Source organism: Spermophilus citellus, assembly GCF_964194105.1.
Source record: "Spermophilus citellus genome assembly, chromosome: 16".
Lineage (NCBI taxonomy): Eukaryota > Metazoa > Chordata > Mammalia > Rodentia > Sciuridae > Spermophilus > Spermophilus citellus.
Window position 1 is genome coordinate 82,507,448 of NC_138196.1, and position 67,257 is coordinate 82,574,704.

General features: G+C 48.2%; 2 protein-coding genes across 2 annotated transcripts; one reads left to right on the top strand and one right to left on the bottom strand.

Moving 5' to 3' along the window:
- Nucleotides 1–2,464: 2,464 nt before the first annotated feature.
- On the top strand, nucleotides 2,465–34,397 carry DEFB1 (defensin beta 1; the record flags this gene model as incomplete). The annotated part of the gene is made up of 2 exons (XM_081269684.1): nucleotides 2,465–2,510; nucleotides 34,252–34,397. 2 exons carry the CDS (start codon nucleotides 2,465–2,467, stop codon nucleotides 34,395–34,397), a joined length of 192 nt encoding a protein of 63 aa, XP_081125810.1.
- A 7,528-nt stretch (nucleotides 34,398–41,925) lies between these two features.
- On the bottom strand, nucleotides 41,926–45,577 carry LOC308635346 (DEP domain-containing protein 1A-like; the record flags this gene model as incomplete). The annotated part of the gene is given in 5 exon segments (XM_081269686.1): nucleotides 41,926–42,840; nucleotides 42,844–42,846; nucleotides 42,850–43,380; nucleotides 43,383–44,354; nucleotides 45,572–45,577. Coding segments are annotated over 5 exon segments (2,427 nt in total).
- Between the last annotated feature and the right edge of the window lie 21,680 nt (nucleotides 45,578–67,257).

A 67,257-nucleotide genomic window follows, 5' to 3' on the forward strand; every position in this document is an offset into this window, starting at 1 on the left:
CCAGATGACTCCGTCTTCATGTTTGAGAGCAGCAACACCTACACTTCCTGTCTCTGCCTCAGCCAGCCGTCGGCCCAGCAGAGGGCCTCTCCAGCCCTGTCCCCTCAAGTCACAGGAAAGGCAACTCCATCAAGATGTCTGATCAGCAATCTGATGACCACTAGAAGGGCCCCACGTCCCTGCCTCGAAAAGCAGGAATTGAAATGTTGGTTCATTCGCTCTTCACCAAGCATCTTTTTCTGGGTTCTGGAGATAAAACTGTGAAAAAAAAATAGGCCTTTTAAAAGCCTGTAATAGCCTATAGTATTACCAGAGCTGCCTAATGTCTCTCTCTCTATATCCTCAGCCTGCCTCTCCAACCATTTTCCATACTTCTTTTTAAAACAAAATCTAATTGGATTATATCCTTCTCAAAACCTTCAATAGCATCCCAATGTCCTTAGGAAACATTCCAGACTTCTGAAACGGCTCACGAATGGCCCCATGAAATGACTCTCAGCCCCCTCCCATGTCATGTCATGCTGTGCTTCTGCACCACCCTGGGACAGTGCCTTCTCTCTCTTTAATTTATTCCTCTGCCTTCACCTTGGCTCAGCCAGGTCTCTATTGGCCAACACTCCCGTGAGCCCTGTGGATGTCACCCTAAATATTGGAGGACAGAGGAACGCAGTAACCTCGGAGGCCTACTTCCTCCCTACAAATCCGTGACTCTCACTGTGGCTTGCCTGCCATGATCTCTGCAGACCCCTCATGCCTGCTCTCAACTGTGCAGTCCTGAGAATTTCAGAGATTAAGTGTGCTCAACTACTGCTGCTTGTAAGTTGTCCCCAACAAGTCCTAGCATATGTCTGGACCACACAAAGAACAGGGTGCGTGCTCCACAGTATTCCCAAGCACTTGTTTAAATCTTCCAGCCCCAAGTGGCTGTAACCTCCATCAGCACCGGGGACTTGGACTTGCTCACTGCAGTCCCCAAGTCTAGCACAGAGTGTGGCATTTAATGAGAATCAGTCAGTGTCTCCCAAATGAAGAATCCTCCTGCAACAACTTCAGAGACTCTAGAACAGCACGTTCTACCACAGTTGTTCTTGTGTCCTTTCCTGCTAGACTAAATTCTGGAATGGCCCAGCGATTTACCTTTATTTTCAATTCTACACACCCGCTGCAGTACTTGGAACACCCCTGCTCAGTAAATGTGGAGCAGGGAGTGAAGGAATGGACTCACTCGAGGCTTCCCCCTCCCTCCCAGGCCTCCTCTGCAAAATGAGGGGAAAGGAGAGGAACTTCTCCACGGCTTTCACCTCCACCGCTCAGTCTCCCTGCCACACAGCCGTGTTTCTGAGTCCTTGAAACCTGGAGTCCTGGCTGCAGAAGTCGACCAAAGTCACATTTGCTCGAATAGAAGAACAGCCCCAAGAAGAGAGTTGGGGCCCCTGACTGGAGTGTCTTTTCAAAAAATTTAAAGTCATATTCTAAAGGTAAAGTGCATAAGGCTTTGGGCAAGTGGCTCAGGAAACACTAACAAAACCACGGTCTAGATGCAGTTTTTGACTACTTGGCATTGTTAACAAAGCCAGCTAAGAAAGTGGTTTTTGAACTATGTTCCATAGAGTTTCTCTGGTGGGGAGAAATGAAGTAGAGGTTTCCTAAAAGGTTATGTTTAAACACAGGGCTCTGCAGCCACGATCGATTCATAGATAAATAGACAGAAGATGAGAGTCTTTTTAAAAATCAACCATTGTTCTGAAATAGTAGTGAGACTGTGCACTTTTCCCTGCCAGAACTGTATTTCACAGTATTACAATGCCGCTGATAGATTGTAGGCCTCATAATATTTTTTTCCTTAATTTGGTCACTTCTCAGATTTTCATTCAATTTTTTAATTTAAAAAACTTTTAATGTTTTTGTTGTCTGGGTTTGCGAGCGCCCTAAGAGGTTGCTTGAGCTAACCAGAGGCAGAAGCAGGAGCCAGTCTAACAGTCCTTACAGGAGGCTGTGTATGTCCATCTCCTGATGACGGTGTGGAGGCCACATCTGCTCATCTCCAAATCCCCGTGGTGTCTAGTAGAGAACTCAGTAACTAGGAGTTTAGTAAAAAATCATGAAACAGCCAGGCACGGTGGCACACACCTATAATCCCAGCAGCAAGACGCTAAGCAACTCAGTGACACCCTGTCTCTAAATAAAATACAAATTGGGGTTGAGGTGTGGCTCCGTGATCCAGTGCCCCTGAGTTCAACCCCTGGTACCAAAAAGAAAGAAAGAAAGAATTCACCTGGCCAAAATGATAGGGTGGTTTTCAGCAGAAATTGCAGAACCAAGATGGCTCAGGCAGAGAGGGTGTTGTTTTACAGTTGGAGAAAACCTGACCTAGGCACCCAGCTCTATGCTTAAGTCCCAGGTGTCCACACAGCATGGGGAGCTCACTCTGCTGGACACACAGGCCCAGGATTCCTGCGCTGCCATGGCCCTGGGCCTGGCCGAAGGGAAGGAGACCTCAGACGTGCCCAGTGAGGCCTCTGTCACCCTCATTCACCTGGGGAGCCACAGACATAGGGAGACAAGTCCTTGCACCCACCTGCTCCCTTCTGCAGGCCCTCCACTCACCCCCTTGGGCTGGAATTCACCAAGAGCTGTGCCCTCCCTGTCAGGAAGGGTGGAGGAAGCTTTATATTTGTGGGAATTTCAGCCAGTGTCCAGCAGTGTCCAGGATAGCTGGAGGACATGCAGGAGTGGCCATCCTTGGAGCCATGGCTTGGCCTCATGCTTTAACCTACCCTGGTCCTTGGATGCCCGCTGTGGCTGCTTAGCGGGAGGGCGTGCCGGGCCAGGGAGAATCGTGGGCTCCGTCAGGCCCTCCCTCCTCCCCCTGGGGCCTGTGCGTCCACGCACTCCTTTCCAAGCCCCTGCCTCATCTCAGGATGCGTCCTCTAGGCCCTTCTGTAGCAGCTGGCCCAGACCTTGTCCCCTCCCTCCCCAGGGTCCTGTCCTGAGCACCTTGCTAGGTCCCCTGGGTGGAGGACAGGCCGGCAGCACCAGTGAAGCCTAATGCTGGGACCAAGCAGAGGATAAGAGGAAGCGGCAGCCGTGCTGGTGTGTGCCTGTGTGTGCACACCCATGCACACTCAGAGCGTGTGTTCACGTGGGCACAGGTGTCTTGTGTACATGCGTGTGGGTCTGTGAGCCGTTACTCTGGGGCTAATCTTCAAGCTCTCCCCTCAGCCCTCCAAACTCCCTCCCGCTCTGTCAAGGATCTGCTCAGCCCCTGCTCCGAGATGCATGCGACCACCCGCCTCTCCACACCAGGCCCCCCTCCTCTTGTCCTGCTTATGTTTTCCATACTCTTTCCCTGCCAGACACCATATTTCACATACACGCACACAGGTTTTGTGGGTTCATCGTCCCCATCTCTCCCTTTATGTTCATCTTATCTGATACAAGGAAGGCTCAGGGGGAAGGGTCCTGTTCATTCTGTGGTGCTCAGACCCTGTGAGAGGAAGCAGAGCAGAGGCCCTGGGGTTGTGGCCAGGAAGCTGAGCTGGTGCCAAGGGGAGGCCTGGAGGACTGTCCTCAGGGCTGCGGCCCTGCATCCCAGAAGTCACCCCTCAGGGACCTACAGCCAGCGTGGTGGAGGCCAAGCCCACAAGGGAGGCTGAGAAACCTCCGCTCATTTCACTGATGCTCTCCACGTCTCTCAAGAGTCCCTCACATCGGCAAACTCCAGGCCAGGCGCACACCAGAGAGGAGTAAGGAATGGCACTGGGGACCTCCTGCTGATCCTGCAGCCAGGAGGGGCAACCAGTCAGTGCCTCTGAACGAATGGGCGAATGAACAAGGAACCATGGATATCTAAACTGGGTGAAATGATCTGCAAATTCTAAAGGCGATGATTCCAGCAACTCAGGAGGCTGAGGCAGAAGGATCACATGTTTGAGGCCAGCTTTGGCAACTTAGCACCTGCCACAAAATAAAACTCTCAAAAGGGCTGGGCTGCACAGCTCCATAGCACACAGCATATTCGTGTAAACACGAGGGCACTGTTACCAGCTCACACAGTCTCCTAAGCAGCACAGCCCATGTAAATACATGTGACTTGTCATCCATTTTATTTGTGAAACTTGGTTGCTGTGCTTAGCTTCTGAAGGAGGGCAGAGCATTGTGCACAGAGCCTCCACCTGCCCTTATCTCCCTCTGTGGTGGGCAGGCCTTTGTTTGCCCTCAGGGCCATCTGTAGGTTCATTTCCATTCATCTCTAAAACCCACAAGCATAGCCAGGCACAGGGCAGAGGCTCGGCAGCTGGCTCCATTATCATCACTGTGATAAGATCAAGCCTAAGAGAAATCCCATTGTTCTGCCCAGTGACACACTGAGGACGTTCTGCCAGAACCCAGGCACAGGTGGCAGCTTACGTGGTGGAGACACCCATCGAAATGGGGTCATAAAGTGTATCAAACCAAAATGCACAACCTGCCTTCTCTCCCAGGCTTCTCAACCTCTGCTCTACTGACACTGGGCAGAGAATTCTTGGTCACAGGAGGCTGTCCTGCATCCGAGTGTGACTAGCAGCATCCCTGAGCCCCACCCCACAGAAGTTAGTACATCTCCCCACCAGTAAGGCAGCCAACGTCTCCAGACACTGGAGGCACCACTGACCCCAGCTAACAGCACTGTTCTGACTCAGTGCAAGAAGCTGGGGTGGGGGCGGGCTGGGAGGCAAAATGGTCAAAAGGTACAAAATTTCAGTTCGGGGGACAGGGCTCAGGAGATCTATGGTGCAATGTGGTGACAGAGTTACTAACAATGTGTTATGTGCTTGAAAATTGCTTAAAGAGTAGATTTCAAGTGCTCTCACCATGAAACAATGGTAAGTATCTGAGTTAATGCACCTGCTAATTAGCTCAAGTTCACCATCTCACCAGGTACACCTATTTCAAAATGCCATTCGGTCATCCTAAGTGTGTAAGATTACTTGTTGATTTAAGAAATAATATTTTAAGAATAAGTTCAGTTACATCTGTTACAAACAAGATTTTTAATGCCCATTAAGCAGGATATATTGGATAGCCACTTTCCGTTTCCCAGAGCACGGTGGTAGCCCCACTCATTGAGCACTTAGCCCTCCCTATAAACTATTCTGAGGGTTTTTTCTGCATTAACTCGTTACTCTGTCCTCCACCACATAACCTCAGCCCTGTCACTACTTCTCTTCAGAGAGAAGAGCCTGAGGACGAACAGTCCCTGGGAAGTGGACCAGCAAGCGGAGGAGTGAGGCCACCTTGCACAGCCAGCGCATGGAGCACTGTGTTAGATGAGATACCCAGTCTAAGTCGTGATGATCCACGTACTTTACATTTATGACCAACTTAGAGCTCATTGATCACTTGGGGACATGTGCGTGTATTGTTTTTAGAAGGGACAGGTTGGGTACTTTGGAGTCAGAAGCCTCAGCTCAGGGGACGTTGCTGGGAGCCCAGTGTGGGCCATACCATGTACAGGGAGGAGGAATCCAAAGTTGTCTCAGATGAAGCGCCACCTTCAAGGAGGCTGGGGCTGGACAGGGATGTAGTGTCCCTCCAGCAGCACTACTTAACAGCATTCAGTCCTCATGAGTCTTCCCCAGGAGGTGCTCTTCTTGCCACGGCTTCACACACGCTAGGCTGGGTGATGGGGAGTTAAGCGACCAGCCCAAAGCCACCAAGTTCCTCGGGGCAAGTAACAGGGACTTCAGCCCCCACATCTGGAGGCCCACTCTGCTGAACAGACCTGCCACACCCCATGCCCCAAGTCAGGATGGGTAGTGGTTCCAGGATGCTTGACACTCTCTGTCCTGGATCCTAGATGCAAATGCAGAGCAGGTAAAGCCACAGGAACGACTCGGTGCCAACCCATCTCTTGATAAACAAGCCCAGGAAAGGACTTGGTGCCTTGGCCCTCGTTAGAGACTGGAGCCCAGTCCTTCAGCATGGCTGTGAGTGCCCAGCAACACGTGCCACTTGCATAGGCAGCACAGGTGTCACCATGTCTAGAAAGCCTGGCCCACAGCCCCCGTGTTTGCTGCAAAGACTTTCCAAGCTCCCAGGGACCCTGGCCCCGCACCCAGCCTGGCCTGCTGAGGCCAGCAGGCAGGGCTCAGCCCACTGGGGTGGGGCTGGCTTGAGGAAGTGCAGAGGACTTGGGGGAGACCGTGCACCCCCTTTTCCTGCTACAAGAGCTGTTTCATTGCCATTCTGAAATGCTTAGCTCTCAATATTCAAAAAAACAAAACCCATTTTGATTCTGAACACGCATCATGGAAGTGATAAGCCTGAGGCTCTCCTCGCTCTCTCCTGAAGAGAACCTTCTCCTTGAGGGGCCAATACCAGTTTCTTTTTTCCACCTGGACACGTAGTCTCAGCATTTTCCAACTGTGACTCCCCAGAGCATGAACCTCCAGCTTGAACCCGACACCTGTAGTTTTTAAGTCTGTAGGTGGAGGCTGGACAGGATTCTGTGCAGATTTGGGGCTAGGCCTGCCTGCTGCCTGCTCGAGATGCTCAGCTCAGAGGACCTGTCCTGGCCAGGGCCTGGCCTTCATGTCCACAGCCTGACTGAGCTCCAGGAGCAGCATTTCAGACACACAGGCCACCACTTCCTCCTGTGGGGGTCCTTCTCCCCACCCGCTTCCTACCCTGCTACGCCTCACCTTTTCCTCCTCTCCTCCCCACACTCGTGGAAATACCCTGGGGCCAAAAGCCAGAGATGCAGCATCCACACTGCAGAACCGTGAGGCCCCAGGCAAATCAGTCCACACTGCTGAACTGTTTCCCCATCTGTGAATGGAGAAGTGGGACCCTGGATCACCTTCAGTGGCCACAGGAGAGCTTGGGCCTACAGAGCTTACACAGGCCAGCAAAAAAGCCGGGATGGTGGCCACAACAGATGGCTGTCAGAGGGCACCGCTCAAGAAACAAGGGGCAACCTGTGGATGATTTTTCCAAGCTGCAGTCAGCGGAACATCTTGCTCATTGCTGGAACATTACACCTAGCAGGAGACCTGGCACAGACCCCCACAACCAGCTCCTCACCCTATGAGTGCACGAGTAAGACTGGGACCGGTGAAAACAGGTGCCTCTGAAGTCACAAGTAGCTGCCAAGCTTTGGTTTTGTGCCAACTATCATCACAGGTTTAGTTTGTATGAAATCCAAAGAATACCTCACCTTCCTGTTCCAGGACAAAGGTAATAAGAAAGGAGTTCCTATAATCCAAAGCCGAAGAGAAGTTCAAAATACAATAAAGACTCAAAAGGAGGAAAATGTCACGTCCGTGGGGAGTCAGGAAGGTTCACAGACCTTGACGGACAGAGTTTCACCTGAGAGATGAGGACAGGTCCTCCAGGCAGAGTGCCCAAAGGTGGAGAGACAGGGAGGCAGCAGCGGGACCATGCCAGGCGGGGTTTGAGATTTCCTCCAGAACAGCAAAGAGTTTTCCAGGCTCTGGTTGGCTGACTGATGCCTTTTCCAGGAAGAGCCAGTCATCACGTACAGTTCCAATTCATGATTCCCAACCAAACACAGCTTACAACCACCTGGTGCAAACACTCTCCCACTGGAGGTAATCACTCACCTCTAAAACCAATGTGTCACTGGGCATTAAGTGGGATTAACAGTACCCAGCTCACAGAGTAGTTTTGGGAATTGACTGTGACAATAGATGTTCAAGTGTTTGGCCAAGAATGGTCTCTTTACCTGAAGATGACAACAATCTTCTCCAGTAGAGACTTTTTTGCAATATAGACACACCTGCAACGAGGAAGTACATTCCAGAATTATCTAGCTGAAGACAACTCCATGTCACAGGTTAGAAATTTCAGGGGTGAAAAACAGTAGCTTGCTAGAGCTATAAGAACTGTCCTAGAAGCTGAGCCAAGAGCCCAGGTCTCCTGGTCTCAGGCATCCTCCCTCCTGCCACTGACTTCTCTAACACCAGAAGGTGACTAAATGTATCTGAAATAGACATTTCATCTCTGCAGCAGATGTTGGCCCTTCTTGCTATGTCCCAATGTTCCTGCAGTCCTAGGCCACAGGACTGACTCTGGGGGTCCCAACAAGTCAGAGTTGGCCACTCACCCCAAACAACAAATAGAAAAGTACTGTAATGTGCGGGAAAGGAATTTCAATCAATAAAGGCCTGTTGGGAGGGCAGAGTGAAATCAAGCATCTCAGTTATTTCTCTGGGGTGTTGATATGAGCTCTAGGTTTAAACAGAGGAAGAACTGGGGCTTGGGGCGAGAGATATCCATAATCAAATTATCTTGGCCAGGTTGTGGGTCTGCCGATCACTATCTCATTGCGGGTTCTGCCAGGTGCCCCTGAGGATGTCCTCATGTGGCTGCAGGGTAGTCTCTGTTTGCTGCTCAGGATATTCATCTATCAGGCCTGTGATCCTGGAAGAAGGCAATTTGGTTCCCATGGGAAGATGCTACTACTAAGGAGCCATCTATTCATGGGACTATCTGCCACTTTTGGGGGGAGTCTCAGAATGGGTGATCTGCCTGCAAGGCTCCTCTGTTCCCTGAAGGTATAAGGCAATGACTGGAGACTTCCGGGTGCCACTTTAGGGTCTGGAGTGAGACTTTTAAAAGCTGTGTTAGGCATCCCTGAAAACAATGAGACTATCTTAGTTACTCTTATCTTGGTGTTCTCAGGTCTTGAAAGGGGATGAAATTGGGAAAATGTAGGGCTAATACACCTTGTATTACCAGTTTTCACATGAACAATTTTAAATGGTTAACATGCTCTGTGCTGAGTTAGCTAGAACCTGAAGACAGAAACAAGTTGAAGGCAGAGATGCCAAGCTTTATTCTGCTTTTAGTTACCTACCAGACATCCACAGGACCAGTGCTTTTAGCAAAGGCATCCTCTCTGAGTCCTGTGACATGGATCCCCCATCCTTAAGAGTTCTGAGCACAAAAGTTGGAGGTGATGTCCGCCAAGTCCTCAAGCTCCTTTGCTGCTGAATTGCCATGGAACAGGGAGAACACAGGCACAACCCCGGGGGGAGAAGGTCACGATGTGTGGACAGGACCTTGCCTGGTCTCTGGCAGTCATACGCCAACTCCCCACCACCACCACCGAATGCACAACTAGTATGAGCTGTTGGGTGTCATTTGAGCATCTATGTATCAATGTGGAGATTAGGAAATAAAGGCTCAGAGAAGTTGGACAGCGAGACCAAGAGCATGTAGCGGGGAACCTGTGGTCTCGATTTCTGCAGTTCCTCCACCCACCCTGCTCTCATGAATGTCCACACCCCGCACCCACTGGAGTAAGCCCTGAGATGCTAATGTCCATGAGCACTCTTCTGCCCACTCCCCCACACACATCCCTGGAACACTTTCTTGCCAATGTGCTGGTTCCCCCGTCAGCTTTCACAGCCCCACGCTGCTCTGATTGGGCCCTCCTGGTGTCACCACGCTGACATTGCAGCCACTCAGGGGTATTCTTTGGCCCTCTGGCTTTTCACTGTGCACCCTGGCTCTGGGGAGCTTCCTGCACCCCTTGGCCCTCCTCAGGGCTGGCGACTGACCCCTCTGAGCCTCCGGCTTAGCCCTGAGCTCCAGGTTTACATGTCCCTGCCCAGGTGGCCCGTGCACTTCTCAGGCTCCACCCAGCCAAGGTTCCACTCGTCCCTGGGAAATGGCAGCTTGGTCCACCTGGAAGACCCTCGCCTACTCCTCTCCCTCCATCACCCTCCACAGCAGAGGCAACTCTTTTATTCCTTCCACGATGGAGCTGTGCAAGCTTCCACCTCCCCCACTCACCTCCAGCTGGCCTCCTGTGGTAGACGCAGGCAGTTACCTCCTACCTGGGCTCCCCACTCCTCCTGACATCTCTTCCAAATCAGTCTCCACAGTGCAACCAGGGATCTTTCCAAAACATGAGTGGGACTGTGTTACTCTCTTTCTTAAACCCTTGTCATGGCTGTCTAAGTGGATGACTGGATGAACCAAATGTGGTGTGGACGGTGAATGAAATACAATTCAACCTTCAAAGGACAGAGACTCAGCTACATTCTGTGACATAGATAAACCCTCTAGACCTCATGCTAAGTGAAAGAAGCCAATCACAAAAGGACAAATACTGTACAATTTCATTCATAGGAGGCCCCTCATAGAGTCAGAAAGCAGACTAGAGGTTTCTAGGGGCTGGGGAAGGAGGAACAGGTGTTTAGTGCTCAGTGGGCACAGAGCTTCAGTTTGGGAAGAGGAAAAATGATCTCAGATGGAGGGTGGAGGTGTTTTCACAGTAATGTGAACTATTAACTTAATGCCATTGAACAGTGCACCTAAGAATGGTTAACATGGTGGATTTTTTGTTGTTATTTTGCCATAACATTAGGCAATGATTTCCCATCATCCCTGGAGGAAAGCCCCAAATCCTAGATAGGGCTTCTGCGGCCTGGTTACCGAGGCCCCCATTTATTGCCTCTCTCTCCAGCGGCTCCTTTATCTTGCAACTCTCACTAGGACCCTCTGCGTCTGCTCCTTCCCTGCACTCTCTGTGGCTGGACTGCTTCTGCTCATCTTCCACGCCTCAGCTCCAGAACCCCAATTCTGAGGGGACTTGTCTCACACAAGAGAGGATGGTGGCTCTTGCCTGGTACAGATGCTGTGTGTGTTCGTCCTCCAAAGGATTAGCCCTCGAAAGTCGTCCAGGGTGCACCCTGTGCTAAGAATAGAGCTGTGTCTGCTCTGCCATGTGTAGGGCCAGCCGTGGCACTGACAAATGTCCCCAGCATGTTTGCTGGACAAATACAGTGGCAGCCTGGGCTTACACCCCAGAGCCCAAGTCTGCTCTCTACAGGACATTGACCCTCAGATGACAACAGGCACTTGGGATACAGAGAAAAGCAGGCCAAGGGAAGGAGGGTGGGGTGGATCCATCCTGCTCACCCCAAAGAACCTACAGAATGTTGCAACCCAAAGAGTGATCACAGGGCAGCTTCCCACCACCAGCCTCTCCACCTACTCTGGACCCATGTAGGGTCAGGCCATTTGGCTCTTCCTTCCCACGAGATAATTTCCATCCTGAGTTCTACCCGATTCCAAAGAGGCTTGGGCATCAACCTGTGCTCGCTCTTGGCCAATATCATCTTACTTCATGCCCAAGGTAGTCTTCCATTCTTCACAGGAGGAAGGAGACTCAAGAGGCTCAGCACCTGTGTGGACTCCCACTCAGCCTCCACAGCTCCCTCTGAACCCTGATGCCTCCACAAAGCCTTTCCCAGCCCCATGGGCTAATCTCTCCTTCCCCCACGGCTCCCAGAGAGGCTTCTAGAGCCAGAGTTTGGTCCAGCCATGACTGTGGCTAGCTGCTCCTTTCTACAATGCCCCACGAACCTATGAGCTCCTGAGGTCCCAACCCTTCTCTGCAACCCCCCAAATCTCGTCCAGACCTTTCATATGGAAGATACTCTTGACTGGCATTAGTTGAATAAATAGATCAAGGGCCAATATGCCTGGCCACTCGAGCCAGCCCATCTTTGTTCTGTGAAGAATGGTAAATAACTCACATATCGCCCACTTGCTATCAAGCTGGTGATAAGATGAAGTGTTTCTTTAATTTAAGAATACCACAGAGTGCAAGATGCCCAGCCTGTTACACATTTTGAGGGGGAGGATAGTGGGGAGCGAGAACACAGCAATCATTTACAGTGATCATGAGACCCACTTGACTTCAAAATGCTAATATTGAAAAAGTGTGTGTTTTCCATTTTGGAAATGCACAAAGGCACGTGAAAGCACACAAGGACATCGCAACCCTTGTGGTCACTGGAGGAAAGTGCTGAAGGACGGGTGCTGGTCCCCTGCTGGGGCAATTCCTGCCCAAGGGCTGTTTTGTGCAGGTGCAGCAGAGGGTTCTGACGGGCTGCCTGGGTGGAGACTGGGCCCTAAGAGACATAAAATTCCCCCTCTTCTTTTAAAAGGGAGGAAAAAACCATGGATGTCGGATGGCCCATAACCTGTCCATGCCCAGGCTAAGTTCTACTCAAACCTGGCTCAGGGTTGGCCTCCTCCCTCTTCATCCAGGGGCTTCCCACCAGACCCACAGGCTCCTGCCCGGGCTCCTGCTTGGGCCCTCCCCAGTGCTGATGACTATGGCTTCTGGTGTCACTGGTTTTTCTCATTTCTGGAAATCCAGTGAACAAACTGTGGGTAGGAAAGAGCTGGTTACGGCAAGAAGTAAGTAGGTTCTGGTGGAGCTGGGGGTCACACACACAACGCTGGCTTCACGGACTGGGGGGCTCATAAGCCTTTTACTTCCCATCCAGAATAAAGCAAATGAGTGTATCCCTGGAGCTTCTGAAAGGCTTCCAGTTGCTCTTGGTTTCAACAATGTCACCACTAAGAAACACTCAGAGGACTGGGCTGCAGCTTACTGGTGGAGTGTGTACTTGGCATGCACCAGGCCCTGGGTTCAATCCCCAGCATCCAAATATATGGAGGATAGATGGATAGATACATAGATAGATAATAGATACATACTTACATACATACACAATCTCCCCAAAGAGACCCCCTGGCAGGCATTGAGCAAAGGGCATTAATAGTTTAATGTGATTTACAAAAAGAAAATGTGGATCCCCACAAACCAAAGGCTTGAAGGACCCTATGTGTGCTCGGGTCCTAAGACCCCAACAAATAAGGACCAAGCTCAAAGGTGAAGAGTGACTTCAGGATTCTCTAGGCAGCACCATTCAACCCAGCCTGGGTGGAGCGACCCAATCCCAGTGCCAGGACAGGTGAGTCACAGTCTGTTTACCTGGGAGCTCAGTGAAACCTCCCCTTGTCCCCTTTAGGTTCATGTTGTGACTTTGAAGAGATCTGCTTCACTCCCTGCCGTCATTTTTTGTACCTGTAGGATATCTGAGGATGTGGATGTGGAGATTCCTTTGGCTTTTTCTTGGCCACAGAGAAGCGTATTCAGAAGGCCTGACACAAGGGATGGGTATGTGTGTAGCTCTTCAGGTTGAAGCAAGGTCACAGCTTTGGCTGGTGCTTGGCAGAACCCCTGAGTCCCCACAGAAAATAGAAACTCTGGGCAGCCCCTGGTTGAATACCTTCCAGCTCAGCCTCTATGAGGCTGTGCCTCTGGTTGGCAGTGAGTGACAATTATGGGCGTAACCAACCATACAAAGTCAACACTCACACTTGGAGGGCCACTTCCCAGCAGGACTCTCTCCTTACAGCTACCTGCAGAGAACAGATGGATCCTGTTGTATAAATGCTACACTTTACCAGATATGTTTACATGCCAGTGAGGGACACTGTCCAACACTCCGTTCTGGTAAAGAAACTAGAGACTGTGACACACACTAGGGGGTATTGGGGAGAAGAGGTGCAAGCTAAAAGCACCCGTCCACCTCTTTGCTGTCTCTAAGGCTTACCCCATTAGGTAGAGGAAGAGGATGTGAGTGCAGAAAAGAGAGCAAGGCTACCAGTCAGAGCGTCCCTGAATTGGATCACTACCAACCTTAGGTTGCTTCAAAGTGAGTTGCATGCTTATGCAATTTGCTTCCGTGAGTCAATCAGAATGAACTGTAGGAGTATATCATTTTCTGTTTTGTATTTCAGAAAGGATTTGAAATAGAATATTCAATGTCTCCGAATGGAATTTGTTTCTCAAGAAATCTTCGATGGCATTTGAAAGCGCCAGAATTCTGGAGAGTCACAGCTCGAGTCTGAGCTATCTATCACATCAGTGGGGTACACGTTTAGCACACACTCCTGTATCTGAAGTACGCCCCGAAACCAACCATGAATGCCAGGATTCCATCCCTGGCTGGCTCTGCATCCTTCTTCCTCAATGTGACAGCCCTTGGGCCACATGCCTATTCCTGGACCCATCGTCTGTGACTGGAGGAGGGAGGGCCATGATTGATGGGGCTGTGGCTGCACTGGGAAATCACCCTCAGACCACATGCTTCTTCCCAGGGAGATGGAGCCTGTGGTGCCAGGGAGCACCCATTAGACTTCCTTGATTGCAGACAAGCTTGACCATGGCAGTAAGGGGAGGGGACAACAGAGAGCATGGCAGAAGACCAAGGGTAACCACCCTCCACACTCTGAACACTAAGCTCTGAGAGGCAGGAACAGCCTCTGCCTCATTCACAGCTGCATCCTCCAATCCCGACACTCACGTAAAAGTTTGCTAATAGAGAAACCTTCTCCGTAAGCTATTGTCATTTTCAGGTTATAAATTAGAAAACTGAGTCTGAGAGCAGTTTGCCTAAGTTCACCCAACCATCTAGGATAGAACCAGGAGCCAAAGCAGGCCCAGACGTTTTTGTGCACATTGTGCCATGAGCCCCTCTGAGACAGCAGCCACTTCTTGCCAGTGGTGGAAAGAGAAAGCTGGCCCACAGGGAGGGCTTCCTGGGTTCCTGGGAGTTGGAGCATGCTGGCAAGTGATAATGGCAAATGTGTCACCTTCCTGAGGAATCTGATGGCTTTTGGTTAATGCAACCCAAAGATCAAGATTCTTTTCCAATATCATTATTGTTTCTGTTTGTTATAAAGGTAATATATGTTCACTGTAAAAAGAAAAATTAAAGACAGTATACAGAGCAGAAATTGAGAGTCTTTCCACGAACCAACCTGAGAAATAATGCATATATGCCCATATTTTTAACATAAGTGGGTTCGACTAATATATGTGAATTCACAATTTGGTTTTGTACTTGTGTAGAGACCCACCTGCTAGCAGAACTGGAGCTCATTCTTTTTGCTTGCACATTTCTTTGGCTCTTGAGGGCGTAACTCAGAGTCCAAAAATCAGAAAGGAATGGATTCTAATTTTGCCCTGAGAAATGGGTCAGAGCACATAAGGGCCCATGTCTTCCACCTTTCAACCCTGAACACGGGGAGCACGGCAGGAGGCTTTTGCTGGTGCGTCTACATCCTGGCTCTAGATACTGGGGCAGCACGCTGCATGCAGGCTGATTCATAGCTTCCTGCTTGGTGGCTAAACTCTTCTCCTGGTCCAGAATTCCTGGCCCTAATTTCTTACCAAAGACCAGGTAGGTGTCCTCAGCCCTTAGTAACTGACTGTCTCAGCTGATGCATGGAGCCAACAGAGAGAAGAGTGGGCAGATACATGAGGAGATCTGCAGGGACAGGAGCCTGCACCTGACCAGGAGTTGGTGCTCAGAGACCATCCTGAGTGAGGGGAGTCCCTGAGAATCTGGATACAGAAGTGACAGACCCCAGGGTGAGTAGAACCAGCAAAATGGTTTCACCCCTTGGAAGCCAGGGTAGACCCATGGCCCTAGATAGAAGGACCACATAACTTAGTAGTAGTGACTTTTTTACTCAGGATTAAACCAACCAGAGTCCTTCTAGGGAAGACATTGCAGAAAATCATACACAGCATGTAAGATGTTAAAGCTCAAGGTTCCCAGGAGGCTCAACCCCAGTCCTCACTCTTTAGACAACTGAAACCCTGAGAAAGGAGGGGCTGGTTCAAGGTCCCAGAACTACATCCTAAAGCCAAGACAAAGCTCCGGGATTCAGCCTTTGACTGAATGCTCACTCTCAAGTGTCAGAAGAAGTCACTCGGGCAATGGTGCTCTGAACCTTAGACTTCCTCCCCATCCACCTGTGTGAAGAATTAGTCCTGAATTATAGCAAATGTTTTTTGCACTATAAAGGGAAGACAGGATAGGAATAGTCCTAAGACACTAAAGAGAAAGTTCAAGGAGAAGGTTCAAAAGCAAGTTCAAGATAAAACAATGGCCCTCAAGACTGAGCACTGGGGAGCAGAGAGCAGTGGTCCCTGAGAGATGGAAATCCAAGCAGCAAAGCCCCGCAACTGCCCCAGCTTACTGCCACAGAGAGCATCCATCCTGCAGCACTCCTAGACACACCTGCAGAGTTCCCTGAGTCAGGAGATGGAGAAGAGCATCCAGGGAGACCAACAGGGTCAGAGAGCTGTGACAGAGAGCATCTGGAGAGGAAGCCATCAGATCCACTGTCTGAACAGCACAGGGGATTTATGTGAGGGATCAATCCAGGACCAGAGACCACCAGAAGGAGAAATTGTGCCCTCATCAAGGAAATATTCACAATGTCTGGTCTCTAATCTAAAATTGGCATATGAAGAAGAAAAAAAAATGACCCATGATAAGGAGAAAAATCAACCAATTAAAAGTGACCCAAAATAGACACAGGTTTTAAAAAAGAAACAATGTGTGATAGGAGGATAATGGATGGAAGAAGTCTTTCTAAGTATTAAAAGGAAAGCAGAAGGCAAAAAGGAAGAGATTAAAGTATTTCTATTATAGTAAGCAATTCTGTCCTGTAGACCAAATACAGAGCACATTCCAGGCCAACAGAACCAGGAGGAAACATCTACATGCCTGACAGAGAGGCTCTGAGTGCAAAGAACAAAAACTTCTACAAAACCATAAAACAAACGGCCTCCTGGAAAAATTGGTCAAGAAAGTGAAAAAGCACATGAGATGGCAAAGAATCCATGAGGTGCACGTTCCCTGTGGACCTGGGTCACTGTGCCCGTTCTGCTTCACATTTCCACAGCTGCTGTCTGCTACCATGGCCACAGGCCCAGGTGTAGGAAATCTTCCCTCCCACTGCAGTATGTGACAATGACAATATTGCCTGCTGCTAAGACACACCTGTCCTCAGTGCCCATGCTCCGTGTTCATATCCATTTTCTTATCTAGTAATCAAAAGCTACAGAAGACGAAGATGATGGAGATTGGAGTGACCTGTCATGGATGATCTAGGATTTGAACCTAGGAATGTCCGACTGTCAGGATTTTGCTCTTTCCTTTTCCTAGGTTTCTTTACCTTGGCATGACTGACATATGAGGCCAAATAATGAATAAACAAATTCTGACCAGTATTAATGGCAATGTGGAGAAATGAGTGCAAGACTGTACTTTTTTTGCATGTAATTGTAAATTAGTACAACCTTTTGAAGGACATGTGGGCAGAATTTATTAAAATTTCAGAGGTGGAACTCCTTTAACCTTTCAACTAGCAAATCCAGCCTAGCAGTTCATGCAAAAAGTCAGTATCACCTCTGCATGAAAGCCTTTCATGAGTTGTCCCAGCCAAGACATTCACACTGCCAGCACTCGGTCGGTAATTCCCCTTAGTGATAGTCATCATCATACTCAAATAGGCTTACCATCTCTTCTCCTTAAGAGCAGAGACTGGGCACTTACCAAATTACTAATATTTGTTTGTTATATAAGTTAGTACAGTCTTTTAATAGCAATGGATATGATACTGATTATTTTGCCACCATCACAATAGGTAAAAGAAAAAAATCTAACATCCATTAGTAGGAATATAGTTTAAAAGTACTCTCCTGGTCACCTGTGAATCTTCTTTGGAAAAATGTCTATTTATCAACTTTTGAATCTGGTTTCTTCTGTGTTTGAATTTTAGGAATTCTTTATATGTTCTGGATACGATTCCCTGAGACATGAAATTTGCAAATAATTCCTCCCACTCTGTTCACTGCATGTTTTTTTCTCTATTGCTAATGACATTTGATGTGCAAAAGGGAGGTTTTTTAATGTTGATGAAGTTAGATTTGTCTATTTTTTTCTTTTGTTGCCTGTGCCTTTGGTATTGTATCCAAGAAACCATTTGGACCCAGGCTGTAACCTGAATGGACCTCAACTCAATAAGACTTCGGTCACAAAAGGACAAGTACCAGACAATCCCTTTCACATAAGGAACTTTTTAAAAGATCCAACTACTAGAGACAGAAAGTGGAATAGTGGTTTCCAGAAGCTGGAGAGATGTGGAATAAGGAACTTCTGTTTAATGGGGGCAGAGTTTTTCAACGTCTTGTTGTCTGCAATATGGAGCTCGGGGAGCTGATTAATGGTGGCAGCAGGTTGATCACTGTTTGTCAGTATTTTTATTGTGATTGAAATTACTCGTGGGAACAGGACACAATGACTATTGCTAGCATAATGGAGAGCAGAAATGATAAGAAATAGAATTTAATTAGACCTTTGTGATTTGAGGTTGTGGTAAGGTTTAGATGAGGATATAGACAATGTATAGTGGTTGGGAAATAACCTAATAGGTTTGAGAATTTAGATATATTAGCGTAAAATTTAGTTTTTAGGTTGAGGGTGAGTTGATTTAGTTCTATAGCAATTGTGAATCCTAGAATGGTAATTAGTATTGCTGTAATTTTTAGGTGCAGGGGTATCATTAAGATTGGTGTGTTTGTGGGAAGAATGTTGTAATGTCATGTCACGTAAAAAGTCTGTAGGTGGATGGTGGCGGTGAAGGTACACCTGGGAGTGTACTTACTATCATGACACTGCCCACTTAAAATGGGCAAAACAGAAAGTGATCATGTGTTATGGACATCCTATCTGAATTCAAAATTCATATTTTTAATTGACACATAGTAATTGTACATATTTATGGCATACAGTGTGATATTTCAATACATGTATACAAAGGACCAGATGAGGATAATTGGCATATACATTGCTTCAAAAATTTATCATTTCTTTTTGTTGTAACATTGAAAAATCCTCTCTGCTATATACTTTGAAATACAAAATGAATTGTTGGTCATAGTTAACCCACTGTGGCTATAAAACACTGGAATTTTTTTCCTCTTATCTAGTGACTCTATACCCATTTAAATAAATATTAAATGTATATAAAGGTTTTAAAATATTAAAGAAACATTTTAAATTTAGTAAATTTAATTTAAATAAATACTTTAAAGCATTCCACTATAGATTGTATCCATACACATCTTCCATGTAAATGGAGCACTGTGGTACTGTAAACCATTATTAAAATGAAGTTGATATAATGGTATTAAAAGATGGTGGAGGCCGGCTGCAAAGCAGCGTCACAGTTTGTCCCCTTCAGAATGTGTATGCATTGAGGCATACAACAATACAACCTTCATGTGTGGGGAGGAAACTCTCATGGGTTCAGGGAGATTTGTATATTGTAGGAAGTCAAACTCAAGGTGACTTTCATTTCTGATGACATATGTCAGTACCATTTTAACTTTTCATAGGGCATACATTATTTTTATAACTAAAAACCAATAAAGGGCTGGAGATATAGCTCAGTTGGTAGAGTGCTTGCCTCGCATGCACAAAGCCCTGGGTGTGATCCCCAGCACCACAAAAATAAAAATTTAAAAAACAAAAACAATAAAACCAACAGCAGGGAGGGTTTCCAGGACCAGTATCTCAGCCCAGTGGCTTCACCTGTGTGACAGTCTCCCTGGGGGCTGTGGTCGCGCCTCTCCACGCCTGGGTTCCCTGTCCATGAACGTGAGGGCGCCTGCACACCTCACTGATGAGCAGGTTCCGTTCTGCACCTGTTCATTCGCTGTCTCTTCTCTACCCATCCAAGTGCACCATCCTGGGAACTGGGGTAATGGTGACTCACACTGTGAACAAGAACAGAAATCAGCGTTGCAAGAGCTAGCCCTTAGTAGACACTCCTCACCTGCTGAGCACCAGGCCCAAGTGACCCTGCGTCTACCTGCAGGCGCAGAGCTGTATCCATCTGTCCAACCCAGGGGCTGGCTTGATTCCCTCAGACATGGCCTGTCCTTGTGCCGAGGACGAGATGTATTCATCGCAGCATCGTACCTGACCCAGGGGGCTGCTTGGTCAGGCTAAGCCCTTCATTTTTCTTCCTTCCAGCCCTGAGAAATCAATTCCAAAATAAAGAGCTTAGACTCTCTGAAGTGCATCTGAGTTGGGACAGAAGCCACTCAACCCTGCAGTGAAAGGACTGGGACCTGTTTAATCTTTAATAGGCAGGGCCCCAAGGCAGCTGCTGCCCTGCACAGCCCCCACCCAACCCAGCTTCCCTCCCTTCTGCACACCCAGGTCTCATGCTCCACAGGTAGGACAACACCAGACACCAACAGTTCTGCTCCAAGCAGCATTGGCAGTGTGGCATGTGGGACTCGTCCTCGTGACCAGCAACCAAGGACATGACATTGCCTATGGTCAAAGCCAGCTGTGGGTGAGGGAGCAGGGAACCAGGTTGCATGACGTGCCCGCTGTTCCTGGGATCAGTACAGTCTCAAAACAAAAAGAAACGTCCATCATTTTAAAATCTGCCTTTTCTCCCTGAAAAAGAGTAGTACACATATTTGGGCCACAATAATGATTACAGTCCTCCAAGAATCAATAAGGAGTGTGTGGAGAGTGTGGGCTACATGTAGCCCCATACTGTAAATACAAAGCCTGGAGTCTGTTTACAGACATGGTAGGGTGAGACTTGCTGTTGACTGTCAAACTCTGGAGAGGGGCATCAGACAGGGCGCAGGAAGGAACAGGTGGGGGAACAGGATGTTGTGCTGCTGGGAAGGGTCACCCAGAAGTGCAGATGGCACTTGGATGAGTCTGTCCTGCTCCTGTAACAAACAGGTCAGAGGATTAGTCCACAGTTCTGGAGGCTGCAAGCCCAAGATCAAGCTGAGGCGGACTGGGTTCCCGTGACAGCCCTCTTCTGAGCACAGCCACACTGGGGACAAGGGCTTTGACAAGGGACGGACGGGAGGGTGCACTCAGTCTGCAGCAGCACTCTTCTGTGCATTCATTTCTCCCCAAACTGGACAAAGCCCAGGGCTCACACCTCGGCTGATGCCCTGGCACCACGCACAGCTTCCTCAGGCCCTGGACTCTCCCTGCCACATACCACAGGAGCTCAGGCTCTCCTCTGTCCCCAGCCTGGGAACCCACCTCTTTTCTCCTATAGTTAGCAAGTGGCCTCATCTCACACTTGAGAAGAGATGGGTGACCCAGAGAGGAGCATGGACTGTGCCTCTCGGCCCCATCTCCCCACTGCCGGGAATTGGGGGTGCCCCTCCTCCCTCCATCACGGCCCCACCTGTGAGTGCCCTGCCAGGTTCTAGCCCCAGTCTCACTCAGAGTCTTGGCTTCCCACTGAAGCAGAGGTTGTGTTCAGGCAGGGTGCAGGTGGCCCTCTGGGCACAGTGCTGGGTGGCCTCCCATTCATTTGCCTTGCCCTGGGCATGTCAGCTGTCAGGGATAGCTGAGCTCCTCAGTCTTCTCCAGGGTCCAAGGAAGAGCCTCTGATCCCGTATATCTACCATTGAAGGATTAGGGTCATGCTCCCACTCCAGAGTTCAAGTAACCAACTGAGACTCAACTGGCAAATTAATCACAGCATCGTTGACATTCTGTGGACATAGCCTAAAAATGTCTCCAGGTTCACAGCAGCAAAGTCAATCCTGAAAATCAGGTTCATATTTCCTGCATACCGATTCCATTCACTCCCCGGACACCTAGACACACCCTGAGCACATGCTGTGACCACCAGTAGCATCCTGAGATTTTATGCTTCATTATCCAGCTTACCCCACAATATTATCACATAACTAGGTAATGTTGACCCCATTTTGCAGAAGAAAAACATGAGGGTGCAGAAACTGAATCCAAGCCAACAGGTAGTAAATGGAACGCCTGGGGCCATCACCTGGAGCACCTAGTTCTCTAAACTCAGTGCAACTCCCTCTCTGGGTGCCACAGTATCCATGAGAGTGCAAAGAAAGGAAGGAAGAGAAGGAGGGAGAGAAGAGGGGAGGACCCACAAGAAGGATCTCCTCACTACTCCAACCTGAGACTCGCTCACCCTCCCCACCTTTTGCTTCAGGAACCTTGTGTTCCTCGGGCAGCTCTTTAAAGTTCCTGCCTTCACCCCATGGACTCCCTCTGAACTGGCCAGCAGGACCCCACATACACAGCCAGGTGCAGGCCAAGCCCTGGGGCGAAAGCACTCCTGACGTCCTGGGAATAAGTCACCTCCAACCACCTGCCAGCAGGCTCCCTGCGTGCCCTCCAGAGCCCCTGCCCAGCTTCCTACCAACTCCCTCTGCCCACCTGCCTCCCAGTCAGCCTCTCCAGGGAAGCCACAAGCAGGTGATCTCATTGCACCCCTAGTCTATGGCACAGAGCCGACATTGATCTTGGAGGCTGAGCCTCAGCCTGAGCTCCTCAGACCCAGCAATGATTCTCTGGGCTGATCAATGGCCTCTTAATAAGCTCCTCTCTTGCTTAACCAGCCAGATCCTGTTCTATGACTCGCAAATTAGACCCCTAATGAGACACTAGGAAAGCTACTCCCAAAATTGAAATGAAGACCAATGAGAAATAAAATGTTTTCTAAAACTTCACATCACTGAGCAGTAGAGGCTGCTTGGAGACTGGGAACACTGACAGGCACAGCTCCTGGGGTCTATGCACTGCCCTCTAGGGCCAAGATGGGGGATCACACCAGAGAAGCCACAGTTGCAAATCCTGGGAACACAAGTCCAGATGGAAAGTCCAAGTGGATCTTGGCCCCTCAAGGAGACCGTTCTAGATCAAAAGAGAGATGAGAAGCAACTTCAGACTGAGGAGGAATTTTTATCCTTGCAACCAGATCATCTGCTGTACTACAAGGTTGAAGCCAGAAGCCACTCTGGAGGCACACAATTAAACCCCAGGGACAAACACCAGCACGGAGCCCACAGCCATCAGCTTGGGCTTTGGGTCTCAGGGGCTCCCTGAGCCTTTGTACTCCCCACAGGGAGTGTGAGCTGCCTTGCTGAGGACCCCCAGAAAATTCCTATGCTGAAGAGCAAACAGGCTGGCAGGAGGCCCTGACTCCAGGTTTCAAGGCTGAGAGCAAAATCCCGCCACAGCTGGACAGAGAAAATGAGCTCACATGACTTGCATTCTACTGAGGGCAAATGAGAGGAAGGTTAGAGATTAGAACTCCACTCTGGCAACACCTCCCTCAGGTCATCTCAGAGGTTGTGCAATCCCGTAGCCCTATATATACAGCTCAAATCCAGGCATTGGCGCCTCTCGCCCAGCCTCCAAGGAGTCTCAGGTCTTCTGCTGCACACGGGCCCAGCCATGAGGTTTAGCTACATCTTGGTGCTGATTTTGTCTTTCCTCTTCTCGCAGATCAACTCAGGTAAGATTTGGAATCTTCTGGAAAACCTTGCCAAGTAGTGGGGAGCATAGGAATCACAGAAATGAAGACAGCTGTATCCATGTCATGAAGGGCAGCAGGCAAGAGAAAACCCAGGTTGAGGGTCTGTAGTGGGCAGCTGGAGGCTCTGCAGCTGTCCCTGGGCAGCAGGGGAAGGGGCCCTATGGTCTCAGGGCTACTCAGACACAGGTCCCCACGTCTCCCAGCCCCACCACTGTCCTGGGCATCTAGAGCATGCCTGTGTGGAAGGGATTTCTGCTTCCCTTCACCAGGCTCTTCACACTGAGGGGCCAGCTTCCTATCCAGAGAGACACAACTGCCGTGCTCACCTCAGGTCACTGGGTGAGGCTGCCCCAGTGCCCTGCTGCAGGCAAAGTGCCACCACCCCTCCCACCAGGACAGCTCAGCCAGTGCCTGTGACTCACCTACTGTGCAGACAGCAGGAACCACAGGTGACTTTCTGCCTTCCCTAAGAAGGCCTGCCTTCCCGAGGCCACATCTCCCCCATGAACAGGGGGGCGCTTCCAGGCAGCCAGAAGTTGCCAAGTTGCCGGCTTCTCTGGGACAATGCCCAATGTCCTTGAGGTGAGAAAGGGGGCCCTCAGGAGGAATCAAGGACACAAGATCACCCCTGTCCTGTCACAGTGTTGTGAGCAAGACACACTGCTGAGGTCAGTTCCATTACTTACAAATGGATCCTAGGACAGAGAGAAGTGCTGGACGCTCTCCAGGAGCCCTATCCTGCAGGCCAGGCCTTTATTCTAGATAGAAGACTATTAGGGCCAATCAGGCCTTCATTTCCCATCTGACGCTGGGCATCAACGCATTCTAAATGCAGTTTACTGTGCTGCCAGTAGAGACCCTCAGAGAGACACAGAAATGGATTTAGAGAGTGGAAACCTGTTTCCCTTTAAAGACTGGGAAATACCAGAATATACCAGGTCCCAGGAGGACCTGCTGGCTCAACCTTCTCCTTCAGCCAGGGGTGAGGGTGGTTTTACTGATTAACAAGGAGACATTCTTTCTGACATTCCAAACTCAAAATAGTTTAAAGCAGACTTTTTACCAGAAGAGTTTTATGCTCTTCCTATCTGAATAGGATCATGAGTACCTCATTCAAGGCACAGGGCTGAGCAGGCACAGGGCTGAGCAGGCACAGGGCTGAGCAGGCACAGGGCTGAGCAGGCACAGGGCCCAGTCCTGACCTGCTCTGTAACAAGGCAGCTGGTAGCCATGACCACACAGAGGACGCTCAGGGACTCCCCTGCCAGGCCCCTCTGCACTGGGCCTGAACCACCCAGGACTCCTGTGCGCAGCCTGTCAGGAAAGGAGTTCTCAGCTCACCTTCTAGAAGGAGCAAAGAGCAGAGCCTCCCCCCTCCAGGCAGGAGCCAGGGAGGATCCGAGGCCCTGGGGGACCCACAGGCCCAGCACTGCCTCTAAGGAGCCCCAGCTGTCCCCACAATCCCATTTGTCCACAAGGAAGGACACTGCTTAGGGCTCTGAGCTTTGTCCTCCTCGGGAGGGGTATGGAGGGGGAAGAAGAGCTGCTCCCCTGTCTGCTCTGCACACTGTCATGCAGGTGCCCCTCCTGTGTCCCTGGGTCACTCTGCAGGCAGCGCTTAACCAGGCTTTGCTTCTCATTGTGGGCACAGGCTTCAGGATTTTACTTTTAAAAAATATATGAGACATGGATGTCATATTAAAAATATGCATTTTGTGGTGTAGGATATTTTGGGACCATTTCGTTCACTCTTTGAACCCAGGCACTGTGACGGGTGAAATCAGCTGGCTCACAAGTCCAACACCTCACACTCTGGGGCTAATGTTGCCAGTGCTGTGGTCTTTGCTCCATGCCCACTGTCCCCAGGCCTGTGCTGCCTGCCCAGCTTGGAGTTTGGTGCAGGGACTTAGGTGCCCCACCACAAGGTGCTGATGCTCTGTCTCAAGCCATGGCTCCGCTGAGCTCACACAGTAGATCCTGTTTCTGGAAGAGTCCTTGGAGCTAGCCTGGTGCATCAGGGGCATTTGGGGAAACCAAGGCCCATTGACCCCACGGGTGCAGAAGTCCAAGACTTGTGTCCACTTTAACACTGCTCCTCTCTACCAGAAAGAGACAGCCTTGCCCACTTTCACCTCTTGCCAATGGTATTTCCGTGAACACAGCATGAGGTCAGGATGACAAGACTCCCAGCCAGGCTTTGGAAATCAAGAGAGCTTGAGGCTTGCCAGGCTGACGGAGCCAGACTTAGCCAACAAGGACCGTGTGCAGGCACTGCCCTGGGAGTGGGGAAGAGCAAGGAAAGCACAGGCCCTCCAGGTCGGCAATCTCCATTCTGGAAGCACAAGAGGCATGGAAAAGCAATCATATGTGTAGTTTTCCTGTCGTAAATGCACTTTGGAAGTCTGCTGAGCACAGGGTCAGAAAACAAAGAACCAGGAGCTGAGCTGGTCCCCTGGTACCAGCAAAGGCTTGTTTGAGGAGGCTGAGATGAGGAGGAGTAATAGCGATTTTGCTGAGCGTGCTGTTTAAAATTTTAATTCTCTTTCAACATTTAGGAACCAAGACCTGTGACATAACCCTTAGACTGTTATCTGCTCTCTAAACACTAATCCGGGGCCATATTTCTTCCTGACAACAGTGAGCTGCAGCTGAACAGGGGCTGCAGGTCCAGAGAGCACCCCCATGTCCCCCCAGACCCACCATGCCCTGTGACCTTCGCTGCCTACTCGACACCAGCAGTGATCTGCCTGGCTGGATGAAGTGCACTAGGAAGGTCAGAGGGCAGGGGGTGGAAAGAACAGGTGCAAAAGCCCCAGGGAGACCACCAGTCGACTTAGCCCTGTCAGTGCCCTGTGGGGACAAGCCACCAGCCCCCAACTGGGGGGAAAGAACGTGGTCTATGCCCCATGCCTGGTGGTCAGCAGCTCAAGGGCTTGAACCCAGGCTACCAGCCTCCAAGGGACCCCTCAGGGTCTCTGCAGGTTCCAGGTACACTGCGTGCTGAGAGGGACCCATGAGGTAGGGACAGGAATCCCAGGAGCAAGTCCTGAGATGGCCTGGGGACAGGCCCAGTGAGGCCTCTGGGGCTGGCTGGACCCTAAAGGGCTCCACTGGGAAAGGGCAAGTTATAAATGGCATTTTAGAGATTGGTTGTCTGGAAGCTGAGTGGTGATCTGGAGTGACTAGAGGCCAACGGAGGCAAGCTAGAGTGAGGACAGGCTGGCTGTAGGACCTCTGTCATCACTGAGTCTCTCCCTAACGACTTCTTCCAAGGCCACAGCTGTTGTCCCTTTCTCCACCTCCTCCTGCCTTTGCCTGCAGGCTCCACACTCTGCCTGCTGCCTTGGGTACATTTCCTACCTTTAAAAAGGCAATACCCACAGGCCTCAGCCTTGGCTCCCATCTCCACCCTTCCCTGCCTGCACTTGACAGTCTCCTCCCAGAACCTCCACCGCCTACTCCTTCTCCCTCTCCCATTTCTGGAAACTATTCTGGGAATCCTCCTGCTGAGGCCTAGGGATCCCATCTAGAAAACACAAGCCAGTCTTATGGCTTTCCACAGGGGCCCTGTGTCCCCAGGACAGGCCAAGGTAAGAGCCTGCGCAGCCACAGGCACTGCAAAGCCACCAGCCAGGACAGAGCCATGGAAGGCACTTCATAGCTGAGGAAAGCTACTCCAGGAACGTCATCTCCCTTAATGTCCCAGATCCTCTGCCACGTGGGGCCTGCTCTCATGCCCATTCATAGACCTTTGCAAGCCAGTAACCAGCCAGCAAAGGACCCGGGCTCAAATCCAGCTGGACTCCCAACTCTACATTCTCTCCAGGGCTTCCCAAAGACCTCTGCATGAGTCACCAAGCTCACTGACCTCTCTCAAGAGCAGTCTAGATGGGAAGGCCTTGAAGCTTCCACAAGTCAGAAGGTGTTGCCAATGATTGACAGATGCCTTGGGTTCTTGTTGTGGGGTCTTCCTCTGCTACCTGAGTTCAGAAGTGGGCTATCTTTGGATCTTTGTGAGTTGTTTGTAGGAGTGTTAGATGAATTTATCCCCAGATAGCCTAAAAACTTTCTTAGAAATGAACTCCAATCCTCTTGGGCCACCCCTGTCTCTGCCTACACCCCACCCCTAAGTGTCCTCAGCCTTTATTTTAATACCCCAGTGGGAGGAGCCCACTTGCTCCTGGGCCCTTCCAAGTGTACCCACCACTGCTCAGGGGGCTGCTGTGAAGGAGATCCACTTTATCCTGACCTGGGAAAGGGCTTGGGCTAGCTTACAAGCCCAGAGTTCTGAGAAGCTAATTCTAGCCTATGCCTGGTTGGGTTTCTGGTCCACTGCCCATGTATTCATCTCCAGAGGTGTGAGATTTGTGGCCACTGTTGGGAAAATCTAGATTGTATACCCACATCAAGGTATGCACTTCCATGTCCCAGACTGGCTGCTCCCCTGTGCCTCTCCATCCTGAGTGCTGAGCAGGGTGGAATCTTACTAGCTGTTTGCTGCAGTCCCAGGTGAGAGACAAGGGTGGGGTTTGAGGCTCCCTTTCCCCAAAGACTTGTCCTTTTGCAATTCATTCCACCCCAGCTGGATGGTTTTTGTGTCAATGATTCTCAAACTGTGTCTTTAACATTGTCCCACGTGCTGTCATTGAGCTGCAGTTGCATCATACAGTCTTAGAACCCCTCGCAAGGGACCTTGGGTGGGTGGAAAACAAACCAACCAGGACCAGAAGTCCCAGCGCAGGCACGTGAGCAGCGCTCTGCTATTCTCACCTTCTCCCTCTCGCTGTCTCTCAGTCTCCCAAAACCTGCTTAAGAAATTGTGCTTTTCTGGTTCTTTAACACTAAGACCACAGATCCCCTCTGTGTTGACAATCTCCTTCAAGGCAGCCTGCTGAGCAGTCTTCCTTGGCCACCAGCATGGGCCCTGCCAGGGCCTGTGGGACCTCAGGGCCACAGAGGGCTGGTGCAGTCTTCCTTACGCCATTCTCTGCCTGCTGAAGCCCTGACACCCCGGCCTGGGCGGGCTCACTGCCACACCCCTTCTCCTCTCTGTTTCCTGACCCATTTCCTCTCTGTAACCTCGCTGGCTCTTCATTCAACCAGAGAGGCTGCAGAACCCCGGCTGCTCCTGGGCAGGGCTGCTGGCTCTCCCGCTGCAGCTGCAGCCCCCTGCTGTGTGGAAGGACTCCCTCTCAGCACAGCTGGAACTGGACAGGCTGCCCTCCGCACCCTCCACCCACACTCCTCCTCCTCCTCCTTCCTACTCACCAGGGAGTCTTCTCTGTTTCTTGGCAGCCCAGAGGCCAATGAGAACACGTCAGCTTGTCCTTCTCCATCCAGCTTGGTGGGGACCAGGACAAAAAGAGCCCCCAGTGCAGAGGGGGGGTCACCTTCCCTGGGGAAAGTAGGCAGCACAACGGGGCTGTGAGGTATTCCAGGTGCCCCCAGGGTCACTGGACAGAAGTGGGCCCGTGGGTGAGGACAGAGGGACCCCAGGCCTCCCGGCACAGGAGGTCCCCAGCTCAGGGACATAGAAATGACCTCTTCAGATCACCTCCTTTACTGGGTTCTTTTTAAATTGTAAAAGTCCATGAATCAGGGTAGTCAGCACAATGAACACCACACAGCAGGCTGCACAACCACAAGCTGCCCCCCAGAGACCCCTCCCCCAGCCTTCCCAGTCACAGCCCCCCCCCCCAGGGTCACCATGAATGAACTTGGTGGTAGCAGCTCTCTGTGTCCTATGCCTTTACCCCATGCATACTCATGCTGAACAGCTTGGTTTCCGCCTGCGTTCCTAGGAGACCGCGAGCCTTCATGGCTGTTTCTATGTGCTGGGGGGTGGCCTTGCTGGACCATAGGATATAGTATATTCAATTTTAATAGAAATACCCAACTCTTTTCTAAAAATTTCCGCACTCATTTACATTCCCAAGATTCATGAATGGGAATTCCTGCTACTCCTTATTCTTGTTGCACTAGATAATGTTCATTCAAATTTTAGCCTCTGGTGAGTTCAGTGCCCCATGACTTCATTTCCCTGATAAATAGTGAACTCAGAATTTTGCATGTAGTTAGTGGTCCTTGGGCATCTTTTTGGATATGCTGTTAACCTTTTGCCCATGTTTCCTAACAGATTGTCTGTCTTTGCTTATTGATTTGTACTAGCTCTTTATATGTTCTACATACAAAACCCTTTGTCAGTTATGTGCATTGGAAATTTCCTCAGCCTTCTCCCTTGGTTATTGGCTCTCTTCATAAGTACTTTTCTTAAGAGGTTTTAATTGGTATTTCAATGTGGTTAGAAGTTCAAATCTTTTCCTTTGGGGTGTGTGCCCCTTGTTTCTTCACCTTGAAACATGAAGATAGTTTCCAGTATTGTCTTTTAAAAATTATTGTATTTCCTTTCACATTTAGGCTATGGTCTGTCTGGCAATGTGCATTCTTGTTGGTTTTTGGGGGGGGTTTTTGCCTTTTTAAAAATCAGTTTTATTGAGGTATGATTTAATTATAATAAGATGAATTAATTGTAAGTGTACAGTACAATGAATATTAAAAAATGTGTACAGTTTTGTGATCGTAATCATAATCATGACATAAAACATTTCCCTCATTCAAAAACTTTCTTTGTGCCCTTTTGCAGTCGGTCTCCTCTCTGACAGTGGTTTTTAGAGTGTGTCTCTGTGTGTGCATGCATCCGTGGGGAGTGTGCGTGACTGTGTGTGTCTGTGTGTCTTGTGTAGGTGACTGTGTCTGTGAGTGTGTGTCTCTGTGTGTATCAGGGTGTGTATGTCGCTGTGTAAGGTCAAGCTGTTCCTTGCAGCATGGACACTCAGTTCCCAGAACTGAGGACTCCCCTCTCTCTGCTCTGCTGGGCCACTGTTGCTCCACGTGCACTCTGCTTACTCCCACGGATCTCTTTCCACCTCTCATTCTGTTCCACTTCTCCATGTGCCTGTCCCTTCTCAGGAGCACCATATCTTAATTAGAGCAGCTCCATAATTAGTACAAATCCAGTAAAACCAGTTTTGCCACCTCCTCCTCCAGCCTGGGTCTTGGCCACTCTTGGCCCTTGGAATTTCTAAATAGATTTTCCAATCAGCTTGTCAAGTTTCACTGACAGGACAGGGATTCTTATGGTGCTGGGTTCAAACTGAAGATTAACTTGTAGAGAATTAATGTATTTTAAGTCTTCTGCAAATGCTTGAAATGGCATTTCCATTTTTTAGGTATTCTTTAATTGATTTCAAATAGTCATCTTTTTTTTTTGGAAAGAAGTGCTACACATGTTTTCTTAGATCTGTAACTGAACACTGGATGTGTTAAGCTACTCCAACGGGTGCATTTCTTCAAAATTCACATTTGTTGTGGGTTGCTAATAAAATTTAAATTCCCATGGTCTCATTAACTCGTAGAATCTAAAAATGCTGAGTTAACAGAAGCAGAGAAAAGAATGGTCATTGACCTGAAATGGGGGAATGGGGAGATGTTGATGAAAATGTACAAAGTTAACAGTTAGACAAGAGGAATGAGTTTCAGACATCTATGGTATAGCATGGTAGCTGTTATTAATAACTATGTATTGTATACTTAAGAGTAGTAGAGTAATTCTAAATGTTCTTACTGTAAAAAAGATAAGTATGTTGAAAGGATGGATATTACCTTATTGATTGAATCATTTCACAATGTGTGTGAAGTGTCAAAATGTACATATGTTAAAATATCATGTTATACATCATAAAAAAAATTTAAATTCATTATTTTTTTTTCTTTTTTTTGGATATTGAACTTGCTACTCTGGTTCACTTAATTCCTTCTGAGCAGCATATCATCATAGTATCTGTCGATAGCAACAATTTTATTTCTTCCTCCCCAACCCTTATACCTTTGGTATTTTGTGTGTGTGTGTGCCTTTTCTTAACTTCCTCCCCTGCATAGGTCCTCAAAAATGCTGTCAAATGGCAACAGCGATCTTATTTATCCTGATCTTATTGCCAGTGTCTAAAGGAAAGATTTTAATAACCGATTCTGAAGAGTACTGTTAAAGTTCCCTTGAGTTCCTAAACTTGTTAATAAGTTTTATCATAAATCAGTGTTGAATTTCTTCAAGTGTTTTCTTGGCATATATTAAAATGGTATGATTTTTTCTTTTATCACTAACAACATTGAGAAATTTTCAATATTTAATTAATTCTTGTGTTTTTTTAAGTAAACTGAAATTGGTTTTGTTGAGTATAGTCATACTTGATTTAGAATATTTGCCTCTGTGTTGATCAAGGAGGTTTGGCTATAATTCTTTGTACATTTTTATACCGATCTTGTTAGACACATCTTTATGACAATGTTGACTTCAAAACATGAATTGCAAGCATTCTCTCTTTTTCTGATCTGGTAAACAGTCTGTCCTTTGGACAATCCTATGGCTTCAAAGAATTTGCTGATTTTGGAGGGAGATGGGTTACTGAAGATTGAACCCAGGGGTGCTTTACCCCTGAGCTACATTCCCAGCCCTTATTATTTATTTTTAATTTTGAGACAGTTTCATTAAGTGGCTTAGGTCCTCACTAAGTTGCAGAGGCTGGCCTCTAACTTGCAATCCTCCTACCTCACCCTGCCAAGTCTCCTGGGATTATAGGTGTGCACCACTCTATCCAGAAAATGTGCTGATAGCTATGACTTGAATATGAGGTGTCGCCCATCCTGTGTTAATGCAGTTATGTTCAGAGGTGAAATGATTGGACTGTGAGAGCTACAACCTAATCAGTCCATCCAGGTGTGAATGGCCTGGGTGGTAACATAGGCAGCTGGGGCCTGGCGGGAGGAGGCAGGTTGCGGGGGGTGAGGGGGGGGGCCGGGGGGAGGCATGCTCTGGAAGGGTGCCTCTTCCGTGGGGCTCCTCCCCTCTTCCTGCTTCCCAGCTGCTATGGATGGAGCAGGGCTCCTCCACCACACCTTCCACCATGATGGACTAAGCTTCTGGAACTGTGAGCCAAGCAAGCCCTTTCCTTTTAAGTAGTTCTTATTCACGATCATGGACACAGTGACAAAAATGTGACACAGATGAAGATAACATAACTAGGATTTTATTCATGGACTCAACATCTTTAAAATCATGAGATTATCTTGTGTTTATTTTAGTAAATTGTGTTTTTCTAAGTGTTGTCTTATTTCAAATAAGTTTCCAAGTTTATGGCTGTAAATTCATAATAGTCTTTTTTTTAAGTGTATGTAGTAGGTGATGCCCCTACTTCCACTGTCTTACCCCGAATATTGACCTAGGAAGTCCTTAGTTCTCTTACACTAGCAGGAGCATGTGCCGTGGCCTGTGTACATGTGTCCTGGGTGCTTCGACTGTCCTTGGGCTCTCACTGGAAGCCAAAGGCCTTCAGAAGCACTTCAATGTTCCAAACCCCTGGTCCCAGTCAAGCATGGTGTCTTCTCTAGGAAAGCATGGCATCTGCTGGGGATACCACTTGTGACAGTAAGATCTGGCTCAGGGAATGTCCCGAGTAGAGCTCGTCAGTCCAGGTGCAGGATGAGAAGTGCCTGACTGTTCATGCAGGTTCTAGGAGAAACTCCTCCAAGTGCGGCCTCTAAACCAGCAGCTTCAGGATCACCTGGCAGCTTGCTGGAAATGCAAGTTCTCAGTCACAATCCAGAGCCTTGGATTCAGAAACAGGACAGAGGGCAGGGGATGTTATGCTTTAACAAACCTTCCAGGAGATTTGCATCCACAATAAAACTAGGAATCCAGTGACCCAGGTGTTCTCAATTCTTGTCCACACATTAGATTTAACTGAGTTTTATGTTGATACAAATATATGGAGCCCATCCCAGAACACATTTTTAAGAGGCTCTCAGCTGATTCTGACTCCCAGTCTCCCAGGGGCTGCCATGCTAACAGCACAGCTCCCAGGGAACAGAACAGAGGAACAAAGCCACTTCACTCCCAGTGGCCAAGACACACCCCAGCTGCTCTGTTCTCACTCCAGGCCTTGAATTTAGGAAGTCCCTGATGCTGATGAGCACAGGCAGACGAGAATGCCCTGGACTAGGAGGGCTGATGCTGGGCAATGGGGAAAGAGCGTGAAAGGTGAAGGGCTGAAGATGGGCGGCCTTCGGAAGCCATGGTGAGACTTGGCTGCAAAGGCAGGAGGACAGCCCTGGAGGGCAGGTCCTGGAGGGCAGTTTCCCTCAGGATGAAATCCACTTCCCAGCGAGGGCCATGGGCCTCTGGAGCACACTGTCTCCTAGGTGCCAGGGCCTGGGACACGGGTCTGCTGGGCTGCCCTCACAGAGTCCACACACTAGGCCCTTCAGCAACTGAAAGGCGTCAGCTGGCACTTCTGGGGGCTGATGGTCTAGACCCAGGTGGCAGCAGGTGGGGCTCAGAGATGGCACCTCCGCCTGTCCTCACCTGATTTCCTCTGTGTGTGTCTCTGCCTGACCTCTCTGAGGACCAGGCCTCTCACACTGGATCCTGGCCCATCCTATGGACCTCATTTAACCTTGATCACCTCCGGGGAGTCCCTAAGTCCACATCCATCGCTTTCTGAGGTTTCAGGAGTCAGGCAACAACATGAGAATTTTGAGGTGGCAGGAGTCATCCTATGTCACCCACTAAAGGAGGCTGGCCAAACACTGGCCCAAGGTTAGTGTCGGAGGGTAGCCCTGAGTGACGTCCTTCTCTATTGGAAACACAGGGGTCTAGGTCAGGGTTCCTTCTAGTTAGGAGACTCCAAGATACCAGCTGTAGGGCACAATAAACTCCATCTGGGAAACCTGTGAAATTTACAGAGTGACCGTAATTTCAGCCTGACAGTAAAGGATGCTCATTTTCCACAGAAATGGTCTTTGAAAAGAGGAGAATGGGGATTTAAGTCAAAGTAATCAGTGTGACTGAAGTCAGAGTGATGTTTTCATAGGGTGACAATGACTTTAGCATTGACAATAGAGGATGTGAGTTTGTGGTCAGTGAAGTGGACCATAGCACTCAATTTGCGGAATATGCCCCTTAAGGTCTTGGCAGAAGAAAGCCCCTCCGCAAGGTCCATCTCTGATGGTTACTCCCCACCTGTCTAGTTTCACGAATAGTCCCAAAGACCCATTATGTGCCATCTTCACTCATGTGCTTTTGCAGAGTGACCTGTCCTGCCTTCGTCAAATGTTCTATAGTCATTGTGGTCACGAGCCAAGAGGCTAAGTGTGTCTGTTCCCTCTTTTCAGGTGCTGGTCTCCTCACAGGTCTCGGCCACAGATCAGACCACTACATGTGCGTCAGGAATGGAGGATTCTGTCTCTATTCATCCTGCCCTGTGGATACCAAAGTTACTGGCACCTGTTACCACGGACGCGCAAAATGCTGTAGCTGAACTGAGAGTGACTTGGAGAAAGATCATAGAAGCCAAAGGAATTATGTCTGATCATTGTTTCAATAAAGAAAATTTTTTTCCTTGACACATATCTTCTTCATACCAAAATAAATCTTATTGCTCAATGGAAGAATTTAAGAAAATGTGGGATTAGGCTGACAGCCTGGGAACGAGAGACATGCCAGTCCAGAAAGAACACCTCTTCAGAGGAATAAAGGCCAGGGCTAGACAATGTCACTTTTGTCACTTTCAGCTGATCATATTTCCATACAGATGAGGGATGCAGAGAGCCCAGGAGAGGTCAGCAGTACACGTGGCGAGGAGAGGCAGCTCCAGGCCTCCTGGGGCCAGGAGAGGCTGACCTCGAATTCCAGTGTTCTGGTCAACAGTGGAGTGAGATGGCCCATCTCCAGAGACAAGGCTGCAGCCTCTGCTCCCCACACTGCTGGCAGCAGGGTGATGAACCCCAGCAGTGCAGCCCTCCTTTGTGACCACGAAAGCAGTCCCAGAGTTTCATCCTCAGGCCTCATATCTGTGTCCTAAGGACTCACACATCTGCATTTCAGGCCAGCCTCGCCCCTAGTCCTTTAGACACCAACAGGGAAGGAGAGCAGCTCCCCTTCCTTTCTCCACAAACTTCTTAATGCTCTGAATGGTTCACATTATGCTGTCATCTCCTTAGTCTATCACAAATTCTTCCACTTGATCAATTTCAGGAACAATGAAAATCACCCCTGATAAAACTATTTGCTTCCCCCTTCCCAGCAACAGTCTTCTGTGCATCACCTCTCTTCCACAAGGGAGCCTCATAGAGCAACATGCTGGCTTCTGGGGACGACAAGAACTGGGCTTGGGAGTTCTTGGTGACAAACATAAGACGTGTTAATGACACACATCTAGACACTTCCTCAACTTGAAGCCCGGAAACAATCCAGGAACATTGTACTTTCACCTCAGATCTCAGGTGACAGAAGTAGGCACCACAACAATTAGGCCACTTCCCCTGGGTCTTGTGGTAGCCTTCAGTGCCTGATCAGACCTACCACATCCACACTGCTGCCATTGCAGATGAACAACCCTTGAAGTCCAACTTCATGGCCCAGTGGGTCAGGTAACAGCCAGTTCATGAGGGACAGCTAAGGACACATGGGAACATGGTGGGCCATGGTCCAGGGAGAAAGATGAGCAGTGTAATTTTCAGTAGTGTCCTGAGGTCCTTCCTCAGGCAGACCTGACCTCCCCTTCACTCAAAGCATTCTCCATCTCAAATGTGGCTTAAGTCAGGTAATTGATGGAAGGATCTCAGCCTTCTGTTTAATTGATTCAACTTGGACTTTTCATATGACTTAGAAATTTTCTACTTATTCAAGTGTCAACATAAACAAAATGAGACAGAGAGAGAGAGAGAGAGTCCCCCCCAAAACACTATAATGGCAAGGTGCATGCCAGAGCACACTGTGGGCATATTCAAGGTGGTGGAGGCCAGGGAATGTTTATTAAGACAAATGTAAGGGGCTGGGGATGTGGCTCAAGCGGTAGCGCACTCGCCTGGCATGCGTGCGGCCCGGGTTCGATCCTCAGCACCACATACCAACAAAGATGTTGTGTCCGCCGAGAACTAAAAAAATAAATAAATAAATATTGAAAAATAAAAAAAAGACAAATGTAAGAGGATTACACCAGATATTGGAAGCAATAACTCTTGTTAACAATGATTTATAACAAGTTTGGCATCCATCCAAGGCTGAGCAGACAGCACCTGGACAGATGTCCTGGTAGAAACGCCTTTTGTGTCAGGTTGTGGTGGTCTCTGTGCCTCTTCTGGTTTTGGCCAAGACTTTCTTTAACAGATGCAAACTAGAAAAGCTTTAGAAAGTTGTCAGCAAAGCTGAATGGGCAATTCTAGTCAGAGCTCAAAAGACTAGAATGTCAATAGGACAATGGACAGTAAAGACTGGGATCATAAGGTTTTAGAAGATAAGGAGGACTCTATTAGAAATTGGACCAGAGGCCATTCATGCTATATTCTGAGGGGAAAAAATCTACATTTTTCTCATATCCTGACACTTTCTGTGAGACCAAATTTAAAGGCAATGGACTAATGAATCTGCCAGAGGAAATTTTGAATCAGCACAGCATTTAGGCAGTGGCATGTACGTAGTTAGTTGCTTTTAGTCAACTGTATTGTGATAATCAGGAACAGAAAGCAGAGCAGAAAGATTTTTTAAAACTTGCAGTTTGGCCATAAAAATGAAAGTAAAACTGAGGCTAAGGAAGTTGTGATTGCTAAAAGACTTACAGCCACTAAGAAAATGCTAAATACTTTACCTAGAAACAACAGGAAAAAGTGGCTTGAGGGTATCTCAGGAATTGGCAAGACCACAGCCATGCTTGCATGCCAGGGAGAGAAAGCTGAGCCACTGGGAAGTTTTTTCACATCGGCCACCCATGCTCAGCCACCCAGGTATTCAGAGGCTAGGGTTCTAGGAGGCTTGGCTACTGCTCAAGATGTTGGTAGACCTTGGTATCAACCATATGGTGGTGATTCTGTAGGAATGCAGATGCATTAGTTGTGTATTGGATACTTCCACTGAAATTTCAAAGGAAAGCCTGCAAGGCCAGGTAAATTGTAGCAGAGCTGGAGTCCCTGCGGATTATCCATGTGAGGGCATTGCATGAACATGTGAGGAGAAAGCCAAAGCAGCTATGGAGATCCCCAAGATTAAGGTGCCATAACGAGGGATTTTAGCCAAGGAAAACTGAAGAGCAACAAGCCGAGAGAGAGGCCAGGTGGGCTGCAGCCAGCAAGGCCAGAGGGCTGGAGGAAAACAAGCCCTTGGGAAAGAACAGCATAATGTCATGTGCTCCTATATCGGAGGTGGATCTACAAAACTTGTCTGCCCAGCTGGATTTCAGTCTTGCTTTGGTCTTTCTTTCTGTACCTCTATTTTGCCCTTGTGGAATGGAATTGTTCACTCTGTATCATTAAATATTGGATACATGCAACTCGATTTTGATCTTTACTCTCACACCTAAGAGCATGCCTTGAGTCTCAGATGAGATTTTGAACTTTAAACTTTGGGGAAATTCTGGAAGAATCAAGACCATGGGGACTCTTGAAAATGGACTAACTGTATTTTGCATTTTGAGGTTTACATGCACTTTGGTGGGGGCAGGGGTGGAATGTTACAATTTAGATATGAAAGGTTCTCCAAAAGTTCATGTGTGAAATAATGCCAAAAATTTCAGAGATAAAATGATTAGGTTATAAGAAGTCTGACCTAATCAGTGGGTTAATCCACTGGTATGGATTAACTGGGTGGTAACTCTAAGCAGGTAGGAGTGTGACTAGAGGAAGTAGGTCAGTAGGGGTGTGACATTGGGGATATATTTTGTCCCTGGTAAGCACAATGAGCGCGCTCTCTCTCTCTCTCTCTCTCTCTCTCTCTCTCTCTCTCTCTCTCTCTCTTTCTCCCTCCCTCCCTCCCCCACCCCTCTCTCCTTCCTGGTTGCCATGTCCTGAGCTGCTTTCCTCCGCCACATTCTTCCAACGTCATGCCCAAAGCATCTGTCGACTAAGACTTCTGAAATCATAAGCCAAAATAAACTTTTCCTCCTCTGTGTTGTTCTTGCCAGGTCTTTAGGTTACAATGTCAAAAAAAGCTGAGTAAAGCACTTCCCACCTCTTTTACTCTTGAACCTTCACTATGGCCTGCCAATGCTACAGGTCACCATGAGTAGGGCTCTTCTTTATCTCGACTCTCTGTCCATCACAGTAATCATATGGACCTGACCTGCTAACCTAGGGCCCAATTATTCCCATTGCATTTAGGTTCCAGAATTTAGTGGAGAGAATTCCCATCATAAAGTCCCCACCCAAACAAAAGATATCATATTGATCCCCTACGGTACTGCGCTTCCTTCAAAAATTCATTTCTCGGGCTGGGGATGTGGCTCAAGCGGTAACGTGCTCGCCTGGCATGCGTGCGACCCGGGTTCGATCCTCAGCACCACATACCAACAAAGATGCTGTGTCCGCCGAGAACTAAAAAATAAATATTAAAAAAAATTCTCTCTCTCTCTCTCTCACTCTCTCTCTCTCTCACTCTCTCTCTCTCCTCTCTCACTCTCTCTTTAAAAAAAAAAAAAATTCATTTCTCAAAGTCATGGTAAGAGGAATGACCTGTGGACCGTCCCAGTGAAGTGAGCAGAGTGCACAGAGAAGGGTAGGTGCTGGAGAGGGACAAACACTGTCCCAGGCCAGTCACACAAAGCTTTTGATGGCCTCCCTCCCTTAATTATCTCATTTGAATATTAGACACACTGGGAATTCAATTCATATTTAATCCACCTTCACAAGATGTATTTCCAGGTTTAGTTGGCAACAATCTCATCCCCTTATCTCCTACCACATATGTGGTGAACTCCAAATGGGCTAACGTTTGAAATGTAAAACTTAAAACCATGAGATAGCTGGAAGAAAATCTGTACAACATTGGTCTCCACAATGATTAGCTAGATATGAACTCAAAAGCAGAGACCAAAATTTTAAAACTCCCAAATTGGATAATACCAAAAAAAATAAACTTGTGCACAGCAAAGGAAATACTAAACTAAAGAGAAAACCCAAGGTCTAGGGAAAAATATTTGTAAATCATACATCTATGAGGGGTTGAGAACCAAAAAGATAAAAGGAACAACAACTTAATACAAAAAAAAATAATAATAACACAGTGAAAATGGGCAAAGGACCCAAACAGATACTCCCAAAAGAAGACACGCAAATGGATGATAGTTCTATAATAAAATGCTCAAACTCACTAACCACTGGGAAGATTCAAGTTATAAAGTGCAATGAGATATCACATCACAGTTGTTAGAATGGCTATAATCCAAAAACTGAAAGATAGTCAGTGTCTGAGAGGATGTGAAAAAAAATGGAATTTTGTGCAATGTGGTGGGAACATACATTAATACAGCTATTACAGAAAACCACGTGTTTTACAAAGGCTTCACAAAAGGCCAGAGAGCAATGCCACAAATGTGGCAGTGGTCCCCCTTCTGGGTGTGTGTGTGTGTGTGTGTGTGTGTATGAATTGAAATCAGTACACCAATAACATTACTCCACTCAAATGTTCATTACTGCATTGTTCACAAAATGAGAATATGGTCTCAATCTAAATGTGCCCCAGAGGGTGAATGAATAAAGAAAACATGGCCAATGCACAATGAGAGCACATTAAGCCATAAAAGAGGAATGAAGACCACTATCCACGATGACATACAGGAAAACAGAGGAAACCATGTTACGTGAAATAAGTCTGGCACAGAGAGACAACAACTGAATGATCTCACTATTATACAGAAGGTCAAAAGAGCCAAAAGAGAATAAAAGACAGTTACTAGGGCTCAGGAGGAGGGCAGGGATGAGAACTTGCTTGCTGAAAGGACTACATCACTTCAGTTAGGAAGAGTAACTCCTGAGATCTGCGGCACAGCAGGGTGACATGAGCAACAACAAGGTATATTTCAAACTGACGAATAGTTAATTTGAGAGGTTCACTCCAAGTAAAAACTTAAGAAGGTCAAGTCTTAATCAACACAGATGGAAACCCTGTACCAGATCATTGCTCTGTGCCTCATAGATGTACATAAGGATGAGCTGTGCAAGAAAAATAGTACTTATAATTTTTTTATATTTATATATTTAATGTCAACAAATATAAAAGCAAAAGTTGTTACAAAATCCACAATAATTTTTATCTTAATTTGCAACATAATTCACATGATCAGGAATATTTTAGCATACAAGTACCTTGGAAAGAATTCTAATTTTAATTTGGTTCAATAATTTAGTAGCCACGGTTTCTGGGCTAACATTATATTCACCATTTTCTGACCAAATTTTTAATAAAACAAAATAATAGCATTAAGTGGATTACAATCATTCTATTTAACAATAATATAAAATTACATTGAAAAATCAGAAGCCATTAAATATTAAGAGTATATTACAGGGGCTGGGGATGTGGCTCAAGTGGTAGCGCGCTCGCCTGGCATGCGTGCGGCCCGGGTTCGATCCTCAGCACCACATACCAACAAAGATGTTGTGTCCGCCGAGAACTAAAAAATAAATATTAAAAATTCTCTCTCTCTCTCACTCTCTCTCCTCTCTCACTCTCTCTTTAAAAAAAAAGAGTATATTACATAATATTATGTCTTATGGTGCACTTAAGGAATAGATACTTAATAATCTTTAAATTTAAATAAAGGAAGAACAACTTCATATTTATATAAAGTAATCAAGCAGAAATCTGGAGAACCTTGTGTTAAAAAGAAGGGCATTTATATTTGGCATTTTCTTCCATTGAAAAAATATAGCTTGTGCTGTCATCATGACATTTACTTAAATGTTTATAAAAAGCATTTAGGTCACTAATTCTCAAAGTTAGCTGAACACTGAATCAGATAGAAATGTCTATATAACCCTAAAACAATTTAAAATTAACTGATATAAAGTAGACTCTATACATACTGATTGTTTTATAATGCCTCAAGTGATTCCAATTTGCACCAGTTTAAAAACCACTAGCTTAGAGAATTGTTTCATAATCACAAAGATCAATCTTTGGATGGGATTCCTCATGGCTTGATTTTAGTGAGTGTATTGTTTTTAAGTATCTGATGTTTCTCCCTCGATTAAAAAAAATAAATACATAAAGGGAATAGATTTTGATTTATTCATCATTGCCTCCACATTCAGGGAACAATGAAAGGTATATAGTAGTTGCTGAATACTATTCTGAATGAACATGATAGTCCTATACTTTTATATATCTCCATCTTCTGGTAGATTATAAATGTAAAAATTCAAAAGATATTTATGGAAAAAAAATGAATGAATAAAGCAATGAGGATAATGGTTAAAGTGAAACAAAATCTTACATAAACATATTTATATTTAAAACACACACACACACATACACACATATATATAAATAGATCAAAGTAGAAAAAGAATATACAAAAGTGCAACATTTAGCAGTTGAGAATTCATTGAACTTTCAAATATTCTTCACATTCTTATACTTAGAAACAAAGAAGTAATCCTAAATAACTACTTCTTCAGCTAATATCCATAAACAAATGCGTAGATAAGTTTTCTTTTTCTAAAGTTTTCTTTTAGAAACAGTTACAGCTTAATCTTGATGAACACAAACACAACTCAGTTTTCAAAATTCAAGTAAATAAAATTTTAGTATAACCATGGCAGATTTTCCAGATAGTAGCATTACAAAACAAGATTGTTTCTGGTTAAAATATTTGGTATTGCCTATTGTTATGCTTTCTCAGTTGAGATTCAGTAGTCTTTCACAGTCTCAAATTGAAAACTATTTGGCACATCCTCACATCATGTGTTTACATAAGAGAAACCTGACTAATAAGAGAATCCCATTTTAATAGCTAGATTCACAGATATGGCTTCATTTATCAAAGTTCGACAAGTATTAGGTAATTTTTAATTTAGTTAGTATCTTAGACTACGAAACTTTGGTTTTCTTAAAATCAACATTGGTTGCTTGATTGTAGGTTTCTCACCAAAAAGTGCTGCTTCACTCTCTGTGGTTGGAAATCTTTTCTGATATATCAAAGGATATTCCTTCTGAAACTGTTTTAGTTTTCTTCTTTTCTCTTTTAGAGGCAAACTCTTATTTTTAATAATATTCTCTAAAAGTTCTGCAATTGCTGCTTGAGGGGTAGAAACCTTTCGTTCATCAAACTCCTGAGCACTAATTTGTTTAAAATAAGAATAAGTTGGCAAAGGAGCAAATAGTCCATCTCCAGGATTTTTAACGTGGCCCTTTTTTAAGTAGTCAAGATGTTTCTCTACTGCAGTCTGTAAGTAAGAAGGTACTTGAAGAATTTCCTGATGATGATCCATTAAGAAAGAAACTAATCTTGCAGCAAGAAGCTCATCAAGATCCACTTCTTCGGCACAGCACAGCACACACGGAGAAAAAGTGTGTATCATCAGTGATCTTGTACCCATTACATCATGGAGTTTGGGCATATCAACATTTTGACTCATTCGAGAAATCATGCGCATTAAAAGTTGAAGCCGTCTACGATTTGGTGGGGGAAGTAACAAACAACATAACTGCAGTGCATTGATGGCAACTCTCTCTAAATGAGGTTGCAGCAAACTTTGCGTGCCAGTCAACACAGAAGAAGCTGGAAGTAAAGGATTTTCTGAAAGTTCTATTGTACTTTTGCAAAGTCTTTTATTGATTGTGGTACTAGACTCTCCGAGTTCACTGTCCATAGCTGCTTGCACACTTGTGCTCCCTTTTCCAAGATTTGGTTTCATGATAATTTCAGCCACTGGTGTATTGATATAACTACTCCGTCTTGTACTACTTCTTAAAAGTAAACTCTGAGATCTTCAAAGTTATTTTGACTTGCATTTTCCATGACATAATTCTTCTTGGTCTTGAACAGTCAATGTAGAAGTTCTCTTAAACCCAACACAGAGTGGTTTTTGAACACTTTCCTCTGAATGAAGATTCAATAAAAATTCCTGGTTCAGCTCTGACTCTAAAAATTGTTTATTATTTTGTCCTTCTATGTTCTTAACAGATTGATGGAAGGTACTAGACACCTTTTTATTTGAATTCTCAGGCATATCTATAATTCCCTCCAAAGAAGAGCACCTTGGTTTGATGTTAGAGGCCAGAACATGCATACTACTTAAGCCTATTAAATTATGACAACTTCCTCCCATTATGTCATTGGCACTGGCTCTTCTGTTTCTTAAATTAACTAGCTGCAATTTCTTAGCACATCTTTCTTGAAATCCCTGATCACTTATCTGTAGTTTCTCAGTAGAGTCTGATTCTTCTTTGTTTTTGTCTTTGTGAAGCAGACTAAGAAGAAGACATTCAGTTGATTTGAAGGAATTCAGATTGTTTAAGTGAAGGGTTTTTTTTTTTTTTTTGAAGTCTCTGGATCATCTTGGATTTTATGTATCCCACTGGGTCTATCTGAAACTGTGACGTAGCCACAAACAACCAAAATGTTCACAAATAATTCATAATATTCAAATGTAAGTAGAGGTTCAGGGAGATCTAGAAAATAATCTGCGATTGTTCTGAATACATCTCGCTCAAATCCAACATAAGTTGGGTTATTTGTATCATTACTTCTTGGCCAATTTGCTAGGCACTTCATGGCAGATAATACCCAGTGAGGAAGGTCATCTGATTTGTCTTGTAGTACAACTACTCCATGCTTACTGGTATTGGTCATGTTATACATTATATATTGAGGAATTACTTGGCTTGGATTTATCAGTTCTTCTAGGGATGGCACACCTAAAATTGTTTGCAGGTAGATCAGAATAATATATCTCCAAACTTCTTCAATATCTTCCTGGCTTATTTCTCTCTTATCAATTGAGTTTTCTTGATCTTCAATGATTATTTCATGATTCCTTTTCTCTGCATTTTCCTGAGAGAAATGTAATCCATGCTTCTTAGGAGTTCTACAAGATAAATTTCTTAATTTAAAAACACTATCTTTAACTTTTGTAAAGTTTTCTATGCTGTTTTTCCTCAATTCTGGATGTCTTCGTGGAAGAGTTTTAAGTGGTGAAGTTGCAGGAAATCTGAATAGCTGATTGTTGTCATCAAGGTTTTCTGATCCCCATCTACCTTTGATATTTTCAATTACATGATTCTTCAGAAATTTTCTCAACAGTTGAATAGTTTGTTGCCTTGTAACTTCAGGACCAAAATTACTATTATTTCTTAATAGGTCACAAAGCCAATCCACTGCTTCTCCTGCAGCTTGGTGGCCCGATAAGGCTCGGGAGGCACACCCTGACCCTCCATAGGTCAACGCTGACCGACGTCCATGGAAGCAGAAAGCGACGCTTGGTCTGTGCTGTCCAGGCAGCGGCTGTCCGGACACAACTGTCGGCCCCGCGGTTGATTTAGTACTTATAATTTTTAAAAAGAACCCTCAGCTTGTGGCTGCTGGAGAGAACAATCCCTCTCAGGGTAGACACTGGGGCTCTCGGCCACTGAAGCAGCTCAGAGCTGGGAGCAGACTGACCCTGAGCACCCTCTTCCTCCATAATCACCCTCTCTGATGCCAGTATCAGCTCCTCAGGGTTCTCCAGAGCACCAGAAGGTCCACGCACAGGAAGGGAGACCCTCCTTTCAAGGGGCTGCTCCACAGCTGGGGAGGCTGCTGACTGAACCCTGCAGGGTGGGGCCCTGGCAGGCTGCAGCACAGGAGAGGACTGCAGCCTGAGTCAGAGGCCAGCCAGATGGAGAATTCCTCCTCTCTCCAAGGAGGTCAGGCTCCCCTCCCTCAGGGCCATCAGCATGAGGCCCGTCCACACTATGCAGGTCATCAGCTGGGCTCAACAGGCAACACTGAGAACGTGGCCTCCTACAGGTTTTCTTTTCTACATAAGATGATGTTTGCACCTTGTCAATGGCAGGACCAGAGCAGCTCTCTGGCTGTGGGGAGAGGGCCCCTCCAGGGCCAGCCAGAGCTTGGAGGAACCACAGGGTGCCTCCAGGAGCATGCCTGACATGCACACTGCCTGGCCCAGACCCATCCTCCTCTGCCTGGCCCACACCCCAGGAGACAGCACTGCTCTGCCTTAGACAGGCCAGGGCCAGGAGACAGGCATCCAGGGGCCACCACAGAGCCCAACACACACACAACTTATCCAAACCAGCCGGGCCTATGTGTGCCCCAGTGCACAGCCCTCGACTGTGAAGCCCCAACACGGCCTCTGGCCCCAACACCATGGGTGCTATCTTCTGCCTCCCCATCTCAGGCCTTCCCCAGTGGGCTGTGTGGCCGGTGGGCCCTCCTGACCCTGCCACCTGTGGGGATATTGAACCTCGCTCTCCTGACACTCTCCTGGGTCCTCTTGCCCACAACACCTGACTGACCTTCACAGAAAACAACACATAAACAATGGGAATCTCATCCAAAACACACTCTCAGAAACATCCAGAACAACACATGATAAAATCTGGACACCAGGACCCAGCCAGGCACACAATAAAGGAACCCTGAGAGCATCTTCAGTGCATCTGACAGGCACATCCTGCTGGCAGGGTCCACCCCGGCGTCTTAAACAGAACTTAGCTCACCAGCATGGCGTGCCCATGTCAAAGTTCCCAGGGGCTTCTCCCTGGCAAAGAAAAGCTCTTCAGGGAAAGCGACCCTGCAGCAGAGCAGTGAGGAAGCACAGCCTGCCTCCTACAGCACAGCTTGCTCTTCATCCTGGACAGTATGCACACACCAGGATCCAGAGGACCCCAAGGGAGCAGCATGGAGGGAGATGCCAGCTCACAAGCCAACCCACCTCTGGGGCGCTGTGTACAGAGGACAGCAATAAAATGCTCTGTGGAGAGTTTAGGAGGAAGAACAAAGCCTTAGACATTTAAGAGTTATTTGCAAAGTAAATATTTTAATATAAACCCAGAGAACTGATTTTGTGCAAAGAGAACTATGTTGGAAGTTATGAGATAAAAGGAGATGTACCTGGATAAACACTCAAGAAATTGTCTCATTAAATAAACTACAGAAAGAGAGGACAGTGAGATTTCAGGTGAAAGAATGATTAATGAAATAGGAAAAAATTTTCCCCAGAGATAAGCAAAGAGCCCATCCAATGACAAGTATGTATTTCAAAGAAAAAAGCCTAACATCTAGGCACATTTTGACAGACTTTCAAAAAACACTAAAAAGGGAACACCCTACCTTTCCAAGAGGGAAAGAAAATATCTGGTCTTCTGCATGAAGTGTGCATTACTTGTGTAAAATAATACAGAGAGAGAATATACATTTTGAAAGCAGAAGACATTTTTAATGAGATCAAACCATCTGAAAGTATTGTGATAATGTCACTTCTCAGATAAATTTTTAAAAAACTGTATGAATGCTTTGGTCTGAGGATGGCAACTGCCCTGCAGGTCTCTGGGAGAATGCCTCCTTCTTAGGAGATAGAGGCTGAACTCTTCAGGGCAGAAGCGCCAAAATGCTCACAACAATAAAAGCAAAAAGAGGTCACAAAGAGACTCCAGGATCTATGGGAGATATGCAAACTCCGTTTGCATTGGTTTGCAATAGGTCTGAAATTTAAAAAAAAACAGCAAAATATAATAATGACAGGCCATAAGACTTTGTATAAGAAAACTTCAGATGAAATCAAAAGATGACATTAAAGTCCTGTTCGTGGTGAACTGGAACTCTCTCTACAACTCCAGGACCTATCCTTCTCTAAGGTGTGGATTCTTGAGCCTTGGCCCATCAGAAGGGACTAGCAGCCCAGTAACAATGAGCACCCCTTGTGCTCACCTATGGTGGCTAAATGAGATTTCCCACTGGAAACAGGCAGGATGACTTAGAGTCAGCAGATCCAGGTCAGAGCAGAAGATGAACAAGAAGACCCTGGGGTATTTCCTTCTGCTAACAAGAAAGGAAGCCATCCCAGACTGATGGAGCACATCAAAAGAACACCAGCTCCACACTGAAGAGGGCCCCACGGGGCAGGGGTTTGCAAGAAGAGTGGTCTCACTGAGTGACACAGTGTGTAAAACTTATGGTTCCATTATGATTCTTACAAGCAACACTGCTTACACTCGACCTGGTGAAGGACACCCGCCTGTCACTTTGGAAATGGGAAAATGGGAGGAAGACACAAACAACACACAACACACTATTGGAACAAAATTGCTTAACACACTACTTTTTCAACTGTTCATCTGTTTTCCCCACATGCTGCTCCACCCTTTGTTGCACAGTAACTTTTTCCCTGAATGTTGCACTCGGGCTACAGGTTCTGAGCCCCTGATTCCAGCTATACTTTGTGTTCCACAGTGCACTCGGTGCTTGTTTTCCTCCACCACCATCCTCCAACTAAGGCACGGTCCTGCATCCAGCCCAATCAGCCTGGAGAAGCAGGAAGTGCCCCCTCTCTCCCCAGCCAGCCCCACCTGGCCTCAGGGTGAGGAACCACAGAAATCAAGGGGATACCCAGCAACCCTAAGAGTCCTGGATGGGATCCTGGAACTGCTGGCAGATGCTACTGCAGACCAGGCCTGTCTGAGGAAACTCAGCGAGGACTGGGATCTTGGTGGGAGGGGTCCCAAAGGGAAAGCTTTCCATATGGTGCAGCCCTGGCTGGAGACACATCCAAACTGCCTGCTGGCTTCAACCTAGCTTCTCTGACCAGCAGGAAACACACAGCCCCTAAGAACCTGGGCTATGGGCCTGGCAGCCCTGTACTGTAGACCCTGAACAGCGGATGGTTTTAGCCGGCTGTGAGCAGACTGATGGCCTCCTTGCCCCAAAGGCTGACTGCAGACCTTCATGACTCAGTCCCCATGGCACATGCCAGCCCTCCCTGACCTGGTGACCCACCTTCCTCTACATGAACAACCTCCATGGAAAACCTAGGCAAGAGTCACCAGGACCCCACATACACAGCCAGGTGCAGGCCAAGCCCTGGGGCCAGAGCACTCCTGACCTCCTGGGAATAAGTCACCTCTAACCACCTGCCAGAAGGCTCCCCGCGTGCCACTCCAGAGTCCCTGCCCAGCTTCCTCCCAACTCCCTCTGCCCACCTGCCTCCCTGTCAGCCTCTCTGGGGAAGCACAAGCAGGTGATCTCACTGCACCCTGCCTCACTCAAGACTGCCAGGCACACCATGGGGTCCTCCTACCTGGGCCTGGACCAGGGAATAACAGAATGAAGATGAGCGTGATAAACGCTTGTCAGTGTTCGCGTCCACCCAGCAGCCTACATCCTCTGATTGTTTGGGGACTTCTCCTTTCTCAGCTTGTGAGAAAGGAGAATGCCACACGTAGCATCCAGACTTGGACCTGGCTAGGGGGAGAGTGTAGCCAGAAGTAAGGACAGGTGGGAAAGGGTCCTCTCTGTATATACATATGTGTCTTATTATCTCTCTTCTTCTCTTTCTTTTTCTCTCTAGATATTTGTGTCTGCTTAAATCTCTCCATCTCTAGGAGTCTCTATGTGTCTCTCTCTCTCTCTCTCTCTCTCTCTCTCTCTCTCTTTCTCTCTCTCTCTCTCTCTCTCTCTCTCTCTCTCACACACACACACACACACACACACACATTCTGCAGGGAAGCAGTCAAGGTGTCTACAAGGTGCTTGACCTGCAGCGGGTCACTCTCTGTGGAGTTGTTGGCAACTACTAGTGCATCTCTTCTGGATGTGCCATGCTTGGTGGCTGTGCCTAGGAATCCTCATGGCACCAGTTCTGTGGCAAGGGATGGACATGGCTCCTGGAAGCTGAGATGCAGGTTGAGGGCTCCTACAAGCCAATGGTATTCTGAGCTGCTCCATGGCCTCATAATAAGCTTGTCTCTTTCTTAACGGCTCAGAGCCAGGTTCATTGCTTGACAATTGGAGCAGGGGTGAGTCACTAGGAATCCACTGCTCCAGGAATTGCTGAGGAGACCAACAACAAATGGCATGCTATTGAAACCTTTGGGATCACTGAGCATTGTAGGCTCCTTGAACAGGATTCATCACACCCATGGGACCCCAGGGGTAGCCCCATGGTTCATACCTGCCTGCCCTTGGGGCCAAGATCGGGGCTCACACCCTGAGAAGTCATAGTGGAATATCCTTAGAACACAAGTCCAGATGTGTTCTTAGATGTGGTCTTAGATGTGGTCTTAGATGTGTTGTGCAAGAACCTTGCCACCTTCCCTCCCACCGGGACAGCTCAGCTAGTGCCTTCGATGTGTTCTTGTGTTCTTAGAACACAAGACCAGCTGGAATTGGCCCCCAAAGAGACAGTTTTACATTGGGAGAGATTAGAGGAGCCTCTGAATGAAGAGGAACTTTCACCCCTGCCTCCTGTTCAGCTTTAGCACTGGGAGAGGGTGAAACCCTGCGCCACCTCTTAGGACACAGGAACATAAAAGGGAACATGGAGCCAGGCCCCACCAGGAGACCAGCCGACTCATCTCACGGGATCTCTGCACCTTCATAACATGAGGGATCCTAGTGAGAGCTGCCTGGCCAGGAACCTCCCTAATCCACAAACATGGAAAGATGGGGGCTGGCAGGATTTCAGGTAAGCAAAACCCAGCCACAGCCCAACACAGACCAAGGGCCCACAGGATGTAGGGCCATTCAGGGCAAATGCCAGAATGGGCAGTTGGTAGAACTCTCTGGACTGCCACGCCTCCCTCAGCCCTAGGAGGTTGTGAGTCCTGCAGCCCTATAAATACTGCCCAGCTCTGTTCACTGGCACTCTCTCTCAGCCTGCTAGGGAGGGTCTCCTCCTCTCCTGCACCCTGGGCCCTGCCTGCCTGACACAATGAGGCCACACTGCATTTTGCTGCTGACTCTCTGCTTCCTCTTCTCACAGATAGACCCAGGTAAGCAGCAGGATCTGCTGAAGCACTTGACCCAGGGCTGAGGACGAGGGACCAAGAAGAGGCTGCTCTGTATCCTAAGGGGGAGACTCAGGGGACACCTGAGGTGGAGGGTCTGCAGTGGGCTCTGCAGCTGTCCCTGGGCAGCAGGGGAAGGAGGCCCTATGGTCTCAGGGCTACTCAGGCATGGGTCCCGCATCTCCCAGCCCCATCATCGTCCCGGCATCTAGAGCATGCCCTGTGGAGAGGGGATTTCTGCTTCCCCTTCACTGGCTCTTCACACTGAGGGCCAGCTTCCTATCCAGAGAGACGCAACTGCCGTGCGCACCTCAGGTCACTGGTCGGGGGAGGGACACATGATTATCCCTGCCCTGTCACTCACAGTGACTTTGAGCAAGTCACACACTTCTGAGTCTTAACTTCCTCCCTTGCCAACTGGAGCCCTGTGCAGAAAGCACTACGTGGCTACTGTGGTAAGTCCCCAAGCATTTTCTCCAGGCCGTGGCTTTACCTCCAGGAATGCCTGGCTACTCCAACTGTGCCTCCAGCTGCCCGTGTGAATTGGGAGCAAGGCATTTGATGCAGGTTCTTAATAGTGCACTAGAGCATTTACAGAGGGAGAGAAATCAACTCAAGAGCAACAGCATATATTTCCTTAAATACTGGAAAATACCGGAATATACCAGGTCCCAGGAGGACCTGCTGGTTCAACCTTCTCCTTCAGCCAGGGGTGAGGGTGGTTTTACTGATTAACAAGGAGACATTCTTTCTAACATTCCAAACTCAAAATAGTTTAAAGCAGACTTTTTACCAGAAGAGTTTTATGCTCTTCCCATCTGAATAGGATCATGAGCACCTCATTCAAGGCACAGGGCTGAGCAGGCACAGGGCTGAGCAGGCACAGGGCTGAGCAGGCTCAGGGTGCAGTCCTGACCTGCTCTGTAACAAGGCAGCTGGTAGCCATGACCACACAGAGGACGCTCAGGGACTCCCCTGCCAGGCCCCTCTGCACTGGGCCTGGACCACCCAGGACTCCTGTGCGTAGCCTGTCAGGAAAGGAGTTCTCAGCTCACCTTCTAGAAGGAGCAAAGAGCAGAGCCTCCCCCCTCCAGGCAGGAGCCAGGGAGGATCCGAGGCCCTGGGGGACCCACAGGCCCAGCACTGCCTCTAAGGAGCCGCCGCTGTCCCCACAATCCCATTTGTCCACAAGGAAGGACACTGCTTAGGGCTCTGAGCTTTGTCCTCCTTGGGAGGGGTATGGAGGGGGAAGAAGAGCTGCTCCCCTGTCTGCTCTGCACACTGTCATGCAGGTTCCCCTCCTGTCCCTGGGTCACTCTGCAGGCAGCACTTCTAAAGGCTGAGCTTCAAGTTTGGGGCACTGGCTTTATGTTTTTTCTGGTTTTGTTAATTTTAAACAAAGGTATGGATAACAGAAAAATTCTAGCCATTATAGTGTAGGATATGATGCTATGGTGAACCCCAACCCAGTGACAGGTGAAATCAACCCATGACAATCCTGCATCAATAGGAATCCACATGGTGCAGAGGAGAACATGAATTGCTGATCAGCAGACTGCACTTTCTGAGAGCAACCAGGGGCCCTGAAGAGATACGCCTCTCTCATGAGCATTGAGATGGTTCAACCGCAACCTCCCTGGATTCCCCCCATCTCCATACAGCACAATGCCATAGAGCCTTCTGCGCGCAGGGGGCGGGGGAGGGGGGGCGGGGGAATGCTCCAGAGGGGCTCTATCGGCTTCCACAACCACCAGCCCATGGGTCCACCAAGCACTGTCCTTGAGTCTCGTGGACTCCAGCCACCTCCCTGTGAATACCCATGTCTCCCAGGGGCTGCCATGCTAACAGCACAGCTCCCGGGGAACAGAACAGAGGAACAAAGCCACTTCACTCCCAGTGGCCAAGACACACCCCAGCTGCTCTGTATTCACTCCAGGCCTTGAATTTAGGAAGTCCCTGATGCTGATGAGCACAGGCAGACGAGAATGCCCTGGACTAGGAGGGCTGACGCTGGGCAATGGGGAAAGAGCGTGAAAGGTGAAGGGCTGAAGATGGGCGGCCTTCGGAAGCCATGGTGAGACTTGGCTGCAAAGGCAGGAGGACAGCCCTGGAGGGCAGGTCCTGGAGGGCAGTTTCCCTCAGGATGAAACCCACTTCCCAGCGAGGGCCATGGGCCTCTGGAGCACACTGTCTCCTAGGTGCCAGGGCCTGGGACACGGGTCTGCTGGGCTGCCCTCACAGAGTCCACACACTAGGCCCTTCAGCAACTGAAAGGCGTCAGCTGGCACTTCTGGGGGCTGATGGTCTAGACCCAGGTGGCAGCAGGTGGGGCTCAGAGATGGCACCTCCGCCTGTCCTCACCTGCTTTCCTCTGTGTGTGTGTCTGCCTGACCTCTCTGAGGACCAGGCCTCTCACACTGGGTCCTGGCCCATCCTATGGACCTCATTTAACCTTCTTCACCTCTGGGGAGTCCCTAAGTCCACATCCAGTCGCTTTCTGAGGTTTCAGGAGTCAGGCAACAACATGAGAATTTTGAGGTGGCAGGAGTCATCCTATGTCACCCACTAAAGGAGGCTGGCCAAACACTGGCCCAAGGTTAGTGTCGGAGGGTAGCCCTGAGTGACGTCCTTCTGTATTGGAAACACAGGGGTCTAGGTCAGGGTTCCTTCTAGTTAGGAGACTCCAAGATACCAGCTGTAGGGCACAATAAATTCCACCTGGGAAACCTATTAAATCTTTACAGAGCACACATCAACTCAGTCTGACAGTAAATGAATGAATATAGGTTTCAGGCAAAATGATGATTTTGAAGATGTTGAATAGGGATTCAAATTAGAGGAACAAGTATCCCCAAAGTCATGGAGATGAGTACACCTAAAGCCAGAGGGATAAATACATAAAGTAAGAAGGTTCAGTACACTGAATCCAGAGGGATGGGGACAACTGAAACCAGAGAAAAGAATGCATGTAAAGTTGGAGGGGGAGTATACTAAGGCCTGAGGGACGAGTGTGACTCCTCAGTGAGCAGGAAAATTCATGGTCTGCCCCTTGAACATAACCCATGTTTAGAATTACAAGAATGCAGTGGGTGAGTGCCAGAGACAGTAAGATGTGCTTAAAAATATATTTGGGGTGTCTCTTTCTTATGTCTCTTGAATGATGGGCAGAGGAAATCCCCACTGGGAACACCTTGCTCATCCTTGGAAGGGAGATATGCACCTTGTTATTTCAGGAGCAGCCCAAGGATCAAACATGCAGACCACCTGGAGGAGCAAACCATCCCATGTGCATCCCAGAGTCGCTGCTCAGCCTTGCCCAATGACCAGAAGGTACTGAGGCCATAAACACAAGGTCTAAGGATTTGTGTTTCCTCCCTGCAGGTGTTGGTCACCCCAGTACTTATGCCCGCTTGGCTGAAGATATACGGTGCACAAAATATAAAGGGCAATGTTACATGTACAGGTGCCCTCCTGAAACTGAATTTTTAGCAGTATGTTCCAAGGAGCTGCAGGTGTGTTGCAGGAAGACTGAGCAAAGTTGGCTGCAAGAAAGGACTGGCACCAAGTGAAGAATTTGTAACCATTATTTCAATAAAGGAAAATTATGTGAAGCATATTTTCAGAATCAAGTGAGTCTGGGTCTCTACTTGAAAGAAGTGAAGACATGCACTGAGTTGGATGAGTCTGTGGGACATTGGGCTACATGGAAAAGGCTGGCACACAACCTCACTCACAGGTGGACACCAAGAAAGGCCAACACATCAACACAGAGAAAGACAGAGGTTCCCGAAGGCTGGGGATAGAAAGGAGGGATCTGGGGGGTAGAAGGCACATATTTCAATTAAGAAGACACCTGGAGTGGGAGTGGAAGTCAGGTGATGCTAGGAGGTATCTCTGAGATGCATGTTGCAAAAGAGCTAAGGCAGTCAATGTCCAAGGTCTTACCAGAAAAAAAAAGGTGACTCAGTGAGGGGACAGTCTAGAAATGCTATTGAAGCACACTATGAACACCTGGACCAGATCATGGCCCTGTGCCCCACAGATGCACATAAAGATGAGCTGTGTGAGGAAAAAATGATACTTATAATTTTTTAAAAGAGCCCTCATCTGTGACTGCTGGAGAGAACAACCATCTCAGGGCAGACTCTGGGGCTCTCAGCCACCAAGGCACCTTGGAGCTGGGAGTGCAAGGCCTGGGCCATCCAGCTCTTTCCCGTGGTGTCGTGCACATGAGCAGCAGCCTCCACTACCATCTCACCCAACAGCTTGACAACAATGTCCCCAGGTTCCACCCAAATCGCCAGCGTCCCTCCTCATCACCTGTCTGAATGGCCCACCTGTGGTGACGATCTGCATGTCTCTATGGCCACGTCACACAAGGCTCTCAGTCTTCTCTTTGCTACTAGAAATGGAGTCATTAGAGTCTTGAATCCATCAGAGAAGAACACATTTCAGAAACCCCAGCCCCAACTCAGAGAACTGACCCTGAGCACCCTCTTCCTCCATAATCACCCTCTCTGATGCCAGTATCAGCTCCTCAGGGTTCTCCAGAGCACCAGAAGGTCCACGCACAGGAAGGGAGACCCTCCTTTCAAGGGGCTGCTCCACAGCTGGGGAGGCTGCTGACTGAACCCTGCAGGGTGGGGCCCTGGCAGGCTGCAGCACAGGAGAGGACTGCAGCCTGAGTCAGAGGCCAGCCAGATGGAGAATTCCTCCTCTCTCCAAGGAGGTCAGGCTCCCCTCCCTCAGGGCCATCAGCATGAGGCCCGTCCACACTATGCAGGTCATCAGCTGGGCTCAACAGGCAACACTGAGAACGTGGCCTCCTACAGGTTTTCTTTTCTACATAAGATGATGTTTGCACCTTGTCAATGGCAGGACCAGAGCAGCTCTCTGGCTGTGGGGAGAGGGCCCCTCCAGGGCCAGCCAGAGCTTGGAGGAACCACAGGGTGCCTCCAGGAGCATGCCTGACATGCACACTGCCTGGCCCAGACCCATCCTCCTCTGCCTGGCCCACACCCCAGGAGACAGCACTGCTCTGCCTTAGACAGGCCAGGGCCAGGAGACAGGCATCCAGGGGCCACCACAGAGCCCAACACACACACAACTTATCCAAACCAGCCGGGCCTATGTGTGCCCCAGTGCACAGCCCTCGACTGTGAAGCCCCAACACGGCCTCTGGCCCCAACACCATGGGTGCTATCTTCTGCCTCCCCATCTCAGGCCTTCCCCAGTGGGCTGTGTGGCCGGTGGGCCCTCCTGACCCTGCCACCTGTGGGGATATTGAACCTCGCTCTCCTGACACTCTCCTGGGTCCTCTTGCCCACAACACCTGACTGACCTTCACAGAAAACAACACATAAACAATGGGAATCTCATCCAAAACACACTCTCAGAAACATCCAGAACAACACATGATAAAATCTGGACACCAGGACCCAGCCAGGCACACAATAAAGGAACCCTGAGAGCATCTTCAGTGCATCTGACAGGCACATCCTGCTGGCAGGGTCCACCCCGGCGTCTTAAACAGAACTTAGCTCACCAGCATGGCGTGCCCATGTCAAAGTTCCCAGGGGCTTCTCCCTGGCAAAGAAAAGCTCTTCAGGGAAAGCGACCCTGCAGCAGAGCAGTGAGGAAGCACAGCCTGCCTCCTACAGCACAGCTTGCTCTTCATCCTGGACAGTATGCACACACCAGGATCCAGAGGACCCCAAGGGAGCAGCAAGGGAGATGCCAGCTCACAAGCCAACCCACCTCTGGGGCGCTGTGTCAACTGTGCTGAGTTTGGAATCCACCTCACAGGCTTAGAAACCCAAGGTCCCCTGTTTTTTAACACAATAGGGCTGGACATGAGTCTTTCTGCATATCTTCTCTAAGGACATGCCCAGAGGGTGTCCATTCACCAAGCTGATGGGGACGTTTTAAAGAGCAAGGCATGGTGTGGCAAACGCAGCCACCTGGCCCTTCACAGTGCAGAAATTGTCCTTGGTAGTGGTCAGCAGTGACTGGGCAGCCTTTGGAATCCTGCTGTGAAGTCCCTGCTAGAAGACCAGTGAGCTGTCTCAGCTCTCTCCTGGGCTGGGCCTGGAAGAAGAGTTCCCTAAGATGTAGGAGGTGGAGGAACCTGAGACAGGAGACACCTGACAGATAAGCAGGAATACGAAGGGAAAGGTCCCCAAGACATCAGAATCATCCTGAGTGTGTTATGATTTTTTAAGAAAAGCACCTCTGGTGAAAATCATCCTACAATGAGGGTTTATTTGCTCTCACAGCTACAGCGCCCCTGTTAGATATGGGACCTATAAGGAGCTCTAACCCCAGGTTGACAGAGTGAGATCCCCTTCAGAAATGGCACAGACCTGAGGAATTCACAGAACAAACTGAAGCAAGAGGTCAGAGCTGAGGATTTTTTATCTTTGAACTCAAATGTGAGTCAAAAACACTAGACAACAAAAAAATAGCATCTATTCTGAACATGTATATAGACACTATGCTCCTTGTCCTAACCCCCTAAGAAACACAGCATAATAACCATTTGCAAAGCTTTTACACTGTGCCAGGTGTTGTAAGTCATCTAGAGATGATCTAAAGGAGGAAGTGCAGAATTTTTATGCAAATACTGGGCCACTTTTCTACAAAGCACTTGAGGATTCATGGATTTTGTTATCTGTGGGGGTCCTGAATTCAAGTCCCTGAGAACACCAAAGAATGACTCTACTTGGGGATGAGAAGAATTCCATGCATTAGGTTGTCATCAAACACCTGGGCCCATCTCACAAAATAATAATGAAATACAAAAGCCTGTGGAAAGCATCCCAATGACAATACCGTTGGAAACATAAACTCACGCCTCACTTTTTAAGGTTAAAAATAAACCATCTCAATGCACAAGTGTCTTTACGGCTACAGACTGGAATATAATTGTTAATGGCCTGGCACTATCAAGCATAACTGACAGCAGGTGGAAGGCAGACAGAAAGGGGAGATGCAGGCAGGGGTGGGGGTGGTATCTTTTCATGACAGCTCAGTCATCCAGGTTCCTTTCTGAAGCCACAGCATAAGAAATAGCTGTGAAAGTAAGTCACATGCACATCACAACATTCTGGTGGACCACCGACAGCAGACATGGTGTGATCCCCTCAGATTGTATCACGTAGTGTGTGGCGACCATCTCAGCTTGTTTAAGTTCACTCTGTGAGGTCTGCACTATGAAATCCCGCAGTGAGGTATTCCTTACATGTGTCTCCTTTGTTAAGCAACACCTGACTGGATTTTACTTAGAAGTGTAAGTGAAGGCACGAAATAGTTTAAAAGTGATAATGTACTACTACATTTGGATGCAGGAGGGGAAGGAGGTTGGATCACATCTTAGTCTCTTTGGGCCACTACAACAAACAAAACAAACAAAAAGCCTGAAGAGACCTTAACCACAGGTGTTGCCAGGCCCGGTGGCACACACCTGTAATCCCAGCACTCGGAGACTGAGGCAGAAGGATGGCGAGTTCAAAGCCAGCCTCAGCAAATTAGTGAGGCCCTAAGCAACTCAGTAAGACCCTGTCTCTAAATAAAATTCCAAAAAGGGCTGGGGATGTGGCTCAGTGGTTAAGCTCCCCTTGGTCCAATTGCCACCACACACATACACACACAAAAAGTACTACAGCTCTGGAGTCAAGAAGTGCCTCTCATCCCTTGAAATCTGGGAACGGAAGCACCATCTGACCCAGCTATCCCTCTCCTTGGTCTATACCCAAAGGACTTAAAAACAGCATACTACAGGGACACAGCCACTTCAATGTTTATAGCAGCACAATTCACAATAGCTAAACTGTGGAACTGACCTAGATGTCCTTCAGTGGATGAATGGATAAAGAAACTGTGGTATACATACCAATGGAATGTTATTCAACATTAAAAGAGAATAAAATCATGGCATTTGGAGGTAAATGGATGGAATTGGAGAATATAATGTTAAGTGAAGTTAGCCAATCCCAAAAACCCAAATGCCGTATATTTTTCTCTGATATAAGGAGGCTGAGTCATAGTGGGGTTGGGAGGGGGAGCATGGGAAGATTAGATGAACTCTAGATAGGGCAGAGGGGTGGGAGGGGAGGGAGGAAGGGGATATGGGGGTAGGAAAGATGGTGGAATGAGGTGGATATCATTACCCTAAGTACATGTATGAAGACACACATGGCATGAATACACTTGTGTACAATCAGAGATATGAAAACTGTGCTCTATATGTGAATATGAATTGTTATGCATTCTGCTGTCATATATAACAAAGTAAAATAAAAAATAAATTTAAAAAAAAAAGAAGTGCCTCTCAGTGTCTGCCCAGGCCGGCTTCCCCCCTCACACGCAGCGGGCTTCTGTCTGTCCTGACTGGACCCCATATTGTCCTTCAAAGACACAGGACAAAGGAGCTCCCTAGGGTCTCTTTCTCAGAGAGCTCCTGCCACCCACACTCCTTGTAAAGCTAAGGACTCAGGATTTGAGGTGCAAGAGCCCCCTTCAGAGAAGGGGCAGAGCTGAAAGCGGGAGCTGGTGGGGGGTGGGGACCACTGCTCCTGGTTCCACTTATTTCGATTTTCATCTTCATAAACTATATGCATCACTTGTGTCAAATTTTGCAGAGTGAGGAATATAGATTTTGAAAGCACAAGACGTCTTGATCCAGATCAAAGCCATCTATATTGTGACAGTGTCCCCTCTCTGAGAAATTTTTATTTAAATATATCACTGCTTTTGTCTGAGTAACCACTGCCTTGCCGTCCTCTGGGGGGATGCCCTGTTCCTAGGAGACACAGGCTGAAGTCCATAGGGCAGAAGTGTCCAGATGCTCCCAACTTCCTCTCCCACCATCAAAGCAAATGAGGTCACAAAACATGATCCAGGCTTTCCTGGATATCTTCTAACCCAGATATTCAAATATTTGTTTACATTCTCCCCATCATCTACCCAAGCATCACTGTCCAACCAGTCAGTGGTCAGGAGCCTCCGTGAACTCCATCTCCCAGGTCACAAAGAGCTGGCCTTTCTGCTACCAGGGATCCAAGAGCCTCCTGCCGTGGCCCAAGTCTGACTCAGGCATGAATCAGAACATCAGTGCAGGCAGGTGGATCGTGTGCCTCTGGAGACTCCACGGACTTCAGAGTTGGATAGGGCCATCACAGTCTGCTGGGCACCCCACCAAGACCCAAGGTAAAATACCATAGCTTGGTATTAAGAGAGTGGAAAGTTAACCAACCATGTCATTTGGAGGTAGAACCTCAGGGAGGTAATTAGGTTAAATGGGGCCACAAGGGTGGGGGCCAAATCCAACAGGCGGGTGGCCTTAGAGGAAGAGTAGAGGACACAGCAAGGACACTGTCTCAAAGAACAATGCTCTGTGCTTCCCTGAGACTCTGCAGAGTCCCCACCAGTAAGAAAGTTCTCCCCATATGCAGGCACCAGATCTCTCTCTCTCTCTCTCTCTCTCTCTCTCTCTCTCTCTCTCCCTCCCTCCCCCTCTCTCTCTCTCTCTCTCTCTCTCTCTCTCTCTCTCTCTCTCTCTCTCTCTCGGTTATAGATCCTTTTGTAGATTTTTTTTATTGTCGTCTGAATGCTAGCATCTTGTGGACTACATGTTTGAGAATATTTTCCCTCCATTTTGAACTGAGTTTCACCTTCATTGTGATGTTTTTTGGATAAAAGAAAATTCTTAATATTAAGTTAGTAGAACTTATTAGCCTTTTTCTCTATGATTTATACTCATATCTTAAGAAAAACGCTTCCCTACCTTGAGATAATCAAATTATACCTTGTTTTATTCAAATGAACCTAAAGTTGTGTCTTGACTTATACATCCTTAATCCATTTAGACTTGATTTTATCTGTCACTTGAACTTCTTTTTCATATGTATTCCTAATTTGTCCACAATTAAAAATGGATTGTTATTGTAATTGACAATGAACAAATTCAAACAGGTTAATCATCCCATAATACACATGCCTCCCTTGGTAGTTAGGCAAAATAATGTAAAGTTGTTTTAAAGGTTTTGAATTCTAGTTGAGGTTTGAAAAGGTGAGAAGTACATCCTTGGTCATCTTCCTGTTAGGAAGGTCAGACCTCACTGGCTCTCCACAGACACTGAGGGTCTAGTGGGTCCCAGGAATTGACCTGCACTAAGTGTCAAGGATACGGAATAAACAATTTTAAAAAATAAAATTTGCTTTTCTTGGAGAATTCACCTGATGTGAGATACTGAGTAGGAAATGTACTTTCAGGTTGTCACACGGAAGGCAGATGGATGGGGACATGGCCAGGGTTTTCTGCAAACAGTGGGAGTGGTTTGCTGCAGACCAAGAAGATGTGGGTGTTGGAGAAGGCCTCAGGACAAGGCAGACAGAGGGGGGATCTGGGGACCAACCACAGCTCCAAGCAACGGGAACATCAGAACAGACTGCCCTGGCTGCACGGGGTGTCTGTAGGAGGGTCCACTGGCATGGTTCACCAGCGATTCTGAACCTTTCTCAAAAGGCCGGCACATGGCAGATGCTCTGACCCATGTCCTTCTCCTGCAAAGGAGGGCAGCAAGAGCCCAGCTGCCGGCACCCCACAGAGGGACGCAAACCCACATAGGAAACCAGGACCATCTCTTGATGTCTGTGAACATGTCTCCTTCCCACCCTGCGCCATCCTCCTGTGTGTCATGACTACTTTTTATGAATCTGGGAGAAGAGGTGACACCCTGGAGAGACGGTTTCAATAGCTCCAGCAGACAGATTGGATGCTTTGGTGGGAAGAGGGCCAGAGAGGTGACAAGGCGTGGAAGGATTTCAATCAGAGGTGACACGCTCAGGTGCGAATCTCACATGGCCATAGGATGAACTGTGCTCCTCAAAAGAGACATGTTCTAGTCCCAGCTCCAGTTTCTCATGTGAAGACAGTCTTCTCAGACAGAGTCCACTTAAAATGAGGTCATTCGGGCACTCCCTGAGGCAATATGACAGATGCCTTTAAAGGAACACAGAGACAGACACAGGCAGAGGCAAGAAGACGGGAAGACTCGCAGGGCCATGTGGCTGGAGGAGTGTACCTACAAGCCCAGGAAGACCAAGATGGTGGCAAAGACCTGAAGCTGAAGAGGACCCTCTCCCAGAGCTCAAAGAGCACATGGCCTTGATCACACCTTCATTTCAGACATCTGGCCTCTGGCACAGTAAGACCACACGTTTCTGTCATTTTAAGTCACCCAAGTTGGGGTCGGCGTTACCATAACCCTAGGATACAAATCCCAAGGCTAGGCAGAAAGCAGGAAATCCCAGAGTGGCAAAGGCAGGGGGGGCCAGTTTGGGAGAGCAAATGACAGGTTAATCATCAACCAGGGATAAGAACGGAGAGGTGGAACCAATTAGTAAAAGAAAACGGAGGGCCTTGGTGAGCTGTGCAGATGGAGGAAAGGGAGGCAGAAAGCTGAAGATCTGCAGGCCTCCTGGGGCAGGAGGAACCCAATCAGCTGCCGGAGCTGCTCATGCATCTCAGACTCCAGGTCTCTGTGCTGGTCACTTTTTGTTGTGACAACAAACACCCCAAAATCTCTGGGTCTCGGAACAACAGACAGGAACAACAGACAATCGTTCCTCACCTGGAGCTGTGCACGTTGGCTGTGTCACCTCTGCTCCAGGCACTGAGCAGGGTGCAGGACTGGTGCAGGACACGTGCTTGGGGACAGCAGCTGCCCCTGGTGTGTTCTTCTCATGGACACTGAGCACTGAAAGGCCGAGCTGACCCTCATAATGTCCCCTGGGACAGGCCCAGTACTGCCTTCTGCTGACCAACACCCTAAGCAAGCAGGTCAGTCACACTTCACCCAGGAGAGTCCCTGCAGGGAAGGGGAGTCAAAGGAATGAATTCACCATGGTTTTATTTTCTGTGTTCCCCTGCTTGGACCTCTGAGCCCTCTCTGACCCTCTCTGATCCTGCAGAGACTGCTCCTCACAGGATTAGCCAGTAGACTCACCAGGAGCACACTTTTCAAACCAGCCAGTGGGAGTCCTCACCTCAACCACCCCTACCAACCAAATTCACCCCAGAGCAGGTACCCAACAACTAGGGGAAACCCCTGCTCCTGAGTGCAATGGAATCATTCAGACCAGCCAGTCCTGAGCCTGCTCACCCTGGTTCACCTGTCCACCCCACAGAACCACAGTGCAGACTCAGGACCACAGTTCCTCTCTCCCTTTGCCTCCTGACTGACTGATCCAGTGGCCCCCATGTATGGTGCACCCCCTCTTCCTGGAAATTCTTAGTAACAAACACTTTCCAATGGCAATTGTCTCCTGATCTGTTGGACTTGCCCATCTGCTGTGTCTATAATGCACTGTACTTTAAATAAGAAATCTAAGTCTACAATGGCATCCCAGAATCTCAGTCTTTGGACACACCTGGATGACTTTTGGTCATCTAGGGATGGCCAAATCTTCGTCTGGAACTGAAAATTGAGCAGAAGAAGCTTCAGGGAAGCTTCAGGGAAGAGCATGGGGCTGTTCTGAAGGCAGCTGTCCTGCTGGGTTAGAGGAGACCAGAGATCAGAGATCAGATAACCCCTAGGAAACACAGCATCTCCCTTAGGATGGCCATGCCCAAGAACCTGTCAGGAGATGAGAGTGGAAAATGGGGCAGTCACGGGGAAGCAGAAAACACCCGTGATTTAAGACAGTCACACCTGCTGCCAGTGCAGTCAGAAGCCACCGTGCTGCCCTTGGACAGCGGTGAGTCTGGGCCCCTGCAGGCCACTCAGTCCCACCACAAATCTTCATGGGTTCTGGGAAGAACAGAGTCACATGCCAAGTGGTTAATATTTAACAGATATAAATCAAACTATGAAAACACTAAATTAAATACGTTCTATCCTCCTACCTTGAGCAAATATACTTCCAAAACAACTTGGGAGGCCAGGTAAAATTTAGGATCCTTGGATTCCTGAAAGTATCTTGTCAGAATAAGCCAGTAAGCGGGGCAGGGGGGGTAGGGGGTTGGACTTGGCCTGCTCCCCTCTCTCTTTCTACCCCCAAGACTGTCCCCACTGCCCAGGGTCTCACGTGCTCCCACAGGGGACAGGTAGCTTGCACCTCTAAACTCCACCCACCCTCCCACGGGCAGCACCCGTGGCCCTAGGACACGCACTCTGGCAGCAGGCCTCTCCTTGGGGATCAGACCCAGGAGAGACACTTCTGAAGGCCCAGGAAGAGGGAAGAAATTCACAGGAACCCAGAGAATAACCTAGAAGGGGAGAAGCGAGAGGGTATGGCCAGAGGGGAGGCCTCTCTAAGCCAGGCCCTAGCAGGACCCCTCTTGCCCAGTCTGCAGCTGCTACGAAAACTGGAACACCCAAAGGTGAATCCAGAAAACTCCCAGGTTAAGAGAAGAAGTCCAGGAAGTGGATTAAGCCTAACCCAGTTAGGGTGAAATCAGATCCCTGTAAGAAGTGCCGAGATGCCCCCCACAGCCCTCCCACTTGTTATCAAAACTGTGAACTCGGAGCTGGGGATATAGCTCAGTTGGTAGAGTACTTGCCTTGCATGCACAAGGCCCTGGGTTCAATCCCCAGCACCACAAAAAAAAAATTGTGAACTCAGGGTATGTGTGGGTGTGCATGGGTTTATTTGTATGCATGTGCATACACTGATTGTATACACACATACATACATACATGTGTGTGAGCATGCATTAATGTGTAGATATGTGTACGCACATGTGAATGTATGTGCATGAATATGCATGTGTGTAGATACACGTGTGCACACACTAGCATGCATGATTGTGTGTGAACATGGGTGAGAGTGGGTGTGTGTGCGAGTGTGTGCACATGTACCTGTGTGGGTATGGAGTATGTATCTACCGTGCAGTAGGTCAGGGTGCCATTTCCCTTCCAGGAACTTGCCTGGTCCCGTGGTCCCAGCTGCCCCTTGCTGAGCTGTCTGTCAGCAGTTGTCTTTAAAGCTGAGCTTTGTGGTTTGGTGGGTGCTATGCTGACTGTCCCTGGGTTATGATGGACGCCACTACAAATGCTTCACACTCGAGATGGACCAACAGTTCCCATCAGTCTTCGGCCCCTGCTGTGTGTTCTCTGCAGCAAGCTGAAAGCCTGGCTAGACTGGAGCCAAGGTCCAGCCTCAGGCTTGCCCTCTAAGCTGTCCCTGGCCCTGGGTCTGTGCTGACCCTGCTGCACCACGGGGCACACGCTGCCCTCTTTAACTTCCTCTCCCCTTTCCCGCCCAGGTGTGTGTTTTCCTAAGACACTTCTTGCTAGGCAGTGCCGCTGCTGACATCCTCTGAAGTTTCAACCCTAATTTCTGAGATTTCACTAAGGACGATTCTGGCTAGACATATGATTTCATTTTTCCAGTTGGGGAAAAATGGTATACTTTATGTATAATCAATTAGATTCTATGTATGGCTAACTCAAGGTCACGAATCTCCTCTAAAACCCGCTGTTTCCCTATTTACTGCTCACAACGACAGTGGTGGAGATGCATGGCAGAGACCTGACCATGCTGGCACTCTAGTTGGTCCTCCTGTGTTTCTGGGTTTGTGGTCACTGTATTTTGTCGTGGTCCTTACCACTTCAGGCCAGCTTGGAGTCCACCCCCGTGCCCTGCCAGCCAGCACACTCACAACTGCAAACATCCAAAACTCAGTTCACCCAAGATAAAAAAGGGGGGGGCAGCTCCAGGACACTCACCAGAAAGGTCACCTGCAGGCTCTGGGGACCCAGCATGGACGCAGTCCCAAGAATCCAGGGAGTTGTTGCCAGTGTCTCACTTACATTTAAACCTGCTCATTTACATGGTGAGATGCCTGCTAAAATCATGGGTTGTGTTGTTTTTTGATACTTTTACAGAGAAAAAGAATATCTCATTCTGCAATAATTGCACAGACAAGGAGCTTTCCATCAGCAGGAGCCGCCTCGTGCTTGGCACCCACTTTGGCCAAGGGAATGTCCTATCTCATCTGTTTGGGACTAGGTTATGGGTCCCTTCTTGTACAACCTGTGGCCAGGTGTGTGAACCATGCATCCATCCCCGGAAGTGCATAGGAGGCAGTTCCCACCTAGAAGGTGCAGCAGACACCACTGGCAGAGGGGTGGGATGGAGCTGTATCAGAACAGGCGATCCTACCTGTTGAGCAAGTGGCCAGAGCCATACAGATAGAGGGGCCTCCAGCCAGCCCCACTGGGTCTCAGTCACAAGCCCGCTCCTCCCATCCTGGCCAGGATCCATCTGGCCCTGCGCCTTGAGGACTCTCTAGTGTCTGCTCCTGGCCATCTTCATTCTTTATGCTCCCGTTGCCTCAGGTAAGACCCGAAGCCCAGAACACAGTGGGGTACAGGCATCTCATGCCCAGGGAATGGTGACTGAGCTGTGTTTTGGCAGGGGCTCAGCATCCAGAAATTAATAATAAATCTGAGCAACCAGGAGAACACCAAAGAATATCACAGAAATTCTTACCTCTTTTTAACTTACTGAATCCCTCTCCCCAGAAACCCCTTAGGCTAAGAAGGAAGGGTATTTCCCTGAGCTTGGAGCAGAGGTGAGCAGCACGGATGTACCAGTGTTCAGGAAAGCAGGTGCGTCCAGCACGGGAAACAGGCCTTGCAGAGAACCTCAGGCGGGCAGGCCTGTTGGGGTCACTTCCCATGGGGTCTCTTTGCCTGGGCAGAGCACAGGATATAGAAGGGGGCTGGGTTTGGCAATCAGAGCTCTCGGGTGTCACTGTCAGGCCGTCACTTGCCATGTGTGTCTCTGTACAGCTGGTCAGTTGTCCTAACGCTCCCTCCTGTCTTCTGTAAAACGGCAACAGAAGCTAGAGGGGCACCGGGGGTCTCCCAGACAGCAAGTGAGGCTGTGCTGGGGGAGGGCCTCCTGCTGCTGCAGAGACAGGGAAAGCTCCCGGGTCCTTGTCCTGCCGATTTTGTGTCTTCTCTGGCTTCTCTCCTTGGGGCTATGGGCTCCCACCCAGCTCCCCTCCTAGCTCCAGGCTGCGGAGCCAGCTCAGTGGCCTCCAGGACCACGGTCTGCTCTTTCTGCCCAGTTTCCCCTGCTCTTTTCTGTCCAGGGTGATTTTTACCAGACTTATTTATGGTGCAGAGGTCCAGTCACGACCCCACCCCTCCCAGCCTCTTCAGCAGGGATGGGATGATGGGGAGCCAGGAGCCAGTGTCTGGACAGACACAACAGCACCCAACATGTCCAGAGTGGAGGACTCCTGCAGCCAAGAAGGGGACACGGGAACATTATTAGAGGCAAAGTTCTCCAGACGGAGTGCCACTGCATGGCCTGCAACTCACAGCAAATACTATTCTCAACCAAGTACCCAAATGAATTTTCTTCTTCACCGGTTATAGCTACTCTCTTCTGCAAAATGGGAGTCAACATAAGTTTTTCTGAACAATCCACCAGAGAACCGTCAATTGCTATCACAATGGGAAAAGTGCTGCAATGGGTTGAAGGACCAGGACAAGGAGCCTGGAGAATGAGATCAAATGCTTAACTTTCACTCTAAAAATGCCACTGTATTATCTCCTGAGAAATAAATGAACAGGTGCTCAATTTAGGAGTGACAGTTACTTTGTGTAAAAACGTTTGGGAGAGATGTGTGTCTAGAGGCTGAGAGGGAGTAACAGGTGTGCATGACCAGGCGTACATGTGCAGAGGCTGGGTGTGCCCGAAATGTGAGATGCCTGTGCACAGAAATGCTGGGGTCTTGGTTACAAACAGGACCATGTGCGTGAGAAGAGAAGCTTCCACATGCACAACTGTGGGGGAAGGTAGTTTCACATTTTACCTACATAGGCGCCTGTGTATGTGGGGTGGGAAGAGAGGCATGTTAAATTATGAATTCACCTTACTTCGTTTTCTACATAGCACTGAACTGTTTTCTGGACCCTTCAAAAGTTTGTCATTTGGCTAGGTCAGAAGCCACTTCCAATTCTTAGCTTAAAACATCACAGCCTCTTTGGTGGGTGATCCATGGCTTGGCAGGTTGAGCTGGGCTCAGATGAATGGTTCCTCTGGTCTCCTCTGGTGCGTGAACCTGTTAGGGCTGCTGCGGCAAAGCCCCTCAGGCTGGGCAGCTTAAACAGCACAAATTCATTTGCTCTCCGTCCTAGAAGCTGGAAGTCTGACTTTGGGACATCAGCAGGGTCAATTTGGCCTATAGATGGCAGTCTTTCCCCTGTGTCTTCATATGGTCTCTCCTCTGTGTGTGTGCGCGTGTCCAAACCTCCTTTTCATATAGGGACACCAGCCATATTGGACCAGTGCCCACTTTAAAGACTTCCTTTTACCTTAATTGCCACTGTAAAGACTATGCAAACGTGGGTACACTCTAAAGCACTGGGGTTAGGACTTCA